This window comes from Triticum urartu, chromosome 5A (genome assembly GCF_056163025.1).
Source record: "Triticum urartu cultivar PI428250 chromosome 5A, HENAU_Tu73, whole genome shotgun sequence".
Classification (NCBI taxonomy): domain Eukaryota; kingdom Viridiplantae; phylum Streptophyta; class Magnoliopsida; order Poales; family Poaceae; genus Triticum; species Triticum urartu.
This window is the reverse complement of record NC_141877.1, coordinates 673042705-673107138: the sequence shown is the minus strand read 5'-3', so window position 1 is coordinate 673107138 and position 64434 is coordinate 673042705. Positions and strand designations below refer to the sequence as shown.

Sequence of the window (64434 nt, the reverse complement as noted above, 5' to 3'; positions counted from 1 at the left end):
TTTTATTGAACGCGCTACTATATCAGTAGTGCTTTTATTGAACGCGCTACTATTAAACTGCTATATCTTTCACAATTTTCCCTATTTCTTGCCCCGTTTCATGTTTTAGTTTATAGTTTATAAACTGTAGCTTCACATGTACCAGATAACAATCTCATTAACCACAATACCATATAGTCATGCAGTAGTCATACAATAGCATAAAGCATTATAGGTCCTCATACATAGTCAACATGCATCCTCACATGAATATACACTAGTAGAAAAGGGGGCTTTGGTCCAGGCCGGGTAAGCCCATTAGTCCCGGTTCAGTCCAGAACCGGGACCAATGGGTGCATTTATCCTGGTTCGTGCGGCTAAGGCATTAGTCCTGGTTCACCTGGGCCCTTTAGTCCTCGTTCGTGCCACGAACCGGGACTAAAGGGTGCGATGCCCATTGGTCCCGGTTGGTGGCACCAACCGGTACTAAAGGTTAGACCTTTAGTCCCGGTTGGTGCCACCAACCGGGACTAATGGACTTTGAGGCATTAGTACCGGTTCATGGCACGAACCGGTACTAAAAGTCCCATTTTCAAACTCCCCTCGACCGCCTTTTCAGTTTTAGAAAAACAAAAGAAAATGATGGAAATGTCAATAAAAATAAAATAAAATAAGTTTCCCATGTGATATGTGGTCTAGTTGTTGGGAAAATTTACAAATATGAATTTTGACTTTATTTACAAAATCTCTCTAGAATTTGTAAAATGGGCATAACTTTTGCATACGAACTCGGATTAAAAAGTTTTTTATATAAAAAATCATCTACTCGAAAAGTTACATTCAATGGAGACCGCCTACGGCCTGTTTGCAAATTTGTAGAATTCTCAAATTCCAAAAGGAAAAAAAGTTATGCTCAAATTTCAGTTTTTTTAAATTTTCAGTAAATCTGGTCAAACTACTTATTCAAGAAGTATTAGTGTTACTAAATAATTATTCAAGAATATTAGTGTTATTAAATAATTATTTCACCTTTTTTGAATTTTGGTCAAATCTGGTCAAACTATGGTCAAACTGTGGTCAAACAATGGTCAAACTACTTATTCAAGAAATATTAGTGTTACTAAAAAATTATTGTTTTTAGAACAATAGTTTCAAACTCAAACAGTGAAATATGTGACTTCATGCTCAAGCTAAATTCCTGAGGGTTAATAGGATTGACATCTTACTATTGTCAGGAAAACAACAAGTGCAGACTTGGAAACGAGGGAGAATAGAACCTGGAAGTTAAGCGTGCTCAGGCTGGAGTAGTGAGAGGATGGGTGACCTTTCGGGAAGTTAGATGATTTGGAATGATGAGGGGTGATTAGAGATTAAATTGAGCAGTGATGAGGGGTGATTAGAGATTAGAGGTTAAAATAATTCAGCAATTTGAAAATAAAAAAATTTAAAAAAAAATTTCAAAAAAATATCAGAAAATTTCCTTTAGTACCGGTTGGTGTTACCAACCGGGACTAAAGGTGGACCGGCCACGTGGAGGGCCTTTAGTCCCGGTTCTGGATTGAACCGGGACTAAAGGGTCAGGGCATTAGTACCGACCCTTTACTCCCGGTTCCAGAACCGGGACTAAAGGCCCTTTTTCTACCAGTGATAGCATATATGATAAGCAGTATTAGCTAGGTAGTCTAACAGCCACACATATATAGCAGTTCTACTAGGTATATATAGTCTATGTAGTTCTAGATGATATCAACGATGGTCATCATCCATAAGTCTGGGGCGGTGGGTGTTTCTGATAGTAATTAGGATGGCCTATCCAACACGAAGATTCTTGCCAACGAGGAATCTCTTCCACCCAACCGAGTTTAAGTGTGTGCGATCGTCCATGTCCATGCGGTAAGTACAGGTGGTGACTGAGCCCCTTGCAGTAAGGCGTAGTCCGTTGAGCCTTCTTCATCAGGCTCGATACCACAACTCACAGATAGGCTCTTTGGCAATTTCTGAATAAGAAAAACTTATCAATTAATAAATAGCCTCACACATACTCTTGCAAATATATTTCTATTAAGTATAGATTTCTACATTATCAAAAGACACGGTACTACACATTTGTACCAAACATGAATTCTACTAATAAGTATATATGGATTATCTACACTATTAATAGTTCATTGGATTCTACACTAATAAGCATATGATCGGACTCTATACTAAAGCATATCATCGACTAGATCCCACACAGCATATCATTGGACTCTACACTAAACATATGATCGGATAATTTGCATTTGTAACTGTAACATATCATATGATGGCGATCGACCATGGTACTTGTCAGGCGGGTCACGAATGGCACCCCGACAAAGTCATCATGTGGCGGAATTATGTCCCATATGTTGCACACCTCCTCCTCGCTTAGCCTCATTCTTTGAGCTATGATGGCTTCATGAAGTGGGTCCTCATCATCTTCATCATCTTCGTCATATTCATCGTCTTCCACTAGGTTGATATAAATGATAGCCAGCTTGGGTCTTTCTGCTCTGAAGGAGAAGCTGATCAACTCACCACCAGTAAGACGCATGCGGGCGAGGAAACAGGCCCATCCATCTCTTCCAATCCATGACATATTGCGTCCTTTCTCGACCTCCATAGCGTACGGCCCCCCAGGAGTCTCAAATGTCATAGTGTCTCCTATCAGCTTGTTGAATTTCAACCTCACATTGCATGGGATGATTTGTGTACAAAAAGTAAAATGACAAAATGAATTAATGCTAACACTAAAAACAAAAAATTTGTTACATTTCATATAATTTCTTACTGCCGCATGACGAAAACTCGGGCTGGAAGTAGATGCCGAACAGCTTGCCAGTTGCAAGGTTGCTGGCGCACCTTGACTTGCATAGTTGACATGGTGGTGGTGGTGGTCGCGCCATTTTCCTAAAGCAATATGAGCAAAGAAAACAATAACTTAGCATGGGATGATCATCAAGCTCAACATGCAAACCAAGGTAGCAAACTAGCATCGACTATTCTAAACCCTAGATACTATCCTATATCAAAGTGTTATATATGACCGGAGGCTTATATCAACTAAAAACTATCAACTATGTCTAAATTTTTACTAATCAGTTAATCATATCAACTAAAACCTATCAACTATCATATCTCTCTCTCTCTTTGTCTCTCTCTCTCTCTAAATGTTGCATATCAACTAGCCTACTAAATGTACCATCCCAATTTTCAATTTGGATGTTATACATAGGTCATCATATGCATATTATATTTTATTTGCATTTTGGTTGTGACCCTAGAAATCTTAAGCAACTTAAGGACCCAAGGAGAGAGTTTGAGATTTCATTTATTTTCATATTTGAATTTTCTCAAATTTGAAAAGAGGATCATTTTGATTTTTATATTTCTCTCTCCAATTATTTCCAACATTTAATTTAAAAGAGAGAAGATAAAATGACTTCTTCAAAAAGAGAGGAATATTGGAGGAAAAAATTTAAAATCAAATAAATATTTATTTGGATTTTATTTGCTATTTTATTTGAATTAGAAAAAAATGCATTTTTAGGGCAGAAAAATGTTCACTTTGTTCTAAATATTTTATTTAGACGGTGAAAATTGTTTTTGGCATTTTTAGAATTTTTTATATTTATTAGGATTTTTATTCGGGCAAAATTTTATTAAAAAAATATTTTCCCGCCCGACTGGGCCGAAGCCCGGCCGAGCAGGTCGGCCCGCTCCCGGGCCGCCGCCTTCCTCCCGCCGTGCGAGGCACAGACGCCGAGGGGAGTCCGAGTCGGACTCCGCCCCATGCCGCCCCTTCCCCAAGGCGTCGCCACCCCCCTCTTTATAAGTCGCCCACCCCGCCGCCTCCTCGCCATCCCGCCGCCCGCAGCCACCGCCGCCGCCTGCTGCTACTGCTGCGCGCGCCGTCGCCGCTCGCCGTCGCCGCACGCCGCCTCACCGGAGCCCCACCTCGCCGGACTCGCCGGATCTCGCCGCCGCCGACCCGCCAGTTTTTTTGTTGAACCGGTAAAACTGCCGAACCGCCGCCCGTTTTTTTTTCGGTTTTCGTTTTAGATCAGTTTTTTCTTCGCGGACCGATATTTATCAAACGTTCACTCGAACGTCTCCGTTAGCGAATGTATTCGCTCGTTTGTCCCTGATAGTGAACGTTCGTTCGATAGCCTTTTCTTTTTATTTTTATTTTCAGCCAGGGACCTATCCGCGATTTTTTTATCGCAAATTAGCCCATGATCTTTAAACCCTCGTAACTTTTGGCTCGTTCGTCCAAATCCAGTGAAACCAACGCCAAACTCTTCGTCTCGGACCCCTCTTTCCAATTAACCAACTTGAACATGATTTTTACAATTTAAAATTTGATTGCAAGCAGATTTGAATTCGAACTTCTTTTGATCGTAGTTTGAGTTTCGTAAATCCGTTTTGATTGATTCTTTTTGAAAATCGAAGCTCTTCAGTTGAACTTTCAATTTGCACCTTTTCTCTTAAGTTTTACCCTTGCATCTATTGCTTGAGTGCTTATGTATGTTATTGTTTCTTTGCGATAGAGTTTCCGGAGTGCGAAGCATGCTACTACGAGTCACTAGGGTTTTCAGATCATCAGCAAGGCAAGTAACACTTTGATCATACCCCTTTATTACCCAGTTTTTATGCACTAGTTTCAAAGCCTCAAACATTGCATGAGTAGGAACTGTTTAACATGTGGGTATTGGGAAGTAGTTGTTGAGGTAGTACCTATTGCCCTTTTCATTCAAACCCTGGGAGTTACTTCTACGTTATGATTATACTGCTATGCTATGCTTGTAGACGTGGTTTGGTTTGAGTGATTCATGACAGTTGTGAGTGTTATTATGAACTAAGGGTTTATTTAAGGTGGCTACTTTAACACACATCTGGGTGGATTGTTTGTAGGCACCTGGGGTAATCTAGTGTTGTCCAAGGAGATCCCGGGGAATCTGTGTGATCATCCTATGCTCTGCCACCCAGGCTCAAAGGGATCATAAAGTTATTCATGCTAGAAACTTTCGTGTGCAGACACAAGCCATTATGGGCTCTGGCTGTTGGGGAACGTAGCATAAATTCAAAATTTTCCTACGTGTCACCAAGATCTATCTATGGAGAGACTAGCAACGAGGGGAAGGAGAGTGCATCTACATACCCTTGTAGATCGCTATGCGGAAGCGTTCAAGTGAACGGGGTTGATGAAGTCGTACTCGTCGTGATTCAAATCACCGATGATCCTAGTGCCGAACGGACAGCACCTCCGCGTTCAACACACGTACGGAACGGAGACGTCTCCCATGCCTTGATCCAGCAAGGAGGAGGGAGAGGTTGATGGAGATCCAGCAGCACGACGGCGTGGTGGAAGTAGCGGGATTCCAACAGGGCTTCGCTAAGCGCTGCGGGAGGAGGAAGATGTGTCACGGGAGGGAGAGGGAGGCGCCAGGCCTTAGATTGGTTTGCTCCTCCTTTTCCCCACTATATATAGGGCCAAGGGAGAGGGGGAGGCGCAGCCCTTGCCCCTTCCTCCAAGGAAGGGTGCGGCCAAGGGTGGGGAGGAGTCCATCCTCCCCAAGGCACCTCGGAGGTGCCTTCCCCTTGTAGGACTCTCCCCTTTTTTTTCTCTTGGCGCATGGGCCTCTTGGGGCTGGTGCCCTTGGCCCATATAGGCCAAGGCACACCCCCTACAGCCCATGTGCCCCCCCGGGGCAGGTGGCCCCACCCGGTGGGCCCCCGGGACCCTTCCGGTGGTCCCGGTACAATACCGATGACCCCGAAACTTGTCCCGATGGCCGAAATAGCACTTCCTATATATAATTCTTTACCTCCGGACCATTCCGGAACTCCTCGTGACGTCCGGGATCTCATCCGGGACTCCGAACAACTTTCGGGTTAACGCATACTAATATCTCTATAACCCTAGCGTCACCGAACCTTAAGTGTGTAGACCCTACGGGTTCGGGAGACATGCAGACATGACCGAGACGTTCTCCGGTCAATAACCAACAGCGGGATCTGGATACCCATGTTGGCTCCCACATGTTCCACGATGATCTCATCGGATGAACCACGATGTCAAGGACTTAATCAATCCCGTATACAATTCCCTTTGTCTAGCGGTATTGTACTTGCCCGAGATTCAATCGTCGGTATCCCTATACCTTGTTCAATCTCGTTACCGGCAAGTCTCTTTTACTCGTTCCGTAACACATCATCCCGTGATCAACTCCTTGGTCACATTGCGCATATGATGATGTCCTACCGAGTGGGCCCAGAGATACCTCTCCGCTTACACGGAGTGACAAATCCCAGTCTCGATTCGTGCCAACCCAACAGACACTTTCGGAGATACCCGTAGTGTACCTTTATAGCCACCCAGTTACGTTGTGACGTTTGGCACACCCAAAGCACTCCTACGGTATCCGGGAGTTGCACAATCTCATGGTCTAAGGAAATGATACTTGACATTGGAAAAGCTTTAGCATACGAACTACATGATCTTGTGCTAGGCTTAGGATTGGGTCTTGTCCATCACATCATTCTCCTAATGATGTGATCCCGTTATCAACGACATCCAATGTCCATGGTTAGGAAACCGTAACCATCTATTGATCAACGAGCTAGTCAACTAGAGGCTTACTAGGGACATGGTGTTGTCTATGTATCCACACATGTATCTGAGTTTCCTATCAATACAATTATAGCATGGATAATAAACGATTATCATGAACAAGGAAATATAATAATAACTAATTTATTATTGCCTCTAGGGTATATTTCCAACAGTCTCCCACTTGCACTAGAGTCAATAATCTAGTTCACATCGATATGTGATTAACACTCAAGGTCACATCCCCATGTGACTAACACCCAAGAGTTTACTAGAGTCAATAATCTAGTTCACATTTACCATGTGATTAACACTCGATGAGTTCTGGGTTTGATCATGTTTTGCTTGTGAGAGAGGTTATAGTCAACGGGTCTGAACCTTTCAGATCCGTGTGTGCTTTGCAAATCTCTATGTCATCTCCTAGATGTAGCTACCACGTTCTATTTGGAGCTATTCCAAATAACTGTTCTACTATACGAATCCAGTTTACTACTCAGAATAATCTGGATTAGTGTCAAAGTTTGCATCGGCGTAACCCTTTACGACGAACTCTTTTACCACCTCCATAATCGAGAAAATTCCTTAATCCACTAGTTACTAAGGATAACTTTGACCGCTGTCCTGTGATCCATTCTTGGATCACTCTTGTACCCCTTGACTGACTCATGGCAAGGCACACTTCAGGTGCGGTACACAGCATAGCATACTGTAGAGCCTACGTCTTAAGCATAGGGGACGACCTTCGTCCTTTCTCTCTATTCTGCCGTGGTCGAGCTTTAAGTCTTAACTTCATACCTTACAACTCAGGCAAGAACTCCTTCTTTGACTGATCCATCTTGAACAACTTCAAGATCATGTCAAGGTATGTGCTCATTTGAAAGTACCATTAAGCATTTTGATCTATCCTTATAGATCTTGATGCTCAATGCTCAAGTAGCTTAATCCAGGCTTTCCATTGAAAAACACTTTCCAAATAACTCTGCATGCTTTCTAGAAATTCTACGTCATTTCTGATCAACAATCATTCATTAGAAATTCTATAGTGCTCCCACTCACTTCTTTGGAAATATAAGCTTCTCATAAACTTTGTATACACCCAAAATCTTTGATCATCTCATCAAAGCACACATTCCAACTCCGAGATGCTTACTCCAGTCCTTAGAAGGATTGCTGGAGCTTTGCATACTTATTAGCATCTTTCAGGATTGACAAAACCTTCCGGTTGTATCACATACAACCTTTCCTCAAGAAAATCGTCGAGGAAACAATGTTTTGACATCCTATCTGCAAGATTTCATAAATAATGCAGTAATCGCTAATATAATTCCAACAGACTCTTAGCATCGCTACGAGTGAGAAAATCTCATCGTAGTCAACTCCTTGAACTTGTCGGAAAACATCTTAACGACAAGTCGAGCTTTCTTAATGGTGACATTTACCATCATTGTCCGTCTTCCTTTTAAAATCCATCTGCACTCAACAGCCTTACGACCATCGAGCTGTTCTTCCAAAGTCTATACTTTGTTTTTATACATGGATCCTCTCTCGGATTTTATGGCCTCGAGCCATTTATCGGAATCCGGGCCCACCATCGCTTCTCCATAGCTCGTAGGTTCATTGTTGTCTAGCAACATGACTTCCAAGACAGGATTACGTACCATTCTGATGTAGTACGCATCCTTGTCATCCCACGAGGTTTGGGAGTGACTTGATCCGAAGTTTCATGATCACTATCATAAGCTTCCACTCCAATTGGTGTAGGTGCCACAGGAACAACTCCCTGTGCTCTGCCACACACTAGTTGAAGAGACGGTTCAATAACCTCATCAAGTCTCCACCATCCTCCCACTCAATTCTTTCGAGAGAAACTTTTCCTCGAGAAAGGACCCGATTCTAGAAACAATCCCTTATTGCTTTCAGATCTGAGACAGGAGGTATACCCAACTGTTTTGGGTGTCCTGTGAAGATGCATTTATCCGCTTTGGGTTCGAGCTTATCAGCCTGAAACTTTTTCACATAAGCATCGCAGCCCCAAACTTTTAAGAAATGACAGTTTAGGTTTCTCTAAACCATAGTTCATACGGTGTCATCTCATCGGAATTACGTGGTGCCCTATTTAAAGTGAATGTGGTTGTCTTTAATGCTTTAACCCATAAACTATTGTGGTAATTCGATAAGAGACATCATGGTATGCATCATATCCAATAGGGTGCAGTTATGATGTTCGGACACACCATCACACTATGGTGTTCCAGGCTGTATTAGTTGTGAAACAATTTTCAAAATGTCTTAATTCTGTGCCAAACTCGTAATTCAGATATTCATCTCTATGATCATATCATAGATCTTTTATCCTCTTGTCACGACGATCTTTCAACTTCACACTGAAATTACTTGAACCTTTCAATAATTCAAACTCGTGATTCATCAAGTAAATGTACTCAACATCTACTCAAATCATCTGTGAAGAAAGAACATAACGATATCCACTACATGCCTCAGCACTCATTGGACTGCACACATCAAAATGTATTACTTCCAACAATTTGCTTTCTAGTTCCATTTTACTGAAACCGAGGCTTTCAGTCATCTTGCCCATGTGGTATGATTTGCATGCCTCAAGTGATTCAAAATCAAGTGAGTCCAAACGGTCCATTTGCATGGAGTTTTCTTCATGCATACACACCAATAGACATGGTTCGCATGTCTCAAACTTTTCAAAAATGAGTGAGTCCAAAGATCCATCAACATGGAGCTTCTTCATGCGTTTTATACCGATATGACTTACGTGCCAGTGCCACAAGTAGGTGGTACTATCATTACTATCTTTTGGCATGAACATGTGTATCACTACGATCGAGATTCGATAAACCATTCATTTCAGGTGTAAGACCATTGAAGGTATTATTCAAATAAACAAAGTAACCATTATTCTCTTTAAATGAATAACCGTATTGCGATAGACATAATCCAATCATGTCTATGCTCAACGCAAACACCAAACTCGATGGTAGAGGGAGCTTGCGATGCTTGATCATATCAACATTGGAAACACTTCCAACACATATCGTCAGCTCACCTTTAGCTAGTCTCCATTTATTCCGTAGCTTTTATTTCGAGTTACTAACACTTAGCAACCGAACCGGTATCTAATACCCTGGTGCTACTAGGAGTACTAGTAAAGTACACATCAACACGATGTATATCCAATATACTTCTATCGACCTTGCCAGCCTTCTCATCTACCAAGTATCTACGGTAATTCTGCTCCAGTGGTTTGTTCCCCTTATTACAGAAGCACTTAGTCTCGGGTTTGGGTTCAACCTTGGGTTTCTTCACTAGAGCAGCAGCTGAATTGCCGTTTCATGAAGTATCCCTTCTTGCCCTTGCCCTTCTTGAAACTAGTGGTTTCACCAACCATCAACAATTGATGCTCCTTCTTGATTTCTACTTTTGTGGTGTCAAACATCGCGAATATCTCAAGGATCATCATATATGTCCCTGATATATTATAGTTCATCACGAAGCTCTAGCAGCTTGGTGGTAATGACTTCGGAGAAACATCACTATCTTATCTGGAAGATCAACTCCCACTTGATTCAAGTGATTGTTGTACTCAGACAATCTGAGCACAAGCTCAACAATTGAGCTTTTCTCCCTTAGTTTGCAGGCTAAGAAAATCGCCGGAGGTCTTATACCTCTTGACGTGGGCACGAGCCTGAAATTCCAATTTCAGCCCTCAAAACATCTCATATGTTTCGTGACGTTTCAAAAACATCTTTGGTGCCTCAACTCTAAACCGTTTAACTGAACTATCATGTAGTTATCAAAACGTGTATGTCAGATGTTCGCAACATCCACACACAATGTTCGAGGTTCAGCACACTGAGCGGTGCATTAAGGACATAAGCCTTCTAAGAAGCAATGAGGACAATCCTCAGTTTACGGACCTAGTCCGCATAATTGCTACTATCAACTTTCAACTAATTTTTCTCTAGGAATATAACTAAACAGTAGAACTAAAGCGCGAGCTACGACATAATTTGCAAAATCCTTTTGACTATGTTCAGGATAATTAAGTTCATCTTGTGAACTCCCACTCAGATAGACATCCCTCTAGTCATCTAAGTGATTACATGATCCGAGTCAACTAGGCCGTGTCCGATCATCACGTGAGACGGACTAGTCAACGTCGGTGAACATCTTTATGTTGATCGTATCTTCTATACGACTCATGCTCGACCTTTCGGTCTTCTGTGTTTCGAGGCCATGTTTGTACATGCTAGGCTCGTCAAGTTAACCCTAAGTGTTTCGCGTGTGTAAATCTGTCTTACACCCGTTGTATGTGAACGTTAGAATCTAACACCCGATCATCACGTGGTGCTTCGAAACACGAACTGTCGCAACGGTGCACAGTTAGGGGAGAACACTTCTTGAAATTGTTGTAAGGGATCATCTTATTTACTATCGTCGTTCTAAGCAAATAAGATGTATAAACATGATAAACATCACATGCAATCAAATAGTAGTGACATGATATGGCCAATATCATATAGCTCCTTCGATCTCCATCTTGGGGCTCCATGATCATCTCGTCACCGGCATGACACCATGATCTCCATCATCATGATCTCCATCATCGTGTCTTCATGAAGTTGTCTCGTCATCTATTACTTCTACTACTACAGCTAACGGTTAGCAATAAAGTAAAGTAATTACATGACGTTTATGTTGACACGCAGGTCATAAATAAATAAAGACAACTCCTATGGCTCCTGCCGGTTGTCATACTCATCGACATGCAAGTCGTGATTCCTATTACAAGAACATGATCAATCTCATACATCACATATATCATTCATCACATCCTTTGGCCATATCACATCACATAGCATACCCTGCAAAAACAAGTTAGACGTCCTCTAATTGTTGTTTGCATGTTTTACGTGGCTGCTATGGGTTTCTAGAAAGAACGTTTCTTACCTACGCAAAACCACAACGTGATATGCCAATTGCTATTTACCCTTCATAAGGACCCTTTTCATCGAATCCGATCCGACTAAAGTGGGAGAGACAGACACCCGCCAGCCACCTTATGCAACTAGTGCATGTTTGTCGGTGGAACCGGTCTCACGTAAGAGTACGTGTAAGGTTGGTCCGGGACGCTTCATCCCACGATGCTGCCGAATCAAGATAAGACTAGTAACGGCAAGCATATTGAACAAAATCAACGCCCACAACTACTTTGTGTTCTACTCGTGCATAGAAACTACGCATAGACCTAGCTCATGATGCCACTGTTGTGGAACGTAGCATAAATTCAAAATTTTCCTACGTGTCACCAAGATCTATCTATGGAGAGACTAGCAACGAGGGGAAGGAGAGTGCATCTACATACCCTTGTAGATCGCTATGCGGAAGCGTTCAAGTGAACGGGGTTGATGAAGTCGTACTCGTCGTGATTCAAATCACCGATGATCCTAGTGCCGAACGGACAACACCTCCGCGTTCAACACACGTACAGAACGGAGACGTCTCCCATGCCTTGATCCAGCAAGGAGGAGGGAGAGGTTGATGGAGATCCAGCAGCATGACGGCGTGGTGGAAGTAGCGGGATTCCAACAGGGCTTCGCTAAGCGCTGCGGGAGGAGGAAGATGTGTCACGGGAGGGAGAGGGAGGCGCCAGGCCTTAGATTGGTTTGCTCCTCCTTTTCCCCACTATATATAGGGCCAAGGGAGAGGGGGAGGCGCAGCCCTTGCCCCTTCCTCCAAGGAAGGGTGCGGCCAAGGGTGGGGAGGAGTCCATCCTCCCCAAGGCACCTCGGAGGTGCCTTCCCCTTGTAGGACTCTCCCCTTTTTTTTCTCTTGGCGCATGGGCCTCTTGGGGCTGGTGCCCTTGGCCCATATAGGCCAAGGCACACCCCCTACAGCCCATGTGGCCCCCCGGGGCAGGTGGCCCCACCCGGTGGGCCCCCGGGACCCTTCCGGTGGTCCCGGTACAATACCGATGACCCCGAAACTTGTCCCGATGGCCGAAATAGCACTTCCTATATATAATTCTTTACCTCCGGACCATTCCGGAACTCCTCGTGACGTCCGGGATCTCATCCGGGACTCCGAACAACTTTCGGGTTACCGCATACTAATATCTCTATAACCCTAGCGTCACCGAACCTTAAGTGTGTAGACCCTACGGGTTCGAGAGACATGCAGACATGACCGAGACGTTCTCCGGTCAATAACCAACAGCGGAATCTGGATACCCATGTTGGCTCCCACATGTTCCACGATGATCTCATCGGATGAACCACGATGTCAAGGACTTAATCAATCCCGTATACAATTCCCTTTGTCTAGCGGTATTGTACTTGCCCGAGATTCAATCGTCGGTATCCCTATACCTTGTTCAATCTCGTTACCGGCAAGTCTCTTTTACTCGTTCCGTAACACATCATCCCGTGATCAACTCCTTGGTCACATTGCGCATATGATGATGTCCTACCGAGTGGGCCCAGAGATACCTCTCCGCTTACACGGAGTGACAAATCCCAGTCTCGATTCGTGCCAACCCAACAGACACTTTCGGAGATACCCGTAGTGTACCTTTATAGCCACCCAGTTACGTTGTGACGTTTAGCACACCCAAAGCACTCCTACGGTATCCGGGAGTTGCACAATCTCATGGTCTAAGGAAATGATACTTGACATTGGAAAAGCTTTAGCATACGAACTACATGATCTTGTGCTAGGCTTAGGATTGGGTCTTGTCCATCACATCATTCTCCTAATGATGTGATCCCGTTATCAACGACATCCAATGTCCATGGTTAGGAAACCGTAACCATCTATTGATCAACGAGCTAGTCAACTAGAGGCTTACTAGGGACATGGTGTTGTCTATGTATCCACACATGTATCTGAGTTTCCTATCAATACAATTATAGCATGGATAATAAACGATTATCATGAACAAGGAAATATAATAATAACTAATTTATTATTGCCTCTAGGGTATATTTCCAACACTGGCATAGTTGAGTATGTTGTGTGACCTCTTTCAGTGGTAAACTAGCAGATGTAGGGGATGTAGGTGGTACGGTTTACCCGTCGAAAGGGCTAATGCTTCTAAAAGACTGTGTCTTGGTCATCCGTTTCTCAAACATCATGTAGTGCGAGAAATCAAGCGGAGGAGATCGAGTCTTGTGGGGAAAAGTGTGCAAACCTCTGCAGAGTGTACAAACTAATTATTATGTTGATCTCATCACTTTACTTAATTAACTTGTTGGGTTAATGACTATTAATTTGGGATTGAGATGGGGTTACCATTCTCAATGTTTTCAACAAACTTTGTAGTTAACTAAAATATATTCCTTTGTTGTAGGGAAAAACTAGCATTCTGCAAAAATAACCATAGAGCCTCCACCAGCCAAATATGCATATAGTTATAGCTGCTACTTATTCATTGCTCTACAGTGTTATATTGCCAGCATATTCCATGTGCTGACCCATTTCGGGATGCAAAGTATTATGTTGTAGACTTTTCAGACGAAGAGTAAGGTGCGCTAGGTCGTTGTCGTGCACTCAGCTATGTCGTTGGAGTTGATGGACTCACTTTACCTTCGAAGCCTTCCGCTGTTATCTTCATTAGATGTCTTCAGCCATATTATTGTAATAAGTTCTCTTTTGAGATGTTCGATGTAATAAGTGTGTGATTAAATTCTGTTATAAATCCATCAAGTACGCTGTGTGTCAGCATTACCGATCCAGGGATGACACTTATGCACAGAGATTTGACCGTTTGAGGTCGGAACGCTACAAGATGGGATCAGAGCACACGCTGACTATAGGACGCGGCCACTAAGATAAGCCTTAGGTCATTCTTCTCTACTCATTTCTGACTCTTCTCCACTTTCCACTCTATAGATGGAGGATTCAAGGAACAAGTTTGCTCAATCGGATGAAGACACCCCTTTTGGACGACACTTGAAGGAGGCCACTAGATACCTGAACATCGGAATACCAAGCTTCACCGGGACCTACACCGCCACTCTACTGGAAGAAGAGCACTGGACCATTCGAGTACATGTTCTAGGAAGGACATTCACACCAGTTACTGAGCCCATAGAGTTTTCCTTTAATGCACCAACCTGGAGTCTAGGAAAGAGCATGGCAGGTCACATCGCCATGGGACCCATCGGCGAAGTTTACCACAAGGATCTTAAGGACACCATCTACCAGATATGTGGACGCTGAGATGAGCAATGGGAGATGATCAGCACCAGGAGGGACAAGTCCATTGCAGCCTACATCCATGAGTTAAACCAACACATTCGTCGTTAGGATAACCAGATGTGCGCCAGCATGATAGACCTGAAGAAGGTGATGACTAGGAACATGGAGCTAGAAGAGGAACTCAAGTCTACACGCGATGGATATGAAGAGGAAATTGCAATACTACTGGAGAAGAATGAAGACCTGAAGAAGAAGCTAGGAATATTCATAGGAGACCCTGCGCTAGGAGGTGACGACCACCCCGAAGACTACATCATCATCGACGACACCAACTCTGACCCCGATAGTGATGATGACTATGAAGACGAAGCTAGAGCAGATATCATGGAGTCTTCTTTCGATCAAAATTTCTAGTTGACCACCATATTATCAGTAGTATTCCCCCATGTATATAGTAGTAGTCCGAGTATTTTGTAACGGTAGTTAGATCGATTGTATGCCCTTGTTTGAATTGAGTGGTGTGATATGATTGTGTTTGTCTCATGTGCATATGGGTAGTGATTTTCTCCTTAGACCCCACTCTATTCTAATCTCTCCGTCTAAACCTATCAGATGCCTCTGAGACGTGACCCCGGATTTGTCTTCCCACCGGAGCTCACCCAGTTGATCCAGCAGCAGAATGCCTTGATGCAGTTGCTAGTCCAGAACCAAGGCAACAACAACAACAACAACCCACCGTCACCACCTCCAGTTGACAACTTAGCCCATTTTCTGAGGTTGAATCCGCCGGTGTTTTCCAGTAGCACCAAGCCGATTGTTGCTGATGACTGGCTCTGCAGGGTTGGAAGGGAGCTGACCACCGCAGGTTGCACAGATGCTGAGAAGGTGCACTTTGCCGCACATCAATTGGATGGACCTGCAGCCTCATGGTGGGAGAAATACACAACCACTTTTCCCATAGCCAATGTCACATGGGATCAGTTTCAGCAAGCTTTCCGCACAGCCCATGTCTCTACAGGAGCAATGGATATGAAGAAGCATGAGTTTCGCAACTTACGCCAGGGAAATCGTACTATGGGGCAGTACATGGATGATTTTAGCAAGTTAGCCCGCTATGCCCTAGATGATGTGGCCACAGATGCTGCGAAGCAGGAGAAGTTTATGGAAGGGCTGAATGATGAGATGAGTATGCAGTTGGATGTGGCAACATTTACCAACTACCAGGAGTTGGTAGACATGGCCCTTATGACTGAAAGCAAACAGCAGCAGATAGAGAGCCGCAAATGGAAGTATGGACATGGAAGTACAATTCTGGAGCTCAGCAGAAGCCTCGCTTTACCCCTAACTCCGAAGGTTACACCCATAACCATGGAGGCCATACCCACAATGAAGCAAGCTCACATAATCACAGTGGGCCTAAGAATGGAAACGGGAATGTGGGGAAGCAGCAGCCAGAACCATCCCAACCCAGCAACTCCCGCCAAGAAGGACCTGAGCCACGTTACCTGTTACAAGTGCGGGAAGACTGGACATTATGCCAATGATTGCTTAGAGTTGAAGAATGGCAACGGAAATGGAAACTCCGTTAAGAAGCCCAATCCCTTCACTAGAGGTCAGGTGAACCACATCAACATGGAGGAGGTTGAAGATCAGCCCGACGCAGTGATTGGTAAGTTTTTGATTAAGTCATTTACCGCACTCGTTCTTTTTGACACTGGTGCATCGCATTCATACATATGTTGTTCCCTTTGTGTCGGTGTACTAGAGTAGGGGTACCCTAGTATCCCGAACTTCGAACTTGTGCATGGGCAGTCGCAGCATCCCGCGGCAAGGCTTGCCGGGTGACCGCCAAGGTCCTCCGTGGTTCCTTTGGAGCCATTCAAGGACAAAGTATCCAAACCAAGGCATCTCAAGACCCTGGCAAGAGGAGCTTGCCGGGAAGGCCAACCAAGGCATCTCAAGACCCTGGCAAGAGGAGCTTGCCGGGAAGGCCAACCAAGGCACCTCAAGGAACTTGCCGCGACGCGCCACGCGTCCCGGCAAGGCCCGGTGAGCGACAAGTTCCCGGACACGACAAGACAACGACCGCGGCAAGGCGCTTGCCGCGGCAAGCCACCACTCTGTGCCCGCGCTCCAGCACATCCACCAATGTGTCGCTCTGGGACCCTTCCAGGCGTACGTGGCGGGAGGCTGTGCAGCCAGCGGTGCACGGTGGCGAGCGGCGCTGACAAGATTGCCATCGTGGCGAGCGGTGGCGTCCCTGACGGTCCCTTTTGCACTGTTTAGGCAACGCAGACGGGCATTTAATGCCCTTGTCCCCTGCCGTCAGGGTTAGGTATGATACACTGTAGCAGGTAGCTGTACCTACCGCAGCACCTTTCCATTTTTACCCTTTGTCTCCGTTGCCACCTGTCGGTGACCCCTTGAGCATATAAAAGGAGGCCCGTGCGCAACGTGGAGGGGGGAGGAAGAGAACATTCACGCTCGGTCTCGTTAGCGGCTGGGGGGTACTGTAGCACTCTGCGCTCCCGAGCAAGAACTCAATACAAACCACAAAGCAGGAGTAGGGTTTTACGCATCCGTGCGGTCCGAACCTGGGTAAACTGCTCGTGTGCTTCGCCTCGATCCGCTCTTTGTGCGACCCTCGCCCCTGCCGAACCAAAAGGGACTCGGTCCGCCAGTCCCATAGGTGTTCGTGGATTAGTCCCCCGGCATCTTTGGCGCGCCAGGTAGGGGGCGTCGAGGTTGTGTGAACCAGATCCGGCGTTCACACGAGCTAGATCTTCATCACCTTCATCGACATGCCGCCGAAGAAGAAGGCTTCGGAGGCGGCTACTCCGTCCGCGCCGAACCCACCACCGCCGGAGCAAACGGCTGATGGGGCAGACGCCGGCGGAAGAACGGGCGTCGACGAGAGAGATCACGGTGCCGCCAGGTCCAAGGACAAGGCTGCGCTGCCCATCGGCAGCGTAGCCGGCTCCCACAATGACCGGGCGCACTCCAAGACCTCGGCGTCCGTACATGCACCGCGCCCATCTCAGGAGCGCGCGGGACCGGTAGCGTCATGGTACTCACGGTACCATGCATTTGCTGGACCAAGATCGAGCTGGTGGATCTCGGAGTGCTCCAGACCAGCATGCATGCCAACATGCTGGCACGAGCGAGGCACGGTCGCCTGGACGGGATACTGCTCCTTCTAACGTAGTTAGAAGTCCGAGCATATCCCGCTCCTCGCACCGTTCGCCACCGCCACCCTCCACTGTAGTAGAAGCTTTGGTGCGAGCTCAACTGCTCCTGGACTACCCTCCAACGGCAGACAAGATCGATGACTGGAGGGCCACCATTCAGAATCTCATCGGCTTCGCCAACGGCGACACTCAACAGCAGCCGAGCACGTCGCAGCCGCGGCAAGTCAGCCAGGCACGAGCCGGTGGCGACAAGATCGGTAGGGGTGCAACCACTGTGCACTCTCCGCCCCGAAGGCCAAGATCACCGACTCGCCGGATCCACCTCGACAGCGACTCCACCGCGTCATCAGATCCACGAGCTCGTCGCGATCAGCGCCAAGTTCTTCACGAACGACAGCAAGAAGACGCTCGTACTCGCATCGAGCGCCGAAGAGAAGCGCGGCGTCAATCGGACCAGCACGCTGGGCCCTCTGTCGACATGCATGCGCCAGGGGAACCAGGCGACTTGCCGTACGCGGTAGGTTGCCCTGCGTTTACTCGTGAGCTGCGGCAAGTCCAGTGGCCCAGCACGAAGAATTTCAAGCCAGACGTACCAGAGAAGTACGACGGCAAGTCGCATCCGTCGGAGTTCCTCAGCATCTACACCATCATGGTGCAGGCTGCCGGGGGGCGGGAAGACAAGATCCTTGCCAACTACTTCCCGCTGGTGCTCAAGCCCAACGTCAGGTCCTGGCTCATGCACTTGCCGGACAACTCCATATCCTCCTGGGCAGACCTATGCCATCAGTTTGTTGGCGCCTTTACAGGCGGCCACAAACCTCATGGCCAAGAGAGTGACCTTCATCTGCTCGCCCAGAAGGAAGGAGAGCCCCTGCGCAAGTACATTCAGAGATTCAGCCATGTACAGCACAACATCCCAGATGTCCACCCTGCCGCGGTCATCAATGCGTTCCATCAGAACGTGCGTAACCGCAGGATGCGGGAGGAGATGGCGATGTGCAGGATCAGAGACGTCAGTGAGCTGTATGCCCTGGCCGACAAGTGTGCACGTGCTGAGGAAGGGAGGAAACTCCCCGGAGAGAATACAGGAGCAGGAGGATATGACAGCGAGGATGCTGCCCCGGCAAAGAAAAACCGGCGGTGGAACAACAGGAAGAAGAAAGGCAAAGATGTGTTAGTCGTTGAGCAGTCCGGCAACGAAGGTGGCGCCAAGAAAGCCAAAGCTGGTAGCCCCGGCAAGGAGATTGCCGCATGCACCAACTGCCAGGCTGTGGCGGTCGCCGACAAGCAGGACGACACCGACAAGCAGTACTGCAAGATCCACCGCACCAAGGGCCATGACCTCCAGAGCTGCAAGAAGGTCGAGCAGCTTGTCCAGCAGCAAAAGGCTGAATACGAGCGACGCGACAAGGAGAGGGCCCAAGGAGGCACTGGAGAATCCAGCAAGAAGCGCGCCGGCCGGGGAGGACGCCGCGGCAAGGCCAAGCAGCGGCAAGGAGACAGACCTCCCCGCGGCCGCGACAAGGATGAAGATGACGACGACGACGAAGACATGGATGATGTCGAGACCAGTGAGCAGGAGTTCCAGAAAGCCATAGAGGTCTTGTGCGTTGACGGCGGTGCTTCTCTGCATACTTCGCACCGCCAACTCAAGCAGTGGGTGCGGGAAGTCAATGTGGCGGAACCACCTATCGAGTCACGCAAGCTTCTGAAATGGTCCAGCACGCCTATCATCTTTGATATTGAGGACCACCCTGATCGCACAACTGCGGTCGGGTGCTTGCCGATGTTGGTTTCACCAACTATCCGCAACCTCAAGGTCACTAAGATGCTAGTTGACGGCGGGGCCGGCTTGAACCTGATCTCCTCCGCCGTACTCCAGAAACTCCAGATCCCTGACAGCGAGCTTGAAGAGACCAGCACATTCCAAGGAATCAACCCGGGAAGGAGCAAGCCGAAGGGGAAGGTCACGTTGCCAGTAACATTTGGCAGCGAGGTGAACTTCAGGACTGAGAGGGTCACTTTTGACGTTGCCGATTTTCCATTGCCTTACAATGGGATAATCAGCCATCCAGCACTCGCCAAGTTCATGGCAGCCTCTCACTACGCATACAACATGCTGAAGATGCCAGGCCCGATAAGCGTCATCTCTGTCCCCGGTGACAAGAAGGATGCTCTTATCTGTGCCGACAAGATCTACCGGGAAGCGGCAGCCGCCACAGATTGCAAGTCACCTGCCGTTGAAGCTCCCGGGGGGAAGAAGAAGACCAAGTCCGGCAAGAGTTCTGATGCCCACTCCGGCAAGCGCACCTCTTCGGAGTGCTGCGCTGCCGTCGAGGACGCACCATCGAGCTCCACCGGCAAGTGTAAGAAAACAATGGCAGCTCCGCCAAAGACCAAGAAGGTGTCCGCCAAGGAGGACGGCACTGGTGGTACCTTCACCATCAGTGCCACTCTCGACCCTAAATAGGAAAGCGCGCTCATTGCTTTCTTGCGGGCGAACGTCAACGTGTTTGCGTGGCAACCGTCTGACATCCCCGGTGTTCCCAGGAAATTAATTGAGCACCATCTTGCCGTTTGTCCTCATGCGCGGCCCGTCAAGCAGAAGGTCAGGAAGCAAGCAGTGGAGCGCCAAGAATTCATCGCAGAAGAGATCAAGAAGTTGGAAGCAGCAGGCCTTGTCAGAGGAGTGCTCCATCCTACGTGGTTGGCCAATCCTGTAGTCGTGCGCAAGGCGAACGGGAAATGGAGACTTTGTATCGACTTTACCGATGTTAACAAAGCTTGTCCCAAAGACCCATTTCCTTTGCCGCGCATTGACCAGATTGTTGACTCCACGGCCGGATATGACTTGCTTTCATTTCTTGACGCATACTCAGGATACCATCAGATCTTCATGGCAGAAGAGGATGAGGAGAAGACCGCATTCATCACTCCATGTGGCACGTACCGTTTCATACGGATGCCTTTCGGTTTAAAAAATGCTGGTTCAACATTTGCAAGAGTAGTCCATGTCGCTCTTGAGCCACAAATACACAGAAATGTGGAAGCCTACATGGATGACATAGTGGTCAAGAGCAAGGACAAGGCAACTCTGATTCAAGATTTAGATGAGACCTTTGCAAATCTGCGCAAGATCAACCTCAAGCTCAACCCCGAGAAGTGTGTGTTTGGAGTCCCCTCCGGCAAGCTTCTCGGGTTCTTCGTGTCTCAGTGGGGAATCGAAGCCAATCCCGACAAGATCAAGGCCATTGAGCAGATTGAAGCACCAAAGCGCGTCAAGGATGTACAAAGACTTGCCGGTTGCGTGGCTGCTCTCAGCAGGTTTATCTCTAGTCTGCTGAGCGCGCCCTGCCGTTTTTCAAAATATTGAAAAAGGCAGGTCCAATGAAATGGACTCCAGAAGCGGAGGCTGCGCTGCAAGACTTGAAGAGATACCTGTCCTCCGCTCCAACACTTATTGCACCTAAGCCACAAGAGAAGTTGCTGCTGTATATAGCGGCAACCAATCAAGTGGTTAGTGCTGCGTTAGTAGCAGAGAGGGAGGCAGATGACGAGCCAGCAACCACGGCAGGCGCATCCAGCGACAAGCAGGGGGCTTCCCCGACAAGCTCTGGTCCCGACAAGGATGGATCTGCGCAGACGCGCGAGGAGATACAGAAGAGAATGGTACAGCGCCTAGTTTACTTTGTCAGTTCCCTTCTGCAGGGGGCTAGGTCAAGGTACTCTGGCATGCAGAAATTGCTTTTTGGCCTTCTCATGGCCTCGAGAAAGCTGCGCCATTACTTCCAAGCACATGAAATCACAGTTGTCACTCGTTTTCCGCTGAAGAGGATACTACAGAATCCAGAAGCGATAGGCAGGATTGTTGAGTGGGCACTGGAACTGTCAAGCTTTGGCCTCAAGTTTGAGAGTACTTCAACTATCCAAAGCAGAGCATTGGCAGAATTCATAGCAGAATGGACGCCAACACCAGATGAAGAAATTCCAGAAACGAGCATCCCCGTCGAGGAAGCAAGCAAAGAGTGGCTGATGTACTTTGATGGTGCCTTTTCGCTGCAAGGCGCCGGCGCTAGCGTGCTGCTTGTCGCACCCACCGGAGAGCACCTCAAGTACGTAGTCCAGATGCACTTTCCCAAGGAGCAAGCAACAAACAATACTGCAGAGTATGAAGGCTTGCTTGCCGGTCTCAGGATCGCGGCAGACCTTGGGATCGAGAAGCTCATTGTCAAGGGTGACTCGCAGCTTGTCGTCCGCCAAGTGAACAAGAGCTATCAGAGTCCGTTGATGGAAGCCTACGTCGACGAAGTGAGAAAGCTAGAAGAGCACTTTGATGGCCTACAGATGGACCATGTTCCAAGAGCTCAGAACGCCATTGCCGATGGCCTATCAAAGTGCGCCGCACTTAAGTTACCTGTGGAACCAGGGATCTTTGTGCTCAAGCTGACTCAACCATCTGTAACGCCATCAACTGGACAGAGCAAGAAGAGGAAGTTGATTTTTGGTGACTATTTTCCGGCAGAGCTTTCCGAAGCCGCCGCCAAGAAGGTCCCCAAGATCAACGCCAAGAGTGCTGAGGAGCAATCTGCTCCGGCAAGCCCTAGGGTTTGTTCCGTTGAAGCAGAAACTCCCGACAAGTTTTGCTCCGGCAAGCTTGCCGGGGAACGTCAAGCTCCAGCAGAGACGCAAGTTCTCGCCGTAGAAGCGGATGTTCCCGCAGCAGCAGATTTGCCTTTGGCCAAGAAGGTCCCCAAGATCAACGCCAAGAGCGCTGAGGAGCAGTTTGCTCCGGCAAGCCCTAGGGTTTGTTCCGTTGAAGCAGAAGCTCCCGACAAGTTTTGCTTCGGCAAGCTTGCCGGGGAAAGTTAAGCTCCGGCAGAGCCGCAGGTTCTCGCCGTAGAAGCGGATGTTCCCGCAGCAGCAGATTTGCCTTTAGTCCTTGTTGTCGAGCCACAAGCTCCAGCATGGGCACAGCGGATTGTCCGTTTCCTTCAGACAGGAGAACTTCCCGAAGAGCAAGAAGAAGCGGAAAGAGTAGCCCGACAGTCAAGTATGTACCAGTTTGTCGACAACACACTGTACAGAAGAAGACTCAACGGTGTGAAATTGAAGTGTATTCACCGGGAAGATGGACAAAAGCTGTTGGCAGAGATACATGGAGGCACATGTGGTCACCACATTGGCGCAAGAGCACTTGCCAGCAAAGCATTCCGGCAAGGTTTCTTTTGGCCAACAGCCCTCCAGGATGCAACTACACAAGTAACCAAGTGTGAAGCGTGCCAGTTCCATTCCAAGCAGATACACCAACCAGCTCAAGCTCTCTAGACGATCCCTTTATCCTGGCCATTTTCGGTCTGGGGGCTCGACATCCTCGGCCCCTTTCCCCGAGCAGTCGGGGGCTTTGAGTACTTGTACGTTGCAATCGACAAGTTCACAAAGTGGCCGGAAGTGGAACCAGTGAAGAAGGTGACAGCACAGTCAGCAGTCAAGTTCTTCAGGTCGATTGTTTGCCGCTTCGGGATCCCTAACAGGGTAATCACCGACAACGGTACGCAATTCACGAGCCGCACCTTCATGCAGTACGTCCAAGATCTTGGCGCCAAGGTCTGCTTCGCTTCTGTTTCTCACCCGAGAAGCAACGGTCAAGCGGAGAGGGCAAATGCTGAAGTGCTGCGTGGGCTCAAGACCAGGACTTTCGACAGGCTGCACAAGTGCGGAAGAAACTGGATCGAGGAGCTGCCGGTGGTTCTTTGGTCGATCAGGACGACGCCAAATCGAGCCACTGGCCAGACACCTTTCGCTCTAGTCTATGGAGCAGAGGCAGTTCTCCCCACGGAACTCGTATACAGATCACCTCGAGTGCTCGCTTATGATGAGCTTGAGCAAGAGCAGCTGTGACAAGATGACGCGCTGCTCCGTGAGGAAGACCGTCTTCAGGCTGCTGTACGAGCTGCTCGCTACCAGCAAGCTTTGCGCCGCTACCATAGCCGCAAAGTTAACGCCAAAAGTCTCGAGGAAGGCGACCTTGTTCTTCGGCGTGTTCAGTCCGCCAAGAATTCCAACAAGTTGACGCCAAAGTGGGAAGGCCCTTACCGGGTGAAACGAGTCACTAGGTCTGGCGCTGTCCGCCTTGAGACCGAAGGTAGCATTCCAGTGAGCAATTCCTAGAACATTGAGCATCTTCGTAAGTTTTACCCGTAAGGCGCGGTTGCCGGAACCTGTTCCGGCAACCACCTTTTGTACAAGTCTTGCCGCTGTTGCATGTAATCCTTTGTACAAAGCCGGGCGCAGACCCCGTGCATAAGTAAAGCTCATGTGCTCCGCACATCTTGTCAATTTCATGCTCTTTATTTTTTGGCATATATGATCTGACACTTTGTGCAGCACCTACTCCACGGTAAGCAATAACGAGCCGTAAGGCTCCATATCTTTATTTTCTCCTCTTTCTTTTTTCTCAAGGAAAGGAAGGTTCCCTCGCCCACAAGTTTGCCGGGGGGGGGGGGGAAGGAGAAGATAATGGTATGGACCAGGCGTCGTTCAAGAAAGTCTCGCCTTGCCGGGTAGCAAACAATAGAAAAGCTAAGTTGCCAAAGTTTGAGCAATCAGATTTTTTAAATTTAAGTTATCTCCCTTGAACGACCGCACTTTGTATGGAAAACCTGTGCGCGGAGGAACCAACTCGTAGCTAGTTGCGCCCTTACTTTGTTTCGAGTCCGCTCAACAACTTAAGTGAGCTGCGACTAGTTGCGACAAGGTTTCTTGTCGGTAGCAGCACCGCCAGCAGGCTGCTGACGTCCCACACTCAGCGCTCGCGGCTAAGGTGCTTGCACCGGCAAGTTCCCTAAAAGCGTAGGGCAAAAACATACAAAGGGAGGAATCAAGTAAAGGGAATAACATTGCAATCATTACCCGGAATAGAGTTATATTACAAGGTAGCTTGTCGCGGCTCTAACAGATTGTTCTCATAACATGACCAGCAGCGACAAGAAAAGAAGAAAACAGGCGGCCTAGTCTACGCGATCGCCCTCAATCCTCTTGATCCCGCTCACCTTGTCCACAATGGGTGCGACAAGGGTCTTGAGCGCCTCCAGATCAGCATCCGGCGGCAGGGTCTTGAGGACGTTGGTGAGGTTGAGGCCCGGGTTGCGGAAGGCCACCTTCACCAACACCTTTTGAAGAGCTCCCGCGCAGATCTTGCGCGACTCGTCGGCCAGCTGCTTTGGGATCTTCTCCCGGAGCCGCTGGAGGACCGTCGCCACGCCTTTGAAGAACAAGATGAGCTTGGCGCTGAGTTGGAGGTTCTCGTCGGAAGGATACCCGAGATCCTCCATCCCCAGCTGCGCGAGCTCCCTGTCAATGTCTGCGGCAACATTCACAAGACCCTCCGTCCAGTGCTCCACATTCTCCCTGAAAGCATTCTGGGCGGCGGCAGCACTCTCCAGCAGCGCCTTGTCAGCCTTGATCTCCTCCTTCAAGGCCACCTCCTGCTCCTTGGCGCCGTCCAGCGTCTTGGTCAAAGTGGTCAGCTTCAACTCAAGATTTGCGTTGGAGTCCTTGGCGGCGCTAAGCTCCTCACCGCTCGCCTTGAGATTGGCCTCCAGCTGTGCCACCTTCATCTCCAGCTCTTTCTTGGCGGCCTCGACGGCTGCGGCAGCATCCTCCGCTTGCTTGAGGGCTCCGCCAAATTTTTCCTCACGCGCGGCAAGCTCCTCGTGGGCGTCAAGGTTGACCTTCCGCTGCGCCAGCTCGCCCTCCTGCGCAGACAGCTTCTCAGCGGCAAGCTGCTGTTGCTCTCCGACTTCAACCTTCTCGAGGAGGAAGGCCTTCTGCTCTTCGGCGAGTTGCTCCCGCTCCTCCGCCAGGGACCGGAGAGCTTCCTGGTGGAGACCCCGGAGCTCCTCCACGCGCTTCTCGATGTCCGCTCCCGCCTTCGCGACAAGCGCCTCGCGGGATTCCAGCTTGGCTTGCCGCGCGCGGTAGAGTGACAACAGCTTCCGCAGCAGCCGCTCCTCCTCAGGCTCGCCGCTGCTGCTGCTCGGCGCGTCAACCAGCGTCAGCCCAGCGGAGGCGAGCACCTCTCCATCAAAGCTCTCTCCTTCGACCGGCACCCTGGAGCTCGACGCCCAGGGGAGGTTGATGAAGACGCCATTGCCGGCCCTCAAGTAGACGCCTGGCTGGGGCTCTTCGGAGCCTGGCGCTGCGGCAGCGGCGGACGGGTCAGCGGTTGATGTAGCGCCTAGCACTCCTGCGGCCTCAGGGCCGTCAGTGCGATCGCCAGACCCCCCGCCTGCTTCTGCGGCGGCAGCTTTGGCGGCCTCTGCGCCGGCGGGATCGTCAACACCGGCTGCTTCTTCGGTGGCAGCGACATCGTCGGCGGCAACCTCGGTCTCCATCGGCTCCGCAGCAGATGGGTCTGACGGCCGGAAAAAGGAGAAGAGTCAAGCAAATATCCAACAAGAAGAAGATCAAAAGAAGAACCCAAGGGAAGTTTTTGAAGCGAGAGGATTGCCTGTACCAGGTTCTGCAGTCGTGGTCTCCGCCGCCGGGGGGCCGCTGGTGCTGTCCCTTGCCGGAGAACTCTCCCTTGCCGGAGACTTCTCCCTTGCCGGAGAACTCTCCCATGCCGGAGGACTCTCCCTTGGCTCCTGGTGGGGCTTCTCTGCTCCTACAGAAACCAACAGTCAGATGTCAGCAAAGACAGAGTATCCATGCGCTCCCAACAGCGGAAAGCGAACCATATACTTACGCTGGGGGCTGCTCTGGAGAACGGTTGCCGGGTCCTGCAAGGATGTCTCGGGCGTACCCCCTGCTGTCGCGGTGGGTTTGTCCTCGATGACAATCACCGGGACCTGGGCTCTCTTCGCTGCTCTCTGGGCCAGAGTCCTAAAAAGGAACAAGTTCAGAATAAAGCAAATGAGATACAAGACAAAACAGCAAGAATTGAAGAACTACAAGTACAACAAGAGAATCTTACTCTTCTTCTTCTTTGTCGGAGCTGAACGCAGAGAAGTCGAAGTCCGGCTCACGTGCAGCGCGCGGAGGCGGAGGAGTAGTTTCCCTTGGCCGCTTGGCGGGAACAGTGGCGGTGGCCTGAGACGACCCCGCTCCGGCTGCCGCCGCAGCGTGAGAAGCGGCAGGAGCAGAAGCGGTGGTCCGGGTGGACCCCGCTCCAGTTGCGGCAGCAGCGTGAGGCGCTCCCGCGGCAACAGTGCATGCCGCGGTGGAGCGTGTCGCGCGGCGCGGCGGCTGTTGACTCGCCTGCCGCCCCGCTACGTCCCCGGCCTTGCGGAGACGCCTTCTTGGTGGAGATGGAGCCTCTGCTTGCGGCGAGCTGCCTGAAGGTGAGGAGGAAGAGGAGTTGATCTCCAGCGAGCCGCTCGTATCCTCGGCTGGCTCGTTCGACCCGACGCCATGCCCGGCAAGTTCTTTCTCGCCGACGGGCTCCTCTCGCTCGGCACGGCTTGCCGCCTCTGCTGCATCTGCCTCCTCCACGGTGAATCCAAATTCTCCCGCGGCTGCGGCTGCCGCCGCCTCTTCCAGCCTAGTGGCGATGCGTGTCATCTCCGCATCGGTGGTGTCGCGGGTGAGGCTATCCTTCTCGTCGGGGCGGACCGGCACTTCTACCAAGCCATCGAAGAATTGCTGCACGACGTCGTCTGCAGGCTCTTGCCAAGTCGGGACAATTCCATGCGAATCGCACAGCGGCATCATTGCACGGATGCGGTCGAGCGCGGAGTTGTTGCACAGCGGAACGACCCCCCCGGCAACCTGAACACTTCGGGATGTTGAGGGTCGTACTTGAACAGCTCCCGAAGCATCGCGTTGAGCTCCAGAACAGTGAAGTTGAAGTTGAGGCCCGGACGCAGCCTCATGATATCCGCCGCATTCTTGAATTCCCAGGCGGGTCTCCCCCGTTCCTGCAGGGGGGCGATGCGGCGACGAAGAAAATCTGCGCCAACAGCGCCTACAGTGAGCCCGGTAAGCCTGAGGCGTAGGATCCGGGTGACGGCAATCTTCAGCCTATCGTCTTCCGGGGCCACGTCACTCCAATTGCTACCGCGTGCTACTGGGGCTTGGCGTCGGGCGGTAAATGGCTGCGGGTTCTCCTCGACAATCCAGCACCAGTCTGCTCTCCATTCCTCCCACTTGCCGCGGAACTCTCCCTCCAGATAAGTGTCCTTCTTGCCGGCCCTCGAGATCCAGGCGATTCCGCCAGATAAAGGCTCTCCTCTCTCTACTCGGGGCATAAAGAAGTGGCGAAAAAGGGCTACATTGGGATGGACTCCGACAAAGTTTTCGCAGAGATGTGCGAAAACTGCCATGGTCAGAACAACATTGGGGGTGAAATCAAGGAGGTGGAACCCGTAGGTGTTCATAATATCGCAGAAGAACTCAGAGAAAGGCGGGCAGAGCCCGCAGTAGAAGAACAAGGCGAAGAAGGGATATCCGTTTGGAGCCGTTTTCCAAGCGGCGGCCGGAAGTACCTTCGTGCGCGGATGCGCTCGCGTCTCCGTCGACCAGAAGAGGTAGTAGTTCTCCCTCAGCTCCCTCGCGGCGAGCTTGGGGGGGGGGAAGATTGCCCGCTCCTTTCGCAGCGCCGCAAGCCGCTGCGCCTCGGTCGACTTCACAACCTTCCCCTTGTCGGCTCTCGGAGCCATGGCGGAAGTAGTGGAGGGGGTCGACGGCGTTGGTGATGCTGGTGGCGATGGGGGGCGGGGCGCTGCTCTCTTTCAGATTTGGGAAGGCAAGGGAGCGGCGGAGATTTCCGAGATTGAAGCAGCAACCGGCGAATGGGCGAACTACCCCTGTTTCCCCTGCTTATAAATAAGGAGGGGGCGGACGTTCCACCTTTCCGAATAAAGAAACCACCCACGATCTCTCCCACGACGCCGCATTCAACGCGTGCCGTTCGGGGAGGGCGCGGTGGATACGGGGAGAGATACGGCGTAACCCAGGCCGCGCGTGCCCGTGCCCTGCTTTGGGCCTGGCCCAATAGCGCTCGGCACCGTGTATGGCCCAGGCCCGGGGGCTCCTGTCGGTGTACTAGAGTAGGGGTACCCTAGTATCCCGAACTTGTGCACGGGCAGTCGCAGCATCCCGCGGCAAGGCTTGCCGGGTGACTGCCAAGGTCCTCCGTGGTTACTTTGGAGCCATTCAAGGACAAAGTATCCAAACCAAGGCATCTCAAGACCCTGGCAAGAGGAGCTTGCCGGGAAGGCCAACCAAGGCATCTCAAGACCCCGGCAAGAGGAGCTTGCCGGGAAGGCCAACCAAGGCACCTCAAGGAACTTGCCGCGACGCGCCACGCGTCCCGGCAAGGCCCGGTGAGCGACAAGTTCCCGGACGCGACAAGACAACGACCGCGGCAAGGCGCTTGCCGCGGCAAGCCACCACTCTGTGCCCGCGCTCCAGCACATCCACCAACGTGTCGCTCTGGGACCCTTCCAGGCGTACGTGGCGGGAGGCTGAGCAGCCAGCGGTGCACGGTGGCGAGCGGCGCTGACAAGATTGCCATCGTGGCGAGCGGTGGCGTCCCTGACGGTCCCTTTTGCACTGTTTAGGCGACGCAGACGGGCATTTAATGCCCTTGTCCCCTGCCGTCAGGGTTAGGTATGATACACTGTAGCAGGTAGCTGTACCTACCGCAGCACCTTTCCATTTTTACCCTTTGTCTCCGTTGCCACCTGTCGGTGACCCCTTGAGCATATAAAAGGAGGCCCGTGCGCAACGTGGAGGGGGGAGGAAGAGAACATTCATGCTCAGTCTCGTTAGCGGCTGGGGGGTACTGTAGCACTCCGCGCTCCCGAGTAAGAACTCAATACAAACCACAAAGCAGGAGTAGGGTTTTACGCATCCGTGCGGCCCGAACCTAGGTAAACTGCTCGTGTGCTTCGCCTCGATCCGCTCTTCGTGCGACCCTCGCCCCTGCCGAACCAAAAGGGACTCGGTCCGCCAGTCCCATAGGTGTTCGTGGATTAGTCCCCCGGCACTTTGTCATCGGTATGTTACTTGCCCAAGATTCGATCGTCGGTGTCTCAATACCTAGTTCAATCTCATTACCGACAAGTCTCTTTACTCATTCCGTAATTCTACATCCCGTAACTAACTCATTAGCTATATTGCTTGCAAGGCTTATAGTGATGTACATTACCGAGAGGGCCCAGAGATACCTCTCCGACAATCAGAGTGACAAATCCTAATCTCGATCTATGCCAACTCAACAAACACCATCGGAGACACCTGTAGAGCACCTTTATAATCACCCAGTTATGTTGTGACGTTTGGTAGAACACAAAGTGTTCCTCCAGTATTCAGAAGTTGCATGATCTCATAGTCATAGGAACATGTATAAGTTATGGAGAAAGCAATAGCAACAAACTAAACGATCATTGTGCTAGGCTAATGGATGGGTCTTGTCAATCACATCATTCTCTAATGATGTGATCCCGTTAATCAAATGACAACTCATGTCTATGGTTAGGAAACATAACCATCATTGATTCAATGAGCTAGTCAAGTAGAGGCAAACTAGTGACACTCTGTTTGTCTATATATTCACACATGTACTAAGTTTCCGGTTAATACAATTCTAGCATGAATAATAAATATTTATCATGATATAAGGAAATATAAATAACAACTTTATTATTGCCTCTAGGGCATATTTCCTTCAGTATCCCACTTGCACTAGAGTCAATAATCTAGTTCACATTGTCATGTGATTTAACACCAATAGTTCACATCTTTATGTGATTAGTTCACATCTCCATATGACTAACACCCAAAGGGTTTACTAGAGTCAATATTCTAGTTCACATCGCTATGTGATTAACACCCAAAGAGTGATCATGTTTTGCTTGTGAGAGAAATTTAGTCAACGGGTCTGCCACATTCAGAGCCGTATGTATTTTGCATTTTTTCTATGTCTACAATGCTTTGCATAGAGCTACTCTAGCTAATTGCTCCCACTTTCAATATGTATCTAGATCGAGACTTAGAGTCATCCAAATCGGTGTCAAAGCTTGAATCGACGTAACTTTTTATGATGAACTCTTTGTTACCTCCATAACCGAGAAACATTTCCTTATTCCACTAAGGATATTTTTTACCGTTGTCCAGTGATCCACTCCTGGATCACTATTGTACCCTCTTGTCAAACTTATGGTGAGGTACATAATAGGTCTGGTACACAACATAGCATAGTTTATAGAACCTATGACTGAGGCATAGGGAATGACTTTTCATTCTCTTTCTATTTTCTGCCGTAGTCGGGTTTTGAGTCTTTACTCAACTTCACACCTTGTAACACAAGCAAGAACTCCTTCTTTGGCTTTTCTGTTTTGAACTACTTCAAAATCTTGTCAAGGTATGTACTCATTGAAAATATATCAAGCGTCTTGATCTATCTCTATAGATCTTGATGCTCAATATGTAAGTATCTTCATCGAGGTCTTTCTTTGAAAAACTCTTTTCAAACACTCCTTTATGCTTTCCAGAAAATTCTACATTATTTCCGATCAACAATATGTCATTCACATATACTTGTCAGAAATGCTGTAGTGCTCCCACTCACTTTCTTGTAAATACATGCTTCACTGCAAGTCTGTATAAAACCATATGCTTTGATCACTTTATCAAAGTATATATTCCAACTCCGAGATGCTTACACCAGTCCATAGATGGATCGCTGGAGCTTGCACACTTTGTTAGCACCTTTAGGATTAACAAAACCTTCTTCTTGCATCATATACAACTCTTCTTTAAGAAATCCATTAAGGAATGCAATTTTGACATCCCTTTTCCAGATTTCATAAAATGTGGCAATTGCTAACATGATTCGGACAGACTTACACTACAAAAAAAATTACACTTTCGTGATGATACGTGTTTGTCACAGTAGGTCACGTTTTCTGTCATGCATGTACATCCATAACAAATTTATGACAGAATCAAGATAGTCATACATGTGCTGTCGTAGAAGTGTTCCATGACATTACCAAAATTATCATCACGGAAGTGTCCACTTCCATGACGATAAATCGCGTGTCACAGAAGTGCTTTCATCAAGGGTGACCGACACGTGGCATCCACCGTAACGGAATGCTGTTAAGCTATCGGGTCCGGTTTTGGATCCGATAACCCGTTAACAGCCCCGACCAATGGGGATTTTCCATGTGTGAAATCATCATTGGCTGGAGGAAACACGTGTCGGCTCACCGTTGGGACAGATGTCATCCACTTATTGGACCGAAAGCGCCTATGATACGTCGACACGTGGCACGGCCCAACAAAGGCCCATTCCTGTGAAAAGGCCGACCCGTTTGACTTGGTCAAAAGGTGGCGGGCCGGCCCATGACAAGCTTGTTAATGGCATGTTCGCATATAGCCCATTTATAGCCCGCTAACCCAGGGCCCGTTTACGGCCTATCTGAATTAGGCCCAGTAGCGTCATCTGGGCCGTCCAATATAATTCCATCCCGTTTTAACTTCGAGCCCATGTATGGTCCATGATGTCTTTCGGCCCATATGAGGCCCTTATTACTCTCGGCCCATTAATGGCCCGTGGTAAAACTGGCCCGTAATGAACATTGTATCACTTTATACCCATTAACGGCACTTGGTGAAACTGGCCCGTAATGAGCAGTGTATCACTTTATGCCCATTAACGGTCCATTATTCCGTTGGGCCGTTTCTAGCCCATGTTATCTTTCGGCCTTCTCGGGGCCCATTTATTCTTGGGCTCATTTCCACATTCATTTACTTACGGCCCGTTACTGTCATTTTCTGCTTGTGGGCCAAATTCAGCCCGTGGTTACAGTCGGCCCGTTTGTGGCCCATTAATACGTTGGGTCGTTTTCATAGCGTCATCAAAATACGGCCCGTTATGGTCGGCCCATGAACGATTTCAACTCTAGCCCATTTTACGGCCATAATGTGGTCTGTTATTGGCCCATGTTTGGCCAACCGATCATACGGCCCGTAGAAGGCCCATTGATGATACGGCCCATAGAAGGCCCATTGTGTCTACGACCCATATAAGGCCCATTGTTTCTACGCCACGTAGAAGGCCCATTGTTTCTAAGGCCCGTAGGAGGCCCATGTTAACTACAACCAGTGGGCATAGTATGACATCATTCATATCACAAAACAACTGACATTAGACAAATAGGCAATTGTAACGTTGTGTGGGCAAGTCCAGCACGGAACTAGATTACAGGTCAATATCAAAGGAACATCACTCCTCTCTTTTAAACCTTGTAAGGTGCAATGATACGCTAAGACAATTGTGTATAAAATTGAAAAGAGTAATAGACATTGGCTGCAAACCATGCAGTTCAAGGCACAAGTCAGAGTAATATGACGCCCCCGATTCAATCATACACAATCAGACACGCAAACGTGTACGATCAAGATCAGGGACTCACGGGAAGATATCACAACACAACTCTACAAATAAAAATAAGTCATACAAGCATCATATTACAAGCCAGGGGCCTCGAGGGCTCAAATACAAGAGCTCGATCATAGACGAGTCAGCGGAAGCAACAATATCTGAGTACAGATATAAGTTAAACAAGTTTGCCTTAAGAAGGCTAGCACAAACTGGGATACAGATCGAAAGAGGCGCAGGCCTCCTGCCTGGGATCCTCCTAATCTACTACTGGTCGTTGTCAGCGGCCTGCACGTAGTAGTAGGCACCTCCCGAGTAGTAGCAGTCATCATCGACAGTGGCATCTGGCTCCTGGACTCCAAGTCTGGTCACAGCAATCGGGTATAGGAAGGGGGAAAAGGGGGATCAAAGCAACCGTGAGTACTCATCCAAAGTACTCGCAAGTAAGGAGCTACACTACATATGTATGCATTGGTATCAAATGGAAAAGGGGTAACATATGTGGACTGAACTGCAGAATGTCGGAATAAGAGGGGGATAGCTAGTCCTATCGAAGACTACGCTTCTGGTAACCTCCATCTTGCAGCAGAAAAAGAGAGTAGATGGTAAGTTCACCAAGTAACATCGCATGTGAAAGGACATGCGGTGCCCCCATGTGTGGTTTTGGTAATTGATGATAATCTCTATGGACTAGCGGTTGCCTTGAATTATATTTGAAGCATTTGTCCATAGGATTGTCTTGAAGTCCATGTGTTGGTTTCAAGGAGTTTATGAGATGGACAAAGTGTTTTTCAAGGAATTATCCAAAGATTGGTCATGTGTGAGTTGAGCTTATTGCAAGCATGTCTTAAAGAAGAAGATTGTGTGATCATTCATGTTTACCTTCAAGACATCATCCAAATGAAGAGAGTTGGAAAGATTCAATGTTGATCAAGACTAAGTCAAGAGTGAATCAAGTTGATCAACTCACAAAGCGTAGAAGAAGTACCGAGAGGGATCAAGTGATCCCATGGTATGGTAAGCATTGTCCATTACGCTTTGTGTACTAACCCATGGTGTACGTGAGAGTTCTTTGTGGGGTTAGGTATGTTTCCATGGTCTTGCGTCAAGAGGAAGATCTCATACAACCCATGGAGGATGACATCAAGTGGTGATTGTTATCAAGTTTGCAGTGTGCAAGTTCAAGTGGAGCAACTCGAAGAGTGGCTCACCCATAATGGAGTATGGGGGAGCAATCAAGCTTGAAGCTTGCCGTCCATTGTGGTGTCAATGGAATTGTGAAGATGTGCCAAAGAGTGGCTCACCCATAGTGGAGTATGGGGGAGCAATCAACTAGTCTTCATCGAGCCAACACAATCAAGAAAGGTGGTCCAACTTGAGGAAGTCAAGATCGTCATCATCTAGATCAAGTGGACTATGTGCAAGGCAAAGGTTTGCCCTTGATAGGTTTTCTATTTTACCGGTCTCATAGTGGTAGTTGGGAGACTGGGTTGTAGGATCGATTACCGTACTATCAAGGGGGGCTCTCTAGGGAGTAGCTTGATCGTATCATTCGTCGAGAGCTCAAACCATTGCATCCTTGCATCATATTTCTTGGTTCTTGTTTTGTTTCATTTGTGAGTCTTAGAGCTTATGGTCATCTTGATGACAAGCTTGAGTTCATCGAAAACGGAGTTCGCATGCATCTTCTATGATGTTTTCGGTGTTGGAGGTTTTACCGGTCTTATCCGAGGAAGGGTTCTCACCATTTTATTATGGTCCTTTTCTCATTTGCTTCTTATTGATATTTCTCTCAAGATTGTGTTAGCCCTTGTCATTAGCTTTCCATCAAACTTGGTTTCGTTGAATTCGGAGCTCGTATGCGAAAGTTGTGGCTGTTTTGATATTGCCTGTTTTACGCAGAGAGGTTGTACCGCCCCATGGAGAGGTTGTACCGCTTGACCGGTACAACCGGTGTTTGGAGCGGTTGTACCGCTCCAGAATTGGTCCGGAGGTTGTACCAGTCATGTACCGCTCTACCACCGGACTGGTCTCTGTTGTGGTGCGGTTGTTGGGCGGTTGTGGGCCGGTTGTACCGCTTATTGCCTGTTACCGGTTGTACCGGTGCTCATAGAGGTTGTACCGCTCCTATGTTATTCTGTACATAATGGGCAGATTCGTGGGGACCTATTTAAGGGGGTCTTCTTCCCCAATGGTTCCCCGTCTCTTGAGCTCGTTTTTGCCCCCATTGTTGACCTTCTTTGAGCTTGCTAACTCTCAATCCCTCCATGGATTCTTGCTAGTTTTTGAGGGAAAAGAGAGAGGAGATCTAGATCTACATTTCCACCAATCACTTTCTCCTCTATGTGAGGGGAACCCCTTGGATCTAGATCTTGGAGTTCTTGGTGTTCTCCTTCTTGTTCTTCCTCTCATTTTCCTCCCTAGCATTAGTTGCTCCGGTGGGATTTGAGAGAGGACTTGGGCACTCCGTGTGCCCTTGCCATTGCATTTGGTGCATCGGTTTGAATTCTCCACGGTGATACGTGGAAGTGAAGTTTGAGAAGCTTATTACTCTTGGGTGTTTGGGCACCCTAGAGCTTGTTCCTCTTGGGTGCCTTGGCGCCCTAGACGGTTGGTGTTGTTCGGAGCTCAATCATTGTGGTGTAAAGCTCCGGGCAAGCGTCGGGGTCTCCAATTAGGTTGTGGAGATCGCCTCGAGCAATTTGACGGGTACCGGTGACCGCCCCCAAGGGTTGCCAAAGTGTACGGGTTCGGTGACCGCCCCCAAGGGTTGCCATTTGTACGGGTTCGGTGACCGCCCTCAAGGGTCCCTTAGTGGAATCACGGCATCTTGCATTGTGCGAGGGCGTGAGGAGATTACGGTGGCCCTAGTGGCTTCTTGGGGAGCATTGTGCCTCCACACCGCTCCAAACGGAGATTAGCATCCACAAGGGTGTGAACTTCGGGATACATCGTCGTCTTCGCGTGCCTCGGTTATCTCTTACCCGAGCTCTTTACTTATGCACTTTACTTTGTGATAGCCATATTGTTTCTTGTCATATATCTTGCTATCACCTAGTAGTTTATCTTTCTTAGCATAAGTTGTTGGTGCACATAGGTGAGCCTAGTTGTTGTAGGTTTTGTGCTTGACAAATTAACCGCTAGGTTTATTCCGCATTTGTTCAAGCCTAAACCATAATTATTTTAAAATGCCTATTCACCCCCCCTCTAGGCGACATCCACGATCTTTCAATTGGTATCAGAGCCTCGTCTCTCTTTGTAAGGCTTAACCGCCTAGAGAGTAAAGATGTCGACTAGGGGATTAGGATTCTCTGACACTCTTAGTTTCGATGGCACAAATTTTGATGTTTGGGTAATTCGCATGCTTAATCTCTTCAGGGTCATGGACCCAAATTTAGAGCGAATTGTAGATATGGGTTTTTATCCTCCAAAGGATCCCCAAAGATTATCTTTAGAGGATGAGAAAAACTCTTATCTCAATGCTCAAGCTTCTAATGTGCTTTTCGATGCTTTGAGCAATGTAGTTATATTTCAACTCATGCCGTTCCGGGATGCTCATGAGTTGTGGACAAAGCTTCAAGATAAATATGGTGTGTCCAAGATTTGTGGAGATGATTGTTCTCCCTCCACCTTTGTCCGTGTTGCCTTCTCAACTTCTTCTACTTCACCTACATGTGGGTTGCCACAAGGTAATGACATGGTGAGTAGTGGTGTACATTGCAATGATGATAGTGGGCTTATTGTTAATAATCCTTCATCACTTTCTTATTGCAATGCTTCATCTTTGGACTTTAGCACTCTGAGCACTCCAAATGTTTCACATGCTTGTGTTGATAGTTCTTGCATATCATGTAGAAATTGCTTGACTAAAGCTTATGATGATATGTTTACTATGTCTTGTTGCCATGATAAAAATGCATGTATTTCCTCGAATTGTTATGCTAACAATGTAGAGGAAACCCAACACTCCATGGAACAATATGTGGTCTTGAATGGTGCTTCAAGGGATCCTACATCACCATCTATTGCATTTTGCCTTATGGCCAAGGCTTCAAAGGTATCTCCCACTTTGAATCCCAATATATCTTGTGATGATATTGATGATGGCAAGAGTGATGATGATGTTGATTATGATGAAGAGAATGATGATGTTGCCTCCTTAAAAATTAAGGGGGAAATGATTTTTAAAGCTCTTCTTAAGAATAAAATTGCTCGTTCCAACTTCATGGAAATCATGTCTATTGCAATTGAGGGCAAGAAATATATTGATGAGTTGGAATATCGTCTTGAGGAGCATGAGGTCACCATTGATAAAATGGAAGGTCATGAGCGTGATTACGCTAATGAGATTGCAGACCTCTCTCAAGTTCTTGATCTTGAACAAACCACCAAGGAATCTCTTGAGGAGACTTTTGCTCTAGAATTTGTTGGGGAACGTTGCAGAAAACAAAAATTTTCCTACGATTTCACCAAGATCCATCTAGGAGTTCATCTAGAAACGAGTGATTGGATTGCATCTACATACCTTTGTAGATCACGTGCGGAAGCGTTCAAAGAACGGGGATGAGGAAGTCGTACTCGACGTGATCCAAATCACCGGAGATCCTAGCGCCGAACGGATGGCACCTCCGCGTTCAACACACGTACGGTCAGTGTAACGTCTCCTCCTTCTTGATCCAGCAAGGGGGAAGGAGAGGTTGAGGAAGATGGCTCCAGCAGCAGCACGACGGCGTGGTGGTGATGGAGCTGCAGTACTCCGGCAGGGCTTCGCCAAGCACTATGGAGGAGGAGGATGTGTTGGAGAGGGAGAGGGAGGCACCAAAGGCAAAATTCAGAAGTCCTCCATCTCCCCACTATATATAGGAGGGCCAAGGGGGGGGGGGCGCCGTCCCTAGGAGATCTAATCTCCTAGGGGGGTGCGGCCAAGGGGAGGAATCCCTCCTCCCCAAGGCACCTAGGGGTGCCTTCCCCCTTTGGGACTCTTCCCTCCTTGAAACCCTAGGCGCATGGGCCTCTTGGGGCTGGTGCCCTTGGCCCATGTAGGCCAAGGCGCACCCCCTACAGCCCATGTGCCCCCCCGGGACAGGTGGCCCCACCCGGTGGACCCCCGGGACCCTTCCGGTGGTCCCGGTACAATACCGGTGACCACGAAACTTGTCCCGATGCCCGAAATAGCACTTCCTATATATAATTCTTTACCTCCGGACCATTCCGGAACTCCTCGTGACGTCCGGGATCTCATCCGGGACTCCGGACAACATTCGGGTTACTGCATATACATATCCCTACAACCCTAGAGTCACCGAACCTTAAGTGTGTAGACCCTACGGGTTCGGGAGACATGTAGACATGACCGAGATCGCTCTCTGGTCAATAACCAACAGCGGGATCTGGATACCCATGTTGGTTCCCACATGCTCCTCGATGATCTCATCGGATGAACCACGATGTCGAGGATTCAAGCAACCCCGTATACAATTCCCTTTGTCAATCGGTATGTTACTTGCCCGAGATTCGATCGTCGGTATCCCAATACCTCGTTCAATCTCGTTACCGGCAAGTCACTTTACTCGTGTCGTAATGCATGATCCCGTTAACAGACACTTGGTCACTTTGAGCTCATAATGATGATGCATTACCGAGTGGGCCCAGTGATACCTCTCCGTCATACGGAGCGACAAATCCCAGTCTTGATCTGTGTCAACCCAACAGACACTTTCGGAGATACCCGTAGTATACCTTTATAGTCACCCAGTTACGTTGTGACGTTTGGTACACCCAAAGCACTCCTACGGTATCCGGGAGTTACACGATCTCATGGTCTAAGGAAAGGATACTTGACATTGGAAAAACTCTAGCAAACGAACTTAACGATCTTATGCTATGTTTAGTATTGGGTCTTGTCCATCACATCATTCTCCTAATGATGTGATCTCATTATCAATGACATCCAATGTCCATAGTCAGGAAACCATGACTATCTGTTGATCAACGAGCTAGTCAACTAGAGGCTTACTAGGGACATGTTGGTGTCTATTATTCACACATGTATTACGATTTCCGGATAATACAATTATAGCATGAATAAAGACAATTATCTTGAACAAGGAAATATAATAATAATGCTTTTATTATTGCCTCTAGGGCATATTTCCAACAGTCTCCCACTTGCACTAGAGTCAATAATCTAGTTACATTGTGATGAATCGAACACCCATGGAATTCTGGTGTTGATCATGTTTTGCTCTAGGGAGAGGTTTAGCCAACAGATCTGCTACATTCAGGTCCGTAAGTACTTTACAAATATCTATGTCTCCATTTTGAACATTTTCACGAATGGAGTTGAAGCGACGCTTGATGTGCCTTGTCTTCTTGTGAAACCTGGGCTCCTTGGCAAGTGCAATAGCTCCAGTGTTGTCACAGAAGAGCTTGATCGGCCCCGACGCATTGGGTATGACTCCTAGGTCGGTGATGAACTCCTTCACCCAAATTGCTTCATGCGCTGCCTCCGAGGCTGCCATGTACTCCGCTTCACATGTAGATCCCGCCACGACGCTCTGCTTGCAACTGCACCAGCTTACTGCCCCACCATTCAAAATATACACGTATCCGGTTTGTGACTTAGAGTCATCCAGATCTGTGTCGAAGCTAGCGTCGACATAACCTTTTACGACGAGCTCTTCGTCACCTCCATAGACGAGAAACATTTCCTTAGTCCTTTTCAGGTACTTCAGGATATTCTTGACCGCTGTCCAGTGTTCCTTGCCGGGATTACTTTGGTACCTTCCTACCAAACTTACGGCAAGGTTTACATCAGGTCTGGTACACAGCATGGCATACATAATAGAACCTATGGCTGAGGCATAGGGGATGACACTCATCTCTTCTATATCTTCTGCCGTGGTCGGACATTGAGCTGAGCTCAACTTCACACCTGGCAACACAGGCAAGAACCCATTCTTAGACTGATCCATATTGAACTTCTTTAATATCTTATCAAGGTATGTGCTTTGTGAAAGACCTATGAGGCGTCTTGATCTATCTCTATAGATCTTGATGCCTAATATATATGCAGCTTCTCCAAGGTCCTTCATTGAAAAACTCTTATTCAAGTAGGCCTTAATGCTGTCCAAGAGTTCTATATCATTTCCCATCAAAAGTATGTCATCTACATATAATATGAGAAATGCTACAGAGCTCCCACTCACTTTCTTGTAAACGCAGGCTTCTCCATAAGTCTGCGTAAACCCAAACGCTTTGATCATCTCATCGAAGCGAATGTTCCAACTCCGAGATGCTTGCACCCGCCCATAAATCGAGCGTTGGAGCTTGCACACCTTGTCAGCATACTTAGGATCGACAAAACCTTCCGGCTGCATCATATACAATTCTTCCTTAAGGAAACCATTAAGGAATGCCGTTTTGACGTCCATTTGCCATATTTCATAATCATAGAATGCGGCAATTGCTAACATGATTCGGACGGACTTTAGCTTCGCTACCGGTGAGAAAGTCTCATCGTAGTCAACCCCTTGAACTTGTCGATAACCCTTAGCGACAAGCCGAGCTTTATAGATGGTCACATTACCATCCGCGTCTGTCTTCTTCTTAAAGATCCATTTATTTTCTATGGCTCGCTGCTCAACGGGCAAGTCAGTCAAAGTCCATACTTCGTTTTCATACATGGATCCTATCTCGGATTTCATGGCTTCTAGCCATTTGTCGGAATCCGGGCCCGCCATCGCTTCTTCATAGTTCGAAGGTTCATCGTTGTCTAACAACATGATTTCCAACACAGGGTTGCCGTACCACTCTGGTGCGGAACGTGTCCTTGTGGACCTTCGAATTTCAGTAGGATCTTGATCAGAAGTATCTTGATCATCATCATTAACTTCCTCTCTTGTCGGTGCAGGCACCTCAGAAACATTTTCTTGAGTTGCGCCATTTTCCGGTTCAAGAGGTAATACTTCATCAAGTTCTACTTTCCTCCCACTTACTTCTTTCGAGAGGAACTCTTTCTCCAGAAAGGACCCATTCTTGGCAACAAAGATCTTGCCTTCGGATCTGAGGTAGAAGGTATACCCAATAGTTTCTTTAGGGTATCCTATGAAGACGCATTTTTCCGATTTGGGTTCGAGCTTTTCAGGTTGAAGTTTCTTGACATAAGCATCGCATCCCCAAACTTTTAGAAACGACAGCTTAGGTTTCTTCCCAAACCATAATTCATATGGTGTCGTCTCAACGGATTTCGACGAAGCCTTATTTAAAGTGAATGCGGCAGTCTCTAAAGCATAGCCCCAAAAAGATAGCGGTAAATCGGCAAGAGACATCATAGATCGCACCATATCTAATAGAGTGCGATTACGACGTTCGGACACACCATTACACTGAGGTGTTCCAGGAGGCGTGAGTTGTGAAACTATTCCACATTTTCTTAAGTGTGTGCCAAACTCGTGACTCAAGTATTCTCCTCCACGATCTGATCGCAGGAACTTGATTTTCCTGTCACGTTGATTCTCAACCTCACTCTGAAATTCCTTGAACTTTTCAAAGGTCTCAGACTTGTGTTTCATTAAGTAGACATACCCATATCTACTCAAGTCATCAGTGAGGGTGAGAACATAACGATAGCCACCGCGAGCCTCAATGCTCATTGGACCGCACACATCAGTATGTATGATTTCCAATAAGTTGGTTGCTCACTCCATTGTTCCTGAGAACAGAGTCTTGGTCATTTTACCCATGAGGCATGGTTCGCACGTGTCAAATGATTCGTAATCAAGAGACTCTAAAAATCCATCTGCATGGAGCTTCTTCATGCGTTTGACACCTATGTGACCAAGGCGGCAGTGCCACAAGTATGTGGGACTATCATTATCAATCTTACATCTTTTGGCACTCACACTATGAACATGTGTAGCATTACGCTCGAGATTCATTAAGAATAAACCATTCACCATCGGAGCATGACCATAAAACATATCTCTCATATAAATAGAACAACCATTATTCTCGGATTTAAATGAGTATCCATCTCGTATTAAACGAGATCCTGATACAATGTTCATGCTCAAACTTGGCACTAAATAACAATTATCGAGGTTCAAAACTAATCCCGTAGGTAAATGTAGAGGTAGCGTGCCGACGGCGATCACATCGACTTTGGAACCATTCCCGACGCGCATCGTCACCTCGTCCTTCGCCAGTCTCCGCTTATTCCACAGCTCCTGTTTTGAGTTACAAATGTGAGCAACTGCACCGGTATCAAATACCCAGGAGCTACTACGAGTACTGGTAAGGTACACATCAGTTACATGTATATCACATATACCTTTCGTTTTGCCGGCCTTCTTGTCCGCTAAGTATTTGGGGCAGTTCCGCTTCCAGTGACCACTTTCCTTGCAATAAAAGCACTCAGTCTCGGGCTTGGGTCCATTCTTTGGCTTCTTCCCGGCAGCTTGCTTGTCGGGCGCGGCAACTCCCTTGCCGTCCTTCTTGAAGGTTTTCTTACCCTTGCCTTTCTTGAACTTAGTGGTTTTATTCACCATCAATACTTGATGTTCCTTTTTGACTTCTACCTCTGCTGATTTCAGCATTGCAAATACTTCAGGAATGGTCTTTTCCATCCCCTGCATATTGAAGTTCATCACAAAGCTCTTGTAGCTCGGTGGAAGCGACTGAAGGATTCTGTCAATGACCGCGTCATTCGGGAGATTAACTCCCAGCTGAGTCAAGCGGTTATGCAACCCAGACATAGTGAGTATGTGCTCACTGACAGAACTGTTTTCCTCCATCTTACAGCTGAAGAACTTGTCGGAGACTTGATATCTCTCAACCCGGGCATGAGCTTGGAAAACCATTTTCAGCTCCTCGAACATCTCATATGCTCCGTGTCTCTCAAAACGCTTTTGGAGCCCCGGCTCTAAGCTGTAAAGCATGCCGCACTGAACGAGGGAGTAGTCATCGGTACGTGCCTGCCAAGCGTTCATAACGTCTTGTTCTGCAGGGAGAATAGGTGCGTCACCTAGCGGTGCTTGTAGGACATAATCTTTCTTGGCAGCTATGAGGATGATCCTCAGGTTCCGGACCTAGTCCGTGTAGTTTATACTTCCTTGTTGCTCTAACGATGAAGCTTATACTTCCTCTAGTACTTGTGTTGAGACTAACCATGTAGAGGAAATCAAAGAGCTCAAGGCCCAAGTCACTTCTTTGAAGAAAGACTTGGAAAAGAGTCATGAAGGGAAATCCACACTCAACAATATCTTGAGTGTGCAAAAATCCCCCAATGACAAAGGTGGTCTTGGATTCAACTCCAATAAGAAGAAGTCCAACATGATCAAGAAGAAGGGCCAAGAACAAGTCAAGAATTCGGCCAAGATTGTTTGCTTCAAGTGCAAAGTAGAAGGGCGTCATGTTAGATCTTGCCCATTGAAGAAGAAGCCCATTAGTGACAAGCAACAAGGGAAGCGGCCACAAGTACACTCTCATTCTCAACCTCAAGTTGAAGAAAAGCCTCTTCCCAAGAAGACTCAAGCTTATGCTTCTCAAGTTGAGAAATCAAGTGAGAAGAAAGTGAAGAGTAGACGTTGCTACCTATGTCGCGAGAAAGGTCACCTCGCCTCTTCATGCACTAGTGGTAACTTATACAACCCAATTATTATTGATGATGTCTATTCTCTTGGGAAAGATAAGGTTGGCAATGTGGTTGCCAAGTTTGTTGGTACTCAAAGTGGTTTGAAGCAAAGAACCATTTGGGTAGCCAAGCCTATTGTGACTAACCTCTTAGGACCCAACTTGGTTGGGGACCAACAAGCTCAAACTTGATCAATAGGTGATGATGGTGGTCATTGGAGAATTGGCTACATTATGAAGAATTAAGGGGACTTCATCATTCTTATTGTCTCAAGCCAAGTCAATTGAATCATCAAGATTATATCTTATATCCAATGTGCCTCCTTGCGGTAACTTGTATAAACTCTCTTGAAAGTGATTGTCATCAATTACCAAAATGGGGGAGATTGAAAGGACATGCGGTGCCCCCATGTGTGGTTTTGGTAATTGATGACAATCTCTATGGACTAACGGTTGCCTTGAATTATATTTGAAGCTTTGTCCATAGGATTGTCTTGAAGTCCATGTGTTGGTTTCAAGGAGTTTATGAGATGGACAAAGTGTTTTTCAAGGAATTATCCAAAGATTGGTCATGTGTGAGTTGAGCTTATTGCAAGCATGTCTTAAAGAAGAAGATTGTGTGATCATTCATGTTTACCTTCAAGACATCATCCAAATGAAGAGAGTTGGAAAGATTCAATGTTGATCAAGACTAAGTCAAGAGTGAATCAAGTTGATCAACTCACAAAGCGTAGAAGAAGTCCCGAGAGGGATCAAGTGATCCCATGGTATGGTAAGCATTGTCCATTACGCTTTGTGTACTAACCCATGGTCTACGTGAGAGTTCTTTGTGGGGTTAGGTATGTTTCCATGGTCTTGCGTCAAGAGGAAGATCTCATACAACCCATGGAGGATGACATCAAGTGGTGATTGTTATCAAGTTTGCAGTGTGCAAGTTCAAGTGGAGCAACTCGAAGAGTGGCTCACCCATAATGGAGTATGGGGGAGCAATCAAGCTTGAAGCTTGCCGTCCATTGTGGTGTCAATGGAATTGTGAAGATGTGCCAAAGAGTGGCTCACCCATAGTGGAGTATGGGGGAGCAATCAACTAGTCTTCATCGAGCCAACACAATCAAGAAAGGTGGTCCAACTTGAGGAAGTCAAGATCGTCATCATCTAGCTCAAGTGGACTATGTGCAAGGCAAAGGTTTGCCTTGATAGGTTTTCTATTTTACCGGTCTCATAGTGGTAGTTGGGAGACCGGGTTGTAGGATCGATTGCCGTACTACCAAGGGGGGCTCTCTAGGGAGTAGCTTGATCGTATCATTCGTCGAGAGCTCAAACCATTGCATCCTTGCATCATATTTCTTGGTTCTTGTTTTGTTTCATTTGTGAGTCTTAGAGCTTATGGTCATCTTGATGACAAGCTTGAGTTCATCAAAAACGGAGTTCGCATGCATCTTCTATGATGTTTTCGGTGTTGGAGGTTTTACCGGTCTTATCCGAGGAAGGGTTCTCACCATTTTATTATGGTCCTTTTCTCATTTGCTTCTTATTGATATTTCTCTCAAGATTGTGTTAGCCCTTGTCATTAGCTTTCCATCAAACTTGGTTTCGTTGAATTCGGAGCTCATATGCGAAAGTTGTGGCTGTTTTGATATTGCCTGTTTTACACAGAGAGGTTGTACCGCCCCATGGAGAGGTTGTACCGCTTGACCGGTACAACCGGTGTTTGGAGCGGTTGTACCGCTCCAGAATTGGTCCGGAGGTTGTACCGGTCATGCACCGCTCTACCACCGGACTGGTCTCTGTTGTGGTGCGGTTGTTGGGCGGTTGTGGGCCGGTTGTACCGCTTATTGCCTGTTACCGGTTGTACCGGTGCTCATAGAGGTTGTACCGCTCCTATGTTATTCTGTACATAACGGGCAGATTCGTGGGGACCTATTTAAGGGGGTCTTCTTCCCCAATGGTTCCCCATCTCTTGAGCTCGTTTTCCCCCCATTGTTGACCTTCTTTGAGCTTGCTAACTCTCAATCCCTCCATGGATTCTTGCTAGTTTTTGAGGGAAAAGAGAGAGGAGATCTGCGCTAATCACTTTCTCCTCTATGTGAGAGGAACCCCTTGGATCTAGATCTTGGAGTTCTTGGTGTTCTCCTTCTTGTTCTTCCTCTCATTTTCCTCCCTAGCATTAGTTGCTCCGGTGGGATTTGAGAGAGAAGGACTTGGGCACTCCGTGTGCCCTTGCCATTGCATTTGGTGCATGGGTTTGAGTTCTCCACGGTGATACGTGGAAGTGAAGTTTGAGAAGCTTATTACTCTTGGGTGTTTGGGCACCCTAGAGCTTGTTCCTCTTGGGTGCCTTGGCGCCCTAGACGGTTGGTGTTGTTCGGAGCTCAATCATTATGGTGTAAAGCTCCGGGCAAGCGTCGTGGTCTCCAATTAGGTTGTGGAGATCGCCCCGAGCAATTTGACGGGTACCGGTGACCGCCCCCAAGGGTTGCCAAAGTGTACGGGTTCGGTGACCGCCCCCAAGGGTTTCCATTTGTACGGGTTCGGTGACCGCCCTCAAGGGTCCCTTAGTGGAATCACGGCATCTTGCATTGTGCGAGGGCGTGAGGAGATTACGGTGGCCCTAGTGGCTTCTTGGGGAGCATTGTGCCTCCACACCGCTCCAAACGGAGATTAGCATCCACAAGGGTGTGAACTTCGGGATACATCGTCGTCTTCGCGTGCCTTGGTTATCTCTTACCCGAGCTCTTTACTTATGCACTTTACTTTGTGATAGCCATATTGTTTCTTGTCATATATCTTGCTATCACCTAGTAGTTTATCTTGCTTAGCATAAGTTGTTGGTGCACATAGGTGAGCCTAGTTGTTGTAGGTTTTGTGCTTGACAAATTAACCGCGAGGTTTATTCCGCATTTGTTCAAGCCTAAACTGTAATTATTTTAAAACGCCTATTCACCCCCCCTCTAGGTGACATCCACGATCTTTCAATTGGTATCAGAGCCTCGTCTCTCTTTCTAAGGCTTAACCGCCTAGAGAGTAAAGATGTCGACTAGGGGATTAGGATTCTCTAACACTCTTAGTTTCGATGGCACAAATTTTGATGTTTGGGTAATTCGCATGCTCAATCTCTTCAGGGTCATGGACCCAAATTTAGAGCGAATTGTAGATATGGGTTTTTCTCCTCCAAAGGATCCCCAAAGATTATCTTTAGAGGATGAGAAAAACTCTTATCTCAATGCTCAAGCTTCTAATGTGCTTTTCGATGCTTTGAGCAATGTAGTTATATTTCAACTCATGCCGTTCCGGGATGCTCATGAGTTGTGGACAAAGCTTCAAGATAAATATGGTGTGTCCAAGATTTGTGGAGATGATTGTTCTCCCTCCACCTCTGTCCGTGTTGCCTTCTCAACTTCTTCTACTTCACCTACATGTGGGTTGCCACAAGGTAATGACATGGTGAGTAGTGGTGTACATTGCAATGATGATAGTGGGCTTATTGTTAATAATCCTTCATCACTTTCTTATTGCAATGCTTCATCTTTGGACTTTAGTACTCTGAGCACTCCAAATGTTTCACATGCTTGTGTTGATAGTTCTTGCATATCATGTAGAAATTGCTTGACCAAATCTTATGATGATATGTTTACTATGTCTTGTTGCCATGATAAAAATGCATATATTTCCTCGAATTGTTATGCTAACAATGTAGAGGAAACCCAACACTCCATGGAACAAGATGTGGCCTTGAATGGTGCTTCAAGGGATCCTACATCACCATCTATTGCATTTTGCCTTATGGCCAAGGCTTCAAAGGTATCTCCCACTTTGAATCCCAATATATCTTGTGATGATATTGATGATGGCAAGAGTGATGATGATGTTGATTATGATGAAGAGAATGATGATGTTGCCTCCTTAAAAATTAAGGGGGAAATGATTTTTAAAGCTCTTCTTAAGAATAAAATTGCTCGTTCCAACTTTATGGAAATCATGTCTATTGCAATTGAGGGCAAGAAATATATTGATGAGTTGGAATCTCATCTTGAGGAGCATGAGGTCACCATTGATAAAATGGAAGGTCATGAGCGTGATTACGCTAATGAGATTGCGGACCTCTCTCAAGATCTTGATCTTGAACAAACCACCAAGGAATCTCTTGAGGAGACTTTTGCTCTAGAATTATATAGAGTGAAGGAATCTCATGATAGAGCTCTTGAGGTGGCCAATGTTTTTGAAACTAAAAATGCTAAGCTTGAAGTTGCTCATGCTAGACTCCTTGAGGATTTTGAGCACCTCGAAAATGGCTCAAGGGTCATCAAGGGTGAGCTCATCAAACTCACCGAGTCTCATGATCAACTTGAAGCTTCTTATTTAAAAGAGCTTGCCAAGTTGTCCTCTCCTATTGTTGTTAATGATGATGCTTGTGCTACTAATTCTATTACTTGTGAAGCATCCATTTTGAAGGAGAACGTTGAGCTACGGGCTCAACTTGAGTTGCTATCTAGCAATTATGGGAAATTGGAAGAAAGCAATGAAAAGCTCTCAAGCTCTCATGATGATCTTATAGTATCCCATAATGTGCTAAAGATAGCTCATGAGGCCATGCTTGCTAAGGTAACATCTAGTGAGCCTCATGTGGATACTAGCACTACTTCTAGTCAAAATGCTATATTGCCATGTGCTAGTCCTTGTAATTCATCCACTCACAATATTGGTACATCTTGTGATGAATTGCTTTCCTTGCCTTGTTGCTCTAACGATCAAGCTTATACTTCCTCTAGTACTTGTGTTGAGACTAACCATGTAGAGGAAATCAAAGAGCTCAAGGCCCAAGTCACTTCTTTGAAGAAAGACTTGGAAAAGAGTCATGAAGGGAAATCCACACTCAACAATATCTTGAGTGTGCAAAAATCCCCCAATGACAAAGGTGGTCTTGGATTCAACTCCAATAAGAAGAAGTCCAACATGATCAAGAAGAAGGGCCAAGAACAAGTCAAGAATTCGGCCAAGATTGTTTGCTTCAAGTGCAAAGTAGAAGGGCGTCATGTTAGATCTTGCCCATTGAAGAAGAAGCCCATTAGTGACAAGCAACAAGGGAAGCGGCCACAAGTACACTCTCATTCTCAACCTCAAGTTGAAGAAAAGCCTCTTCCCAAGAAGACTCAAGCTTATGCTTCTCAAGTTGAGAAATCAAGTGAGAAGAAAGTGAAGAGTAGACGTTGCTACCTATGTCGCGAGAAAGGTCACCTCGCCTCTTCATGCACTAGTGGTAACTTATACAACCCAATTATTATTGATGATGTCTATTCTCTTGGGAAAGATAAGGTTGGCAATGTGGTTGCCAAGTTTGTTGGTACTCAAAGTGGTTTGAAGCAAAGAACCATTTGGGTAGCCAAGCCTATTGTGACTAACCTCTTAGGACCCAACTTGGTTGGGGACCAACAAGCTCAAACTTGATCAATAGGTGATGATGGTGGTCATTGGAGAATTGGCTACATTATGAAGAATTAAGGGGACTTCATCATTCTTATTGTCTCAAGCCAAGTCAATTGAATCATCAAGATTATATCTTATATCCAATGTGCCTCCTTGCGTTAACTTGTACCTCAATTGCTTACATTGAAAGTTACTTGCCCCCTTGCATGTTTTGGTTTTGTTCCTTGCATGTGTTTGTATATGTTGTGCTTCCAACTTGATTATCTTGAGCAATCAAGTATGTGTGTGTTGGTTTGCACATCATGTACGTGCGTGTCATGCGTTGAGCCTTTTGCATCTTGTTTATTTCTTAGTTGGCTCTTGTGAGAGATTAATGGAATATCCCATTATGGGGGAGTGATGTGCTTTGTGCACTTCACAATCCTATAAAGGTGGGTACATGGGGAATACCACTTAGTATTGATATTGCAAGCTTATCTAGTCACTATGTGGTATGTCTTCTCATGAGAAATTCAAATTCTAAATAGTCCATTAATTATCTCTTGTTGGATCCTTTAATTGCCTCTTGTCTATCTTTAATTGGTATCACATTATGGGGGAGTAATATGCTATGTGTATATTACTAGCCTAGAAAATGTGTACATTTGAGATATTGTCATCTAGAGTTGATATTGTAAATTATCTTGTTCCTAGGTGGCATGTTAGCTCTACAAGTTGCAATTTGCTTGTTGTTTGGTGTGAAGATGATGTCGGATATCCTTGATATCTACCACTGGGAACTATTTCCATTTACTTCTTGTCTTTTGACAATTGGTACTCACTTTTGTGGTAGAATTTATTGATCGTCTTTACATTGGCTTGTGCCTTTATTTGCCTTTTATCTTGCCTAGGAATGTATCAACTCCATTTGTCTTCCATACCACTTGTGGATCTTGTTTATTTCTTGATCTTGTCTAGTGTTTTCTAGATATAGTGAAAGTGGTGATCCCACCTTGTGCATTTTGTATTCAAATGCAAATTCTCTATAATGCACTAGTCGTGGGGGAGCTATCCTATTTTCTATAAAACACTCATCTTGCGATCCTTATCAAGCGTGTGTTGGTGGAAGGCAAGCCGTTTTTGTTTTGGTACTTTGTGCCATCATGAAACTTTGTAGAGAGCTTGGTTTGTTTGGAACCATCCTCTCTTTTGGGGGTTTGATATCCTTTATTTAGTGGGTATCAATGGATATCTCATTCCTTGATGTATCTTTTATTGATATCCTCCAAGTGATGATTTATTCATTTGGTATCTTGTCTTCACTTGGTATTTCTTTGTCATTTGGTATCGGTTCTTGAAAGTCTTGAGCATGCATATTAACTTCGTGTAGTATCTTTGGCATGCTTTCTTTCTTTGACCCAATATATAGGGGAAACTCCACCAAGTCTCAAATTGGATGAGATGTGCATGAAATTCATTTTCGTATCTATATGCACATTTTTATGTGGAGTTTGTCCTATGTATTGTTGGTTCTCTAACTCTTTGGTCCCAATGAGTTTGGGTACCATTTTGTTTGTGTTGTTGTTCTAGGAACAATTGGAGATACATTGGATGCTCGGCTCACTCACAAGGAAGGTGTTGTCATCATGTGCTTATTGGAGTCGAGCTAGGATGATCAATGAACTACTATCTACCTTCAATTGGTATCTACTACATCCTTCCAATGTTAACTCGGTAACAAGTATCTTCATATTCTTCATGCACACATTTCTTGCATCAACCTTGTGTAGGTTGTATCATGGCATGTTATTCATTCATTCTTGTGATACGTGTTCCCTTTCTCAAAGCATCCCAACAATGATCTCTTGTTGCTAGTTGTGATGTCTGATGGGTGTGTGGTAGGAATTCATTTATATTCAATAAGACCATATCTAGCCATGTGCTATGCTTCCAAGCAAATATCTTATTGGTATATGTATGACCTCCCTTTGGATATCTTGTTCCTCGTGTTGTAACTATTTCGGGTGTACATCCTTCTTTGTAGATATATATCATCATGATTTCGTCTACCTAGAATCTTATACACTTGAGATAAGTTGCATATCTAGTTGATAACCTTTCTTTCACGTCCACCTTGTCTTTCTTATGTTATTTCTTTGGTGGCTCCGTGAAAGCTTTTGCCTTGAGTGCGTGTCTTCTATCGTTGCATCTTGATGCACTCTTGTGTGGTGAAGATTATTTTCCTCATGCTTATCTTTACGAGGCTTTTGCCATCTTAATTGGTATCCCGCGTCTTGATGAGGCTTTCATCTTCTATCTTCACGACGGGTTGTCACAAGCATATGTTCTTTATATGCTTATTAGTAAGCTTGTGAACCCATTTGTAGTTGTGTGTGGGAATGATAGGCCTTGCACCGTGTGCCTTAGTCTTTCAAGACTTTATTGATGCCTGATGCTCATCCATACTTTAGTCTTCTCAAGTGTTTTGCCTTGACTCACGCACATCATTTTGGTTGAGCCCTTTCTTAAGTTGCCTCTTTTACTTGTTGCTCAACCATGTGTTTGTTGCAAGTACTAGGTTTAGTTTCCTATATGCTCACTTGCACTTGTTGTAAGTTTCTATTGATTTTGGGGGAGCTGTGATCCTATTTTGTGCACTTTGTATCCAAATACAAAAATTCTTATGTGTGCACAAATCATGGGGAGCTTCTCTATTTCTTTAGAACACTCCTTTGCTCATATCATAATATCTTTATTCTTGTGGCACATAGGATGTTTGGTCTAGTTGGTTCAATTGATATCCGTTGATTACTTGCCTCATTTGGTATCTTCTGATTGCTTGTGTCTCTCTTTGTTATGTCTTTGTGGCATATCTTCCTTTAGCAATCTTGGTGCCTCAATATAGTTGGTCTTCCTCCAAGTATTACCTTTGGATATGTGTACGGCATTCCACTCTCTTGTTGAGAAATACACAACTTATGGAGGAACACAATTTATATTGGCCTTCTAAGCTTTTCGCCCATTTTGGCAATCGATGCCAATGGGGGAGAAGTTTCAGAGAGTTTTGTGGATAAGTTTAGAGAGTTTTTTCTTCTTGCTTTGGTTTTGTACTTAAGCATTTGCATCTCATACACATGCATTATTGGTTTTTGCATTGCATGGTGATAAAAAAATTCCTTATATAAACTCTCTTGAAAGTGATTGTCATCAATTACCAAAATGGGGGAGATTGAAAGGACATGCGGTGCCCCCATGTGTGGTTTTGGTAATTGATGACAATCTCTATGGACTAACGGTTGCCTTGAATTATATTTGAAGCTTTGTCCATAGGATTGTCTTGAAGTCCATGTGTTGGTTTCAAGGAGTTTATGAGATGGACAAAGTGTTTTTCAAGGAATTATCCAAAGATTGGTCATGTGTGAGTTGAGCTTATTGCAAGCATGTCTTAAAGAAGAAGATTGTGTGATCATTCATGTTTACCTTCAAGACATCATCCAAATGAAGAGAGTTGGAAAGATTCAATGTTGATCAAGACTAAGTCAAGAGTGAATCAAGTTGATCAACTCACAAAGCGTAGAAGAAGTACCGAGAGGGATCAAGTGATCCCATGGTATGGTAAGCATTGTCCATTACGCTTTGTGTACTAACCCATGGTCTACGTGAGAGTTCTTTGTGGGGTTAGGTATGTTTCCATGGTCTTGCGTCAAGAGGAAGATCTCATACAACCCATGGAGGATGACATCAAGTGGTGATTGTTATCAAGTTTGTAGTGTGCAAGTTCAAGTGGAGCAACTCGAAGAGTGGCTCAACCATAATGGAGTATGGGGGAGCAATCAAGCTTGAAGCTTGCCGTCCATTGTGGTGTCAATGGAATTGTGAAGATGTGCCAAAGAGTGGCTCACCCATAGTGGAGTATGGGGGAGCAATCAACTAGTCTTCATCGAGCCAACACAATCAAGAAAGGTGGTCCAACTTGAGGAAGTCAAGATCGTCATCATCTAGCTCAAGTGGACTATGTGCAAGGCAAAGGTTTGCCTTGATAGGTTTTCTATTTTACCGGTCTCATAGTGGTAGTTGGGAGACCGGGTTGTAGGATCGAGTGCCGTACTACCAAGGGGGGCTCTCTAGGGAGTAGCTTGATCGTATCATTCGTCGAGAGCTCAAACCATTGCATCCTTGCATCATATTTCTTGGTTCTTGTTTTGTTTCATTTGTGAGTCTTAGAGCTTATGGTCATCTTGATGACAAGCTTGAGTTCATCGAAAACGGAGTTCGCATGCATCTTCTATGATGTTTTCGGTGTTGGAGGTTTTACCGGTCTTATCCGAGGAAGGGTTCTCACCATTTTATTATGGTCCTTTTCTCATTTGCTTCTTATTGATATTTCTCTCAAGATTGTGTTAGCCCTTGTCATTAGCTTTCCATCAAACTTGGTTTCGTTGAATTCGGAGCTCGTATGCGAAAGTTGTGGTTGTTTTGATATTGCCTGTTTTACGCAGAGAGGTTGTACCGCCCCATGGAGAGGTTGTACCGCTTGACCGGTACAACCGGTGTTTGGAGCGGTTGTACCGCTCCAGAATTGGTCCGGAGGTTGTACCGGTCATGCACCGCTCTACCACCGGACTGGTCTCTGTTGTGGTGCGGTTGTTGGGCGGTTGTGGGCCGGTTGTACCGCTTATTGCCTGTTACCGGTTGTACCGGTGCTCATAGAGGTTGTACCGCTCCTATGTTATTCTGTACATAACGGGCAGATTCGTGGGGACCTATTTAAGGGGGTCTTCTTCCCCAATGGTTCCCCATCTCTTGAGCTTGTTTTTGCCCCCATTGTTGACCTTCTTTGAGCTTGCTAACTCTCAATCCCTCCATGGATTCTTGCTAGTTTTTGAGGAAAAAGAGAGAGGAGATCTAGATCTACATTCCCGCCAATCACTTTCTCCTCTATGTGAGGGGAACCCCTTGGATCTAGATCTTGGAGTTCTTGGTGTTCTCCTTCTTATTCTTCCTCTCATTTTCCTCCCTAGCATTAGTTGCTCCGGTGGGATTTGAGAGAGAAGGACTTGGGCACTCCGTGTGCCCTTGCCATTGCATTTGGTGCATCGGTTTGAGTTCTCCATGATGATACGTGGAAGTGAAGTTTGAGAAGCTTATTACTCTTGGGTGTTTGGGCACCCTAGAGCTTGTTCCTCTTGGGTGCCTTGGCACCCTAGACGGTTGGTGTTGTTCGGAGCTCAATCATTGTGGTGTAAAGCTCCGGGCAAGCGTCGGGGTCTCCAATTAGGTTGTGGAGATCGCCCCGAGCAATTTGACGGGTACCGGTGACCGCCCCCAAGGGTTGCCAAAGTGTACGGGTTCGGTGACCGCCCCCAAGGGTTTCCATTTGTACGGGTTCAGTGACCGCCCTTAAGGGTCCCTTAGTGGAATCACGGCATCTTGCATTGTGCGAGGGCGTGAGGAGATTACGGTGGCCCTAGTGGCTTCTTGGGGAGCATTGTGCCTCCACACCGCTCCAAACGGAGATTAGCATCCACAAGGGTGTGAACTTCGGGATACATCGTCGTCTTCGCGTGCCTCGGTTATCTCTTACCCGAACTCTTTACTTATGCACTTTACTTTGTGATAGCCATATTGTTTCTTGTCATATATCTTGCTATCACCTAGTAGTTTATCTTGCTTAGCATAAGTTGTTGGTGCACATAGGTGAGCCTAGTTGTTGTAGGTTTTGTGCTTGACAAATTAACCGCTAGGTTTATTCCGCATTTGTTCAAGCCTAAACCGTAATTATTTTAAAACGCTTATGCACCCCCCTCTAGGCGACATCCACGATCTTTCAGCATGGCATAATCCTAACCGATGATCCTCCCCTCGTCGCCTGTGAGAGAGTGATCACCGGTTGTATCTGGCACTTGGAAGGGTGTATTTTATTAAGTATCCGATTCTAGTTGTTATAAGGTCAAGGTACAACTCTGGGTCGTCCTGTTACCGAAGATCATGGCTATTCGAATAGATTAACTTCCCTGCAGGGGTGCACCACATTTCCCAACATGCTCGATCCCCTTTGTCTGGACACACTTGTCTGGGTCATGCCTGGCCTCGGAAGATCAACACGTCGCAGCCCTACCTAGGCACAACAGAGAGGTCAGCACGCTGGTCTAAATCCTATGTGCGCAGGGGTCTGGGCCCATCGCCCATTGCACACCTGCACGTTGCGTGGGCGGCCGGAGAGCAGACCTAGCAACCTCAATTACAAAGGAAGTTGCATTACGCGGTCCAACCCGGCGCGCACCGCTCAGTCGCTGACGTCACGAAGGCTTTGGCTGATACCACGACGTCGAGTGCCCATAACTGTTGCCGCATAGTTGGCTAGTGCGTATAGGCCAGTGGCCAGACTCAGATCAAATACCAAGATCTCGTTAAGCGTGTTATTTAGAAATAACCGCGGACGCCGACCAGGGCCAGGCCCACCTCTCTCCTAGGTGGTCTCAACCTGCCCTATCGCTCCGCCACAAAGTAATAGTCGGGGGCCGTCGGGAACTCAGGCCCACCACTACCTGGGTGGAACCACCTGCCCCTTCAGCCCCCAACATCGGAATCACTTGCGGGTACTCTACAAGCCGACCCGACTTTAGTCACCACATGTATCACATATTATGTATATAAGTATATACCCATGATCACCTCCCAAGTGATCACGACCCGATAGTATAACATGGCAGACGGACAAGAATATAGGGCCACTGATGGAATACTAGCATCCTACACTAAGCATTTAGGATTGCAGGTAAGGTAACAACAGCAGTAGCAAGGACATGCTATGCACCAGAATAGGATTAACGAAAAGCAGTAACATGCTACACTACTCTAATGCAAGTAGTAGAGAGAAGAATAGGCGGTATCTGGTGATCAAGGGGGGGGGGCTTGCCTGGTTGCTCTGGCAAGAAGGAGGGTTCGTTGTCGATGTAGTCGATCACAAGGGTATCAGCGTCGGTCTCGGGGTCTACCGGAAAGAAGTAACGGAGGGGGAACACAATAAATAACAGAGCAATCAAAGCATAACATGGCAATACATGGTGCTAGAGGTGACCTAATGCAGTACTAGGTGACACCGGCAAAGAGGGGAAACATCCGGGAAAGTGTTCCCGGTGTTTCACATTTTCGGACAAACAGACCGAGGGGGAAAGTTGCATGTTCACTATGCTAGGGACTTGTGGCAGACGAACGGAATGCGTATTCGGATTTGTCTTGTCGTTCTGAGCAACTTTCATGTACAAAGTTTTTTCATCCGAGTTACGAATTATTTTATATGACATTTCAAAGATTTAAACATTTTCTGAAATTATTTAATTCGAATTATAAACAGTGAAAAACCTTTGTCACCTAGTGCTATTCTAGCCACAGTGTATGACAGTGGGGCTGGGTTGACCCAGTCAACATTTGACCGGTCTACACGTGAATAGTAGAAGTGGATCCTACATGTCACAGGCTATACCTAATCGAATAAATAAATGCTAACCTAATTAATGGGGTCCACATGTCATCTGCTAGTAGCAATCCTAACTAACTAATTAACCATAAACTAATAGAACAGGGGCGGCCTCACACACCCAGAACACACACGCATACACACCACACAACACACACATGCACTGTGTGGCTGTGCATCACGCACCAACACACACATGCACATGGCCATGGCTGTGGTATGGCCAGGATGCGGCAAGCGTGGCGCGGGTGGTGCAGCCCGCAGGTACAGGCCGCGACGAGCAACGGCGCTAGCAGGCAGCGGCGGCGGCATCGACGACCAAGCGCGGCAGCATCTAGCGACAAAAGCAACCACGCATCGGCATCAACTTATAAGGAGTAGCAGCAGCCGCAAGCAGCAGCAGCGTTAAGCAGCAACAGCAACGGCAACGCAAGGAGCACCAGGCTACAGGAGCAGGGAGCAGCAGCCGCAACAGCACGTACGCGTACGCGGAAGTGGAGCTCCGGCCATGGTGGCGTTCGACACGTAGGGGCACAGATCGAGGGGGGAAAGTAGGGGATTTGGCAGAGAAGCTCACGGGGAGGCTCGTGGACATGGTCAAGGCCGCCAGGGTGGCCCGTTGGGGTGGCAAACGACGGCGTGATGCGGCGGCCGTGCGTGAAGACGAGGACGATGGCGAGGCTACGGGGCATCCTAGCTCGAGCTCTTCGACGTGGTAATGGATCCGACCACGATGGAGCCCCCGGACATCTTCGAGCGACGAGGGAAGGCCGGTGGCCACGGTGGCAACGATGGCGCGGCAACGGCGGCTCGGGAGCGAGCAAAACCGAGAGGGAGAGGACGAGCGAGGGGAATTTTACGGGCTAGTGTTTGTCTACAGCGACTGGGGGATCTTATCCTTCTCGGGGTGTTGTGGATGCTCGACACGAGCTAATCAGGCGCGTAGACGGGTGTGCGCGAGCCACGCCATGGCCTCTACTCCCTCTCTATAGAGGATGAAGGAAAGGCCCTAGTAGTGGGCTGGGCCGTTTACTATAGTAGGTAGAGCCCATTAGCACAGTAGCTAGTTTGCCTTTTTTTTTTCTTTTCTGACAATTAAAACTGCCACTGTTTGCAATAAAATAAGCCACCAAATGACTTTGTAAACTTATGGTGCTTTGCCATTTAAATACATCGCAATATTTTGCACTGTCACAAAAAGTTTGGGGGCAATTTGATTCCCCTAGAATTTATGATGGAATTTAAATGAGATAAATGGAGTAGATTGGTCCAGTTTAAAATAGGTCAAGGGCATATTTAATAATTTTCAAATAATGTTGGTGTATTCAGCACAATTAGTTAGTGAATTTTTGCAACCTGACGAACATTTTTGTTTTACCATTTAAAGAAATAATAATTTGACTTTAGTTTTAAAATTGAATTTGAATTCGGTTTGGATCAAAGTGAGGTTTAGAAAGTTAATCATGATGACACGTCACCATTAGTGTGTGGTTATTGTAGCTTAACTACCGGGGTGTTACAAATCTCCTCCACTACAAGAAATCTCATCCCGAGATTTAGGAGGTAGTGTAAGGGGGAAAGGTTTGGTAATGAATCTATCGGGTCTTCTCGGTCTTGCTTTCTCTTCTAGAAGAAGTTGATCCCTTATGTTGATGTCTTCATTTCTCTGCTTCCGGGCATCATGATGAAGTCAACATCCTTCCTTCGGGAACTCGACAATGATAGAATGATATAAGGGGCAATCGTCTGGGGGTATCCCATGAATGAACAGATGAGTATCTCTCGAGTTGAACAAATCAAAGACATCGAGAGCAAAGTAAGAAGGTACAATAAGGAGTTCCAAGCGGGTAGACAATCGTTCGATGTCTGAAATAGAGTGAAAGGGGTTCAAAGCATCGAAGAATGAATCTTGTGTCTGATACCAGAATATACCACTAGGAAGGTGGCCCGTGACTTACATACGGAGCCAAGCGTGAGGAATATCTTTGGCAACAGGGTTGTACAAGAGAGTCAGGTTTTGATCATGTGGAACTGTGGGTTATGGGCCCACCATGTGGGTTAAAAGTAGGAAGGGCGGTGACATCTTGCACGATCATGTAAGCAAGGCAAGTTAGAGGATAGTTTGCCGGTTATGTCGCAACAACATCGGTACCAAGGGCGAGGGACTAAGAGAACCAATTTCCTGCTCATTGAAACGAGGCGGACCAATAGACAAAGTTCTCGTCCATCGGTGGTTACCGGAATGTCATCAACAATAGTAACAAGGTCTTACTGACAGAGTTGTACACCGAGGTGCTCAACTAAGCAGGGAATTATCTCTGCTCAACTAAGTCAGATTACAAGAAAGGTTAAACAAAACAATGGAAAGGGAAATGCGATTATCAGATTAGACAGAACAGTGGAAGGGAAAATGTGTTTAAACACATATTTTAGGAGTATATCCTTCCCAAGGACAAACGGAGCATGATATCCATGACAGGATTGAAGTAGAAAACCAATTAGGTAATGGGAGTGGAATTTCATGACATAACCCATACAACGGTGTTAGGATAATTGATAAAGAAAATTTAGCATTGCGCTTCCAATGTTCTTATTGAAGATCGGAGTACCACTGACAAGCTTTGAGATAGCATTGACATGGTCTTCAAGCGAAGGTCAAACTTTGGATACACAAACGGTCCATTAGGAACAACTTATAGTATAAGTCTTACAATTTCCTCATGGAAGAATGGCTAACCCTGCCAGAAAGGAAACTATAACAATAGGTCTTCTAGCCAGGTGTGCTAGGCATGACATCACCTTACTGGGCCATATAACGACCAAATGTTATAACTCTTGGAAATATGTTCCAACCATCATATCTGACCGAGATTCAGATCTGATTGGTGTCAAGTTACCTTAGACTTAGGATGTCTGAGCAGAAAAGGTGCAACACAAATTGACGAGACGCCATTGTAAGATTCTCAATAAATGAACTATGGAAGCAAGTTCTGAATCATGAGTTCATTATTATATCAAGGAGAGAATGAGGAGGTGGCTGATGAACTCAGCGATAATTCATCGAGATTTCCAAATGATGGATTTCCACAATTATGTGAACAAGGAGATAGCTTTTGTCAGATCAAATGATATAATGATGTGTGCTCGAGGAAAACATACACGATTAAACATTGGTTGACGGTGCACCCGAAATACGGACTTAGGTAGCATAAACAATGTCAGAATGGCGATTCGATAACCAATGGTCTAAGAATTAAATGTTGACCATTAACTTCAAAGCAATAAGGTTGCTAGAAGTTTTTAAAATTACTAGTCCATCTGTCGGTATTCCTGTTAGGAACAACACGGGGACCAAGAAAAGAATGGTGATGGTGAAGTATCACTGATATCAAGAATTCTCAAGAGGTGGTGAAATTCTCACAACATCCTTGACAAAAAGGCAGTAATACTTCAAGGTAGATCATAATACGAGCTGGATAACAAGTTGCATCCATAACATGAACACATTTGTGATGAAAGGAAGGTAAAGATGTTGTCGATGGTAACTCAAATTACCAAGGGACGAGGATGGCACTTACCATCATGAATTAGATTGAAATCCTGGAAGGAGTCAAAATGTTGATGATGATGACGACAAATTTTGTCGAGAGGCTCCATGAAGATGTAATTGATCGCGATGACATCAATTCAAAGGAATGATGAAGCGAAAGGTTAATGGAACCAAGGGTATGACACAACTCCAAACTAAGCTTGTTCTTCAAAGAGAAATGATAAGATGAGGAAGATCAACGTAAGCTTAGCTCATCATCGAAAGTGGTGCTCCGGGAATAAGGACCAGGTAGCACAGTTAAAATCATCAATGATATAGCCAAACAGGCTAGGAATGGCATGATCGGGTACAAAATCGTACTTAAAGAAGATTACTAAGAGTTGTTGAACCGTAGTGCGGACTCGGTTCAGTCATCGGTGTCTTTGAGTGTTTAATGACTTAGAGCCCATGAAAAATTGTAATAAGTGAGAATGTAGTACTTGATGAAGAACTCATAAGAAGTTATGCAGTTCCAAGATAATCTTGAGATACTAGGGGGTAATACTCGACGACAGATGAAAGTAGAGGTTGGACTAGGGTATTGCTCTGCCGAAGACAAATGCTTAAGCTTGCACGAGAAATGGTATTTAAAGGAGAACATGGTCGGAACCACGATTGCAAAAGGCCGGATCCGAGATATAAGAACTTATACCAGGGGAATAATTAATTTAAGAGAAGCTTTAATGATAAGATCTACATCGTGTCCATGGGCATGAACACAAAGTTCAAGGCCAACTCCCAGTTCTTCAATGCATAACCTTTCATTCACTGCTCTAGATAAAAATGATTTCAGTGTCAAAACCTACCTGGTGAATTACCAGAGGAGTATGACCCGTGAAAACTTTTGGGTTCACACAGATTAAGGAAGGCATAGGTTCAACCCATCGAGGCTTCTTAGAACATATACCATGAACTTCAGGAGTAAATAACACAAGCTCAAAAGTAGAGCATGGTTGACAAAATTAGAGGATACAATTTACCAGAAGCATTATGTATCAGGTAAAGAACTCACAAGATTTTTGGTTGTGAAGGACACTGTCGGATAATAACCTGGCAATGGGTATGGCGGTCCACAACGGGGATGATGTGAGTATCGGTACTCAATCAGCGGAAGAAGGAATGCCAAGGCATCGGATTATAGAAACAACTAACTAATTCAAAGCTTAATCCAAAGAAAGATTTCCAAATCAAGGGATTAGAAGCAATCGTTCTGATCGAAAATGAATAAGTTCAATAGACTTAGAAGCACAACCGATCAAGGCATTGATTGGTCAAGAAACAGCTCATATCCAAATGACATCTGAGCCGGATGGATAATCCTAGGATTCAACTAATGATTACACTCACAACTTATTGAATCAATGGGCTCAAAAATGATAGTGACAAAGGATGTCAATAAGATTACTAGACTTATGGGATTAACCATAATGCAAGCAAGCAAGAATTTCAAGATAAATAAGCTGCTGAGGATTAACAGAAGATCGAATAGTAATTTTGAAGATCCTTGTGAAACACATGAACAGCTAGTGAAGAGTGGATACTCATTATGTGCGAGGAATTATTCATAGAGGTATTAATGCGGAAAAGAGCTGCAAAGCAGTGGGAACAAAGGATTCTTGGAATATCAGAGAGTTTTTCAGGGTATCATGTAATAACAGGGGCAACTGGGAGCGAAGGCATGAACGGCAAGTGTAAGCAGTTATCCATAAGGAGTTATCGGTGGTCGGGAATAGCAAAAGTGGTAGGCACAAGTTCTGGGGATAACATCGGAGAGTATCTTCGGGGTCTTCTAATGAATCAAGCCATCATTTGGAGTGAAGGCGCTCTCCAGGAGAAAGTAGTTACGAGATCCTAGTATTAGGGTTAGCAAGAATCATTTAACCCGAATAGAAGAGAGATTAGAGTCCCAGAGTAAAGATTGAGGAGTAAAAGATCCTAATACCACCCAGATGGCGACGTGGGCCTGTAAGGCACACATCCATGTTAGTAAAAAGTTTTGTAATGTCTAGACTCGACTTCGGCCAAGGAGTGTGGAAGGGGGATTCCTACAGGCAGTCGGCTCTGATACCAACTTGTGACGCCTCCGATTCAATCGTACACTAATCATACACGCAAACGTGTACGATCAAGATCAGGGACTCACGGGAAGATATGACAACACAACTCTACAAATAAAAATAAGTCATACAAGCATCATATTAGAAGCCAAGGGCCTCGAGGGCTCGAATACAAGAGCTCGATCATAGATGAGTCAGCGGAAGCAACAATATCTGAGTACAGACATAAGTTAAACAAGTTTGCCTTAAGAAGGCTAGCACAAACTGGGATACATATCAAAAGAGGCGCATGCCTCCTGCCTGGGATCCTCCTAATCTACTCTTGGTCGTTGTCAGCGGCCTGCACGTAGTAGTAGGCACCTCCTGAGTAGTAGCAGTCGTCATCGACAGTGGCATCTGGCTCCTGGACTCCAACGTTTGGTCGCAGCTATCGGGTATAGGAAGGGAGAAAAGGGGGAGCAAAGCAACCGTGAGTACTCATCGAAAGTACTCGCAAACAAGGAGCTACACTACATATGTATGCATTGGTATCAAATGGAAAAGGGGTAACTGTTGGGTAATGTAGTAATTTCAAAAATTTCCTACGCACACGCAAGATCATGGTGATGCATAGCAACGAGAGGGGAGTGTGTTGTCCACGTACGCTCGTAGACCGAAAGCGGAAGAGTTAGCACAACGCGGTTGATGTAGTCGTACGTCTTCACGATCTGACCGATCAAGTACCGAACGCACGGCACCTCTGATTTTTGCACACGTTCAACTTGATGACGTCCCTCGAACTCCGATCCAGCCGAGTGTTGAGGGAGAGTTTCGTCAGCACGACGGTGTGGTGACGATGATGATGTTCTACCGACGCAGGGCTTCGCCTAAGCACCGCTACGATATGATCGAGGTGGATTATGGTGGAGGGGGGCACCGCACACGGTTAAGAGATCAAGAGATCAATTGTTGTCTCTTTGGGGTGCCCCTTGCCCCCGTATATAAAGGAGTGGAGGAGGGGGAGGGCCGGCCCTCTCTATGGCGCGCCCTAGGGGAGTCCTACTCCCACCGGGAGTAGGATTCCCCCTTTCCTAGTAGAACTAGGAACCCTTCCAAGTAGTACGAGTAGGAGGGAAGGAAAGGGAAGGGAAAAGGAGAAGGAAGGAAGGGGCGCCCCCCCTCCCTAGTCCAATTCGGATCAGCCCATGGGGAGGGGTGTGGCCACCCTTTGAGGCATTTCTCTCCTTTCCCGTATGGCCCATTAAGGCCCAATACGAATTCCCATAACTCCCCAGTACTCCCAAAAATACCCGAATCACTCGAAACCTTTCCGATGTCCGAATATAGTCGTCCAATATATCGATCTTTACGTCTCGACCATTTCGAGACTCCTCGTCATGTCCCTGATCTCATCTGGGACTCCGAACTCCTTCGGTACATCAAAACACATAAACTCATAATATAACCGTCATCGAACTTTAAGAGTGCGGACCCTACGTGTCGGTGTACTAGAGTAGGGGTACCCTAGTATCCCGAACTTGTGCACGGGCAGTCGCAGCATCCTGCGGCAAGGCTTGCCGGGTGACCGCCAAGGTCCTCCGTGGTTCCTTTGGAGCCATTCAAGAACAAAGTGTCCAAGCCAAGAAGACAAGACCCCGGCAAGAGGAGCTTGCCGGGAAGGCCAACCAAGGCACCTCGAGGAACTTGCCGCGACACGTCGCACGTCCCGGCAAGGCCCGGTGAGCGACAAGCTCCCGGGCGCGACAAGACAACAACCGCGGCAAGGCGCTTGCCGCGGCAAGACACCACTGTGCCCGCGCTCCAGCACATCCACCAACGTGTCGCTCTGGGACCCCTCCAGGCATAC

The 64434-nt window shown here is 46.9% G+C and overlaps 1 protein-coding gene across 2 annotated transcripts; it reads right to left on the bottom strand.

Annotated features, from left to right (window-relative positions):
* Nucleotides 1-24560: 24560 nt before the first annotated feature.
* Nucleotides 24561-58050, bottom strand: LOC125506460 (uncharacterized). Of its 2 annotated transcripts, XM_048671271.2 has the most exons (3): nucleotides 57520-58048; nucleotides 56382-56456; nucleotides 24561-33791 (listed from the first exon to the last, which is right to left on the bottom strand). In XM_048671271.2, exon 3 carries the CDS (start codon nucleotides 26427-26429, stop codon nucleotides 25044-25046), a length of 1386 nt encoding a protein of 461 aa, XP_048527228.2. In that variant the 5' UTR covers nucleotides 26430-33791; nucleotides 56382-56456; nucleotides 57520-58048; the 3' UTR covers nucleotides 24561-25043. The 2 variants fall into 2 exon arrangements, with proteins under 2 accessions (XP_048527228.2, XP_087378438.1); XM_087522312.1 differs by lacking the exon at nucleotides 56382-56456 and having other exon boundaries at nucleotides 57520-58050.
* Between the last annotated feature and the right edge of the window lie 6384 nt (nucleotides 58051-64434).

What these genes read in the sequence shown, in the direction of transcription:
- LOC125506460 (XM_087522312.1), bottom strand. Translation starts at nt 26,429, where the DNA reads ATGGAGACCGAGGTTGCCGCCGACGATGTCGCTGCCACCGAAGAAGCA.